This window comes from Hemitrygon akajei, chromosome 13 (assembly GCF_048418815.1).
Source record: "Hemitrygon akajei chromosome 13, sHemAka1.3, whole genome shotgun sequence".
NCBI classification, from domain to species: Eukaryota; Metazoa; Chordata; class Chondrichthyes; order Myliobatiformes; family Dasyatidae; genus Hemitrygon; species Hemitrygon akajei.
Genome location: NC_133136.1, coordinates 38,395,039 through 38,455,837, shown reverse-complemented (window position 1 = coordinate 38,455,837; position 60,799 = coordinate 38,395,039). Strand labels below are relative to the sequence as shown.

At 41.9% G+C, this 60,799-nt stretch overlaps 1 protein-coding gene across 2 annotated transcripts; it reads left to right on the top strand.

The window, feature by feature from the left end:
- Window positions 1-16,091: 16,091 nt before the first annotated feature.
- On the top strand, window positions 16,092-53,624 carry LOC140737784 (granzyme K-like). Of its 2 annotated transcripts, none has more exons than XM_073064420.1 (6): window positions 16,092-16,270; window positions 18,989-19,053; window positions 49,402-49,561; window positions 50,604-50,757; window positions 51,736-51,894; window positions 53,373-53,624. In XM_073064420.1, exons 3-6 carry the CDS (start codon window positions 49,458-49,460, stop codon window positions 53,517-53,519), a joined length of 564 nt encoding a protein of 187 aa, XP_072920521.1. In that variant the 5' UTR covers window positions 16,092-16,270; window positions 18,989-19,053; window positions 49,402-49,457; the 3' UTR covers window positions 53,520-53,624. The 2 variants fall into 2 exon arrangements, with proteins under 2 accessions (XP_072920521.1, XP_072920520.1); XM_073064419.1 differs by having other exon boundaries at window positions 51,736-52,005.
- The last annotated feature ends 7,175 nt before the right edge of the window (window positions 53,625-60,799 follow it).

Sequence of the window (60,799 nt, the reverse complement as noted above, 5' to 3'; positions counted from 1 at the left end):
AATAATCTGCCTTCCTGTTCTTACTCCCAAAGTGGATAACCTCACACTTATTCACATTAAACATCATCTGCCAAGTACCTGCCCACTCACCCAGCCTATCCAAGTCACCCTGGATTCTCCTAACATCCTCATCACATGTCACACTGCCACCCAGCTTAGTATCATCAGCAAACTTGCTGATGTTATTCTCAATGCCTTCATCTAAATCGTTGATGTAAATCATAAACAGCTGTGGTCCCAATACCGAGCCCTGTGGCACCCCACTAGTCATCACCTGCCGTTCCGAGAAACACCCATTCACCGCTACCCTTTGCTTTCTATCTGCCAACCAGTTTTCTATCCATGTCAATATCCTCCCCCCAATGCCATGAGCTCTGATTTTACCCACCAATCTCCTATGTGGGACCTTATTAAATGCGTTCTGAAAATCGAGGTACACTACATCCACTGGATCTCCCTTGTCTAACTTCCTGGTTACATCCTCAAAAAACTCCAATAGATTAGTCAAGCATGATTTGCCCTTTGTAAATCCATGCTGACTCAGCCCAATCCTATCACTGCTATCTAGATATGCCACTATTTCATCTTTAATAATGGACTCTAGCATCTTCCCCACTACTGATGTTAGGCTGACAGGACGATAGTTCTCTGTTTTCTCCCTCCCTCCTTTCTTAAAAAGTGAGATAACATTAGCCATTCTCCAATCCTCAGGAGCTGATTCTGAATCTAAGGAACATTGGAAAATGATTACCAATGCATCCGCAATTTCCAGAGCCACCTCCTTTAGTACCCTAGGATGCAGACCATCTGGACCTGGGGATTTGTTAGCCTTCAGTCCCATCAGTCTACTCATCACTGTTTCCTTCCTAATGTCAATCTGTTTCATTTTGCTCTGTTACCCTATGTCCTTGGCCCATCCATACATCTGGGAGATTGCTTGTGTCTTCCCTAGTGAAGACAAATCTAAAGTAGTTATTAAATTCTTCTGCCATTTCTCTGTTTCCCATAACAATTTCACCCAATTCATTCTTCAAGGGCCCAACATTGTTCTTAACTATCTTCTTTCTCTTCACATACCTAAAAAAGCTTTTGCTATCCTCCTTTATATTCCTGGCTAGCTTGCGTTCGTACCTCATTTTTTCTCTCCGTATTGCCTTTTTAGTTAAGTTCTGTTGTTCTTAAAAATTTCCCAATCATCTGTCTTCCCACTCACCTTAGCTCTGTCATACTTCTTTTTTTTTAATGCTATGCAATCTCTGACTTCCTTTGTCAACCACTGCAGCCCCTTTCTCCCCTTTGAATCCTTCCTTCTCCAGGAGATGAACTGATTTTGCGCCTTGTGCATTATTCCCAAGAATACCTGCCATTGTTGTTCCACTGTCTTTTCTGCTAGGATATCCATCCAATTAACTTTGGCCAGCTCCTCCCTCATGGCTCCATAGTCTCCTTTGTTCAACTGCAACACTGACACCTCTGATCTGCCCTTATCCTTCTCAAATTGCAGATAAAAACTTATCATATTCTGGTCACTACCTCAGAATGGCTCCTTTACTTCAAGATCACTTATCAAATCCTGTTCATTACATAACACTAAATCCAGAATAGCCTTGTCCCTGGTCGGCTCTCGTACAAGCTGTTCCAAGAATGCATCCCGTAGGCACTCTACAAACTCCCTATCCTGTGGTCCAGCACCAACCTGATTCTCCCAGTTCACCTGCATGTTGAAATCCCCCATAACTACTGCGACATTACCTTTGCCACATGCCAATGTTAACTCCCTATTCAACTTGCACCCAATATCCATGCTACTGTTTGGGGGTCTGCAGACAACATCCATTAGGATCTTTTTGCCCTTACTGTTCCTCAGTTCTATCCACACAGACTCTACTTCTCCTGATCCTATGTCCCCCCTTGCAAAGGACTGAATCTCATTCCTCACCAACAGGGCCACCCCACCCCTCTGCCCACATTTCTGTCCCTACGATAGCACGTATACCCTAGTACATTCATTTCCCAGGTCTGATCTCCCTGCAGCCATGTCTCCGTTATCCCAACAACATTATAGTTACCCATTCGCACCTGAGCTTCAAGCTCATCCGCCTTATTTCTGACACTTTGTGCATTCAGATATAGAATTTTTAGCCCATTTCTCCTCTCTCTGTTTAAATCGCTGCCTATTATGCTTAACCCAGCTCCCCGAACTTCTATCAGGCTATATGCCCCTTGAATTTTGTTGTCCTTCCTAAATTTACTTATTCTTTCGACATATTTAACTCCATGTTCTGTCAGACCATCCCTCTGTACATGTGTCCTCCTTATCACTTGTTCCGCCTCACCTTTCTCTACAACACACTTAATATTCCAGAACCGTGTAGTCCCCACCTGTCCTTTATTCTTCATCTCGCTATCCTCTCTCACATTCTGGATCCCTGCCCCCTGCAAATTTAGTTTAAACCACCCCGAGCAGCACTAGCATACTTTCCTGCAAGAATGTTAGTACCGCACCAGTTCAGGTGTAAACCGTCCCGTCGGAACAGATCCCACCTTCCCTGGAACAAAGCCCAATTATCTAAAAACCTGAAGCCCTCCCTCCTGCACCATCCTCTCAGCCATGTATTAATCTGTATAATCCTTCTGTTCCTTGCCTCACTCGCACATGGCACAGGTAGCAATCCTGAGATTGTTACCCTGGAGGTCCTGCCCTTCAGCTTCGCACCTAACTCCCTGAACTCACTATGCAGGACCCCCTCACTCATCCTACCCACATCGTTGGTCCCTACATGGACCACAACATCTGGGTTCTTGCCCTCCCTCTCGAGAAAAACCTGCACCCGATCTGAGATGCACCAGGGAGGCAACATACCATCCGAGACTCCCGATCTTCCCCACAAAATCTCCTATCTGCTCCCCTGACTATAGAATCCCCTATCACTACTGCTCTCTTCTCTTCCCTCCTCCCCTTCCTAGTCCAGGGTCCAACCTCAGTGCCAGAGACAGGACCACTGCAACTTGTTCCTGGTAGGTCATCCCCACCAACAGTATCCAAAACGGTATACTTATTGTTGATGGGAACGGCCACAGGGGTGCTCTGCTCTCTCTGTCTGCTCCCCCTGCCTCTCTTGACTGTCACCCATTTGCCTACCTCCTGTCTTTTCAGTGTGACTACCTCCAGATAACTCTTATCTATCTCTGCCTCTGCCTCCCGAATGATCCGTAGTTCATCCAGCTCCAGCTCCAATTCCCTAACTCGGATTGATAGGATACTGTTCCCCTGTAGTGGACAGCAGGACTTCTGTAACAGTACGCTTAAACCTTACTGAATTTTTCTCTTTCCCAGTACGTTCCACGTTGGCAAACAATGTCACTTTTCCCACGTATCCTCCAGTAACTATTGCTGTCGTTTGCATCAGTTACGACAGTGACAGATTGCTGCCCACTTCCCGAGCCGTACTTCACCTCATGCGAGTGCAGCCGGACATTGCGCAGTGTGTTTAACAACTTGATAACCGACCCGCAAGTGACATAACTCAGGTCGGACTCGTCCGAAAGAGCGGGCACAGAAAGAAAGGAAAGTACAAGGACGTGGGCCAGCAGCAGGAACTGATCTAACTTCCTGTTCATCTTCCCCCCACCAACCAGAATGGTTTCTGATGGAGATTTGACAACTTTATGGTCACCAGAGCTGAAGGCAACTGTCATTTTACAATAACTTTAGCAGCATAAACTCTCTAGCTGCCAGGATGGGATTCAGACTCATGCCTCCAATCAATAATAAACTCTATCATTTGTAGTCCACCAACTGAAATGCTGGCTACTATATCCTTACTACTGTGGTAGGCAAGGTCAGCGTATTGAAGTATTGAAACTTTATATTATTAAAGGATGAAAAGTAACTTTGATGAGCTTAAATACAGTGAAGCCATTTCACTCATCCAGACTATCATTTTGTTGACAGCTGCCTTCTCCTTAGCACAGTCCCAGTACCATTTGAATGATCTCATAAAATGTGCAGAAATGTTCTTGACACCGGTCTTGAATGATACCAGAGTGTTCCCACATCACCATCTGCTGCTCCGTTACTTTTTCACAGTTTTCTGATCTTCATACTATCTAATATGTTTCTCTCAGATCCCCTTCAAAAGTCAATGTCTTTCTACAATTTTCTCATCACCATGATCTTTACACAGAATGTAGAACAGTATAGCAAAGTTTCTCAGGCCACTAATTCTGTGCTTTTCATGGTTCCAATTAAACTGTACATCTGCTTGAACATGGTCCACATCTCTTCACTGTCTGCCTGTTCATGTGTCTGTCCAAATGGCTCTGAAAGATTTCTGATCCCTCAGCTTTTTTTCTCCAATCTTGCCAAAGGGTCTCAGCCTGAAACATCGACTGTTCTCTTTTCAATAGATGCTTCCTGGCCTGCTGAGTTCCTCCAGAATTTTGTGTGTGTTGCTCAGATTTCCAGCACCTGCAGCTTTTCTCTTGTTTCTGATTGGATTATTATGTTAACCTGCAGTTTTTCCTATTTTGGCTTCACATGTATAAACCTTGATGAAAATGGATAGTTTTTTCTATGGAGGTTAAGGAAAATGAAATTCTCTTGTGCTTGGACAATGGAGATATTCATATTTTGCAATTCATATTCTGAATTGCAAAATCAGTGGTAACTGGTAACAAATAGTTACAGTGGTGACAAACTGCAACTCTCTCTCTACGTCTCCCTTTCCTTGCTTCATCTCCATCTCTCTCTATCTCACTGTCTCTCTTCCTTTGCCTCTTCTTCTCTCACATACACACTCTCACCATTTTTCTCTCTCTTCATCTCCACTTCCTCTCTTCATTTCCCTTTCTCCGCTTCCATCTCGCTCATTCCCTTCCAACTCTCTCTCTCTTTCTTCCTGTCCACTCCTCTCTCTTCCTCTCTCTCTAACTCACACACACACATATGCACAGACATAGTCTTAAAGCAAGAAATAAGGGTGGATTTGAAAAAAAAATTAAGGAGTAAAGTCAAAAGCTTTAGAGCTAGGCCATTTTCTGCCGTTGAGTAACTCCAAAATGGAAGAGATAATGTTTTAGAATGGAAATCAGCAGATTAGTAAAGAAATATCTGATCAGAAAAATGTATCACTGTTGAACCCAGCACCAAGGAAGCAAACAGTTCAAACAATTGCTAGTGTGAGGGATGGAATTCAAGATCAGGGATAGAGATCACAACAGGGATAAAGACAATGACATCAATTATCCATATTGAGTTGGAGGAAATTTCCATTTACCCTGTACTGACTATTGTGTGGCCCCTTTCACAAATTTAGGGATACCGGAGGGTTCAGCTGGGGTGGTAGTGAGGTAATACATATATCTGAACCATTTGTTTTCATTGTTGCAAGCAAAGGGTGGTGTGTGGATCAAAATTAAAGGCAGCCCCGAGGATATATTCTTCAGGCACTTCAGAGGTTGTACAGTACAACAGATGATAAGAATTTAAGCAAATGGAAGTGGGAGCCGGACATTCAGCCCATCAAACCTGCCTGCCCTACCAGTTAATGTCATTATGAGTGATCTTACACAGGTTTCACCTCCTCTCTTTGGTCAAACGGTCATAGCTCTCAATTCCTTGATCTTGCGAAAGATGTATCTACTTCCTATCTAAACCCTCCCCAATGCGCTGACCTCAGTGAATGAATGGAAACAAGTAGGAGCCTATCCAGCTCAAAAATGGAAGAAAGGAACGGGACAACCAAGCTGCAGCAAGAATTTTAACAGCTCCACATAGATCAGGAAAGAGGAGGAGGGTTGGCTTACCACATTTCCTGTCACATAGGGTTTCATCTGTTACACTGCTGGGAGACGTTTGGTATTGTGGCAGAGTCACCAATATTTCCAACAGAATGAAGGTTCCACTCCAGGATACACAGTCCACATCCTCACGAGCAAAACTGTAGAATTATGACCCGTAGATTTTCATCCCATATCACATTAAGTCTTCAAATTCAAACATTGCGTGTTTAACGTTTCTATTTCAGAAAGTGTCACAAGTTATTTTTAATAAGCAAATCACAATTATTATTATACATTATAGTTTCTATACGGAGGCATGGGGTGGACGGGATTGGCAAGGCCTCAATTCACAATGATTAAACTCCTCACTGTCATATTTATGATTAGACAATTATCTGTACTTTCTGAAATCGAAATATTAAACAAAATTGTTAATATGCAATGAAACATGAACAGGCAGACAATGAAGGGATGTGGACTATGTGCAAGCAGACGTACAGTGTAAATTGGCACCATGAACAGCACAGACTTAGTGGCCTGAAGGACTTTGCTATTCTGCTCTATATTCTGTGCAAGTGTCATAGTCATGAGAAAATTGCAGAAAGACATTTAAAGGGGATCTGAGAGAAACATATTAGATAGTATGAAGATCAGAAAACTATGATAAGATAACAGAGTGGCCAGAAGTGATGTGGGAACAATCTGATATCATTCAGGACTGATGTGATCAGCATTTCTGCACATTTTATGCGATCATGCAAATAGTACTGTTGCCTAAAGTTGTCAAATCTCCATTAGAAACCATTCTGGTTCACTAGTGTTCTTCAAGCAAAAGTGTTCTGGCATCATTACCTGTTTGGGCCATCAGTAGTTAAGTTCTGCCGTCTGTCCTGACGGAGCACTGCCGTAACATTTTCCTTTACTAGTAACATCACCCCTCCTCCTTTAATCCCTCCTGCTCCTTCACATCTAAAACAACAGAACCCCTGAATATTGAGATGCCAGTCCTGCCCCTCCTACAACCAAGTATCACTAATGGCTACAACAGCATAATTCCATGTGTTGATCCAGGCCCTGAGCTCATCCACCTTTCCTATGATACTTCTTGCATTGAAATATATGTAACACAGGACAAGTTCTTAAATGAGTGTAGTTATCCACTTTTGTTCAAAAGCCTGATGATTGAGGGGTAGTAACTGTTCTTGATCCTGGTGGCTCTTGTACCTTCTACCTGAGGGCAGCAGTCAGAAAAGAGCCTGGCCTGGGTGCTGAGGATCTTGATGATGGATGCTGCTTTCCATTGCAACCTTTCATGTAGATGTGTTCAATTGTTGGGAGGGTATTATCCATGATGTACTGGGCCGAATCTACTCCCTTTTGTAGGATTTTCCACTCAAAGGCATTGGTGTTCCCATACCAGGCCATAATGTATCCAGTCGGCTCACTCTCCACCACACATCTATAGAGGTTTGCCAGGGTTTTCGGTGACATGCTGAACCTCCGCAGACTCTGAGGAAGTAGAGGTGCTGTTGTGCTTTCTTTGTAATAATATTTATATAATGGGTCCAGGATAGGTCCTCTGAGATAGTGACACCCAGGAATTTAGAGATACTGACTAATTTAGTGATTCTCTAATGATTACTGCTCATGGACCTCTGGTTTCCCTCTCCTGAAGTCTACAATTAGTTCCTTTGTCTTATTGACATTGAGTGAGAGGCTGTTGTTATTACACCACTCAGACAAGTTTTCAAACTCACTCCTGTATGCTGAATCATCACCCCTTTGATACGGCCCACAGCAGTGGTGTCATCAGCAAACTTGTATGTGGTATTGGAGCTGTACTTAGCCACACAGTCACAGGTGTAAAGTGAGTAGAGCAGGGGGCTAAGTACACAACACTGCGGTGCTCCTGTGCTGATGGAGATTGTGGAGGAGATGCTTTTGCCAATCCGAACTGACTGGTGTCTACAAGTGAGGAAATCCAGGATCCAATTGTACAAAAGGAGTATTGAGACCCAGGTCTTGGAGTTTGCTGATTAGTTTTGAAGGGATGATAGTGTTAAATGCCAAGCTGTAATCGATAAAGAGCATCCTGATGTATGCATCTTTGCTGTCCAGATGTTGCAGGGTTGTGTGAAGAGCCAGCGAGATAACATCTGCTGTAGACCTGTTGCTTCAGTAGGTGAATTGGAGCAGATCCAAGTCACCATTCAGACAGGAGTGGATATGCTTCAACACCAACCTCCCAAAACACTTCAACACTGTGGATATAAGTGTCACTGGGCAATAGTCATTCAGACAGGTTGACACCCTCTTCCTGGGCACTGGTATGATTAAAGCTGGCTTGAAACAGTCGCTGAGGTTGAGAAGGTTGAGACCTTCAAGTTGCTCAGAGTAAACATCACCTATCCTAGGCCAACAGATATACACCATGGCTCATAAATATCTCTACTTCCTCAGGAGGCACGAGAAATTTGGTAGGTACCATTTGAGACTTGCCTATTTTTATTGATGCAGCATAGAAGCATCCTGTCTTGATGCATTATGATCACAAGGAACTGCAGGAAGTTGTGGAGACAGCTCAGCTCATCCAGACAGGATAGTTGAATGCTCCTCTTGTGGGATACAAGAAGGCAGGGAGCCCACCAGTCTCCCTGACCACTACAACTGTGAGAAGTGCATCCTCCTGCAGCTTCTGATAATCCATGTTAAGGAGTTGGAGATGGCACTGAATGATCTCCAGATTATTCGGGAGGCTGAAGGGGTGATAGATAAGACATATAGAGAGTTCATTGCACCCAAGTTGCATGACACAGGAAACTGGGTGACATTCAGAAAGGGAAAAGGGGTTAAACAGCCAGTGCAGAGTACCCCTGTGGCCACCCCACTCAACAGCAGGTATATTACTTTGGATAATGTCAGGTGGGGGGGGGATAATTTTGAGGGTGGGGATAATTTTGAGGGTGTTCCGCACAAGGACTCGCAAATCCCTTTCAATCTCAGATTTTTGGATTTTCTACCTATTTAGAAAATGGTTTGCAGATTTATTTCTACTACCAAAGCACATGACCATGCATTTTCCAATATAGTATTTCATTTGCCAATTTTTTGCCCATTCTCCTAACCTTTCTGAGTCCTCCTGCAGTTTACCTGTTTCCTCAACACTACCTAACCCATTTCCAATCTTCATATACAAAATGCTGGTGGAAAACAGCAGGCCAGACAGCAGTCCTGACAAAGGGTCACGGCCCGAAACGTCGACAGTGCTTCTCCCTATAGATGCTGCTTGGCCTGCTGTGTTCCACCTGCATTTTGTATGTGTTGTTTGAATTTCCAGCATCTGCAGATTTCCTCGTGTTTGCTCCAAACTTCATATCATTTGCCAGCTTGGCAACAAAGCCTCTAACATCATTGATATATCGTATAGAAAGACAAGGTCCCAACACCGACCCCTGTGGAACGCCACTAGTCACTGGCAGCCAACCCCCAGAAAAGGATCCTTTTCTTCATACTCATTGTATCCTACCGATCAGCCAATGCTCAACCATACCAGTAACTTTCCTGTAATACCATGGGTCTTAACTTGGTAAGCAGTCTCATGAGTGGCACCTTGTCAAAGGCCGTCTGAAAGTCCAAATATACAACATCCACTACATCCCCTTCATCTATCCTACTTGTAATTTCCTCAAAGAATTCCAACAGGTTTATCGGGCAAAATTTTCCCTAAGGAAACCAGGCTGACTTTGTCCTATCTTGTCCTGTGTCACCAAGTACTTCATAACCTCATCCTTAACAATTGACACCAACACCTTCCCAGCCACTGAGATCAGGCTAACTTGACTATAATTTCCTTTCTGCTGCCTTCCTCCTTTCTTAAAGAGTGGTTTTACATTTGCAATGTGCCTGTCCTCCAGAAACATGCCCGAGCCCGATAATTTTTGAAGGATCATTACGGATGCCTCCCCAATCTCTAACACTACCTCTTTCAGAACTCGAGGGTGCAGTTCATCTGGTGTCCGGATGTCTGATGTACCCTTAGCTATTTCAGCTTTTTGAGCACCTTCTCCCTTGTAACAGTAAATGCACTCACTTCTCTTCCCTGACACCCTTCAACATCTGGCACACTGCTAGTGTCTTCACTCAGTAAAAACTGATGCAAAATACTCACATAGTTCACGTGCCACATCTTCATCCATCAATACTATTTCACCAGCCTCACTTTCTAGTGGTCCTATATCCACTCTCATCTTTAATTTCTTTTTTGCCTACATGAAAAATTGTTACTGTCCACTTTGATATTGTTTGCTAGCTTGCTTTCATATCCCATCTTTTCCCTTCTAATGAATCTTTTCGTTGCTCTTTGTAGGTTTTTAAAATCTCCCCAATCCTGTATTCCTGTTAATTTTTGCTTTGTTGTATGCCTTCTCCTTTGTTTTTACTTTGTTTTTCCACCCCCTCTGCCTACTTTCCAATCCCTCCAACACAACGTATAACCTTGGACATTCATCACCCAACTACAATCATCCTTTTAGCCACAATTCAGTGATGGCCACAACATCATACCTGACAATCTGTAATAGTGCAACAAGATCATCTGCCTTATTTCTTATATTCTGTGCATTGAGATATAACACTCTGAGTACTGTATTTGTATCCTTTTTGATTCTACATCCGTAATGCACAGATATCCCTAAATTTGTCAAAGGGTCCATACAACAGACTTCTGAACATCTGGACATCTGAACAGTAAACATCCAAACATACAATTTATGATGGAGATGGAGAAGAATGGTTTCCTCCTGTTCCTGGACATTCTAAGGTGACGGAAACTGGACGGCAGTCTCATACATGGTGTCTACCGGGAACCCACTAACACTGACTTATACCTTAATAGTAATACCCATCATCTCGCCTCCCAATGTAGAGTGGTTCTTTCTACTTTGCTTAATCGTACAAAAGCCAATTCCAACCCTGAGTGTCTCCCCGAGGAAATAAGACGATTATGCATGACGTTCATGCAGAAAGGCTACAAGCTGAAAGTAATCAATCGGGGCCTTAACAGGGCTGACAGTAAAACCAGGAAACCGAACAACGAGGAGGAACCCGTCGCTACCGCCAGTGTATATCGGCCAGATTGAGCACACGGTGGAAACCCCCATCATGGAGCACAGGAGGTGTATCCATTTGGGTTACTTGGAGAAATTGGTGGTAGCAGAACATTGCATTCGCAATGGTCAGCAGATTGACTTTGATAGCACAAAACTACTGTATCGTACCAATGGTTTTCTGCATTGAAGTAAAACTAGAGGAAATGAATTTTAACAAAGACAAAGGTCTTGCTCTAAGTAAGAACTGGAATTTGATCGTAATCAAGGTAGGAGAGTGGTGACCTGATTGGATGCAGACTAACCAATCAGGAGGAACAGAATACAGGGATATAAATACCACCCGAATAGACATATCCAGGCATTGTCCCTGAAGATGATGGAAGAGTTTCTCATCGAAACATTTGCTATAATCAATACCTGTGCACGGCTTGAAGCCTGAGAAGAGTTTATAGTATTCATATTCTGTAGGAACTTTGGTAGATTAAGTTAAAATGCAAAATGCTACTTGGGTTAATATTTGTCCTTTATAGACAGGAGGCAGGACAATTTATTATGGAAAATACATAAATGGCAGAGAAACTGAACAATCACTTTGAATCTGTCTTCAGGAATGATGATACTAAAATCTACCAGAAATACTAGAGAATGAAGGTCTAATGAGAACAAAGAACTGAAGGAAATGAGTGAAATTAAAAGAAAGTAAGAGGGAAGTTCGTTTGCTTTATGATTTTGCAAAATTGGTATTTCGTGCTCATAGATAACATGATAAACAAAGGGACAATGTCCCAAGACCATTGTTTTTCAAGTGCTTTCTGAAATCCTGAATATCTCCGTCACCTCTCCAATCAGAATCAGAATCAGGTTTATTATCACCAGCATGTGTCGTGAAATTTGTTAACCTAGGCTTTGTCAAATAAAACAATCTAGAGTGGTCCTTGGAGTAGATTCGCTTTCTGGGAGACAAAGAGGGTGGAAGACAATGGTAATAAGGAAGATGATTCCTCACCCAGAGTTTAACTCAAAAACTCCAGAAAATGACATCATGCTGGTTCAGGTACTAAATATATGTTCTCAAGATTAATTAAAGGCCAATTCCACAGTCCTATGCCGCAATCATGCATTTGCCCATAGCTGTTGTATGTTAATTTCAATGGCGTATCTGTAATCCTTTGTTTTAATTTGTTGGTTCATTTGCTGTAGGCGTAGCTACTAATGCTGGCAGTCTTGTCCATTTCTAATTGTCCTTAAACTGAGGAGGTGGAATCAGTCTCATTGGTGGGTTTGGAGTCACGTTAAGGACCAGTCCAGGTAAGGGTGACTGATTTCCTTTCCTGATGGACATTGGTGAAACATGTATATTTCTAAACAATCAGAGTCTATCTTTAATTCCACATTTATCTAATTATTTGAATTTAATTATTTTACTTTCTGTGGTGGGATTCAAACTCTTGTTCCTGGATTTTTGACCTTTTGGATCCTGGACGTCTGGGTTCTGAACCTGGCAATTTTATTCCAAATGTGACTGGTTTCCAACAGTTTTTTTCCTGTCTTGATAAGTTCTAAACATTGCTTTGTATTTTTTTCAATTCTGCCCTCCCATGGTAGTGATGTTTGGAGGATGAACTGGCAGGAACCTCGTCTTTGCCTCATATCCTGACAGTTCACAGAAGACATATGTTCACTTCATTGTTTCCTTGACAATTCAAAGAATCATTGCTTCATACAACACGGATGCAGGCCCTTCTGCCCACTGAGTTCATGCCAGCCATCAGCACCCATGTACAAAAATCCTTCACTAATCCTGCTTAATTCCCTCCCCACCCCCCATCCATTTTCCCATCAATTCTCCCATTTCTACCATTAACTTGAACACTAGGAGCAATTAAGTGACCAAATACCCTGCCAACCTGTACATTAGTGGGATGTAGAAGGATATTGGAGCATCCAGAGAAACACACGATCACAGGGTGACCATGCAAACTCCACACAGACAGCTGAGACACCATGATTGAACACAGTTTGCTGGATCTGTTAGGTGGCAGCACTATCAACTGCACCACAGTGATTTCACTTTATCAGGGAAATACCATTAGTCCCAGTCTGCACTTTCTCCATACACCGATTAACATTTCCCTTCAGCTGTATAGAAAATGATCATTCAAAGGTGACTATGCAATCAGTGATCATCACATTTTCAATCCTTTGAGCCTTTTACCATCCACTGTCAATTAGTATTCTTTGGTTACTGATCCTTCTGTCACCATTACTTGTTTTTTAATACCTGCATCGAACTTCCACTTAATCATCTCCTTGATCAGTTTCTTTAGTCTCTCTCTGGTATCACTTCAATTAACTTCTTCAACAGTATTCAAAGTTTTATTTCCAAAGTAAATTTACTATCAAAGTATATCTCTGTCACCATATCCGACCCTGAGATTGATTTTCTGGTAGAGATACTCCATGAATCCATAATAGAATAATAACCATAATAAAATTGATGAAAGACCACACCAACTTATGTCTTTAACTAGTGATCAAACAACAACAAACTGTGTAGATACACAAAGAATGAATGAATAAATAAATAAACACGCCAATATATATATATAAATAAATAAGCAAGCAAGCAATAAATATTGAGTGCAGGAGATGAAAAGTCCTTGAAAGTGAGTCCATAGGTTGTGGTAACAGTTCAGTGATGGGGCAAGTGAAGTTGAGTGTAATTATCCCCTCTGGTTCAAGAACCTGATGGTTGAGGGTGAATAATAACTGTTCCTGAACCTGGTGGTGTGAGTCCTGAGGCTCCTGTACCTTCTTCCTGATGGCAACAGCAAGCAAACAGCATGACCTGGGTGGTGGGGGTCTCTGATGGTGGATGCTGCTTTCCTGTGTCAACGCTCCATGTATACTGTATGTGGTCAATGATGGGGAGGGCTTTACCCATGATGGACGGGGCTGTGTCCACTACTTTTTATAGGATTTTCCTTTCCAGGGCATTGGTGTTTTCATACCAGACTGTGCTGCAGCCAGTTAATATACTCTCCACCACACACCTATAGGAAATCTGTCAAAAGTTTAGATGCCATGCCAAATCAGTATTGCCAAAGCTTTGCTATCATTCCTAAATTGTGATGCTATAAAGAACATAATCATACAAATAATTCCATCTGTAGTTTTTATAAAATTCAGCATGATTCCTTACTTCTGCATTCCATTAGTCTAATATTAATCTCAAGCATACTGTACACTTTGTTATGAGAAGTCTTCCCAACTTGCCCTGCCACCTATAAATTATAGTCCTGTACCTGACACTTTTATTATACTTGCAACAGGGGCAGCTGGTGCTTGGGAACATCACAGCATTTTTCAGCTTGATGTTTACCTTTAATTCATAGCTTGCAGTTGTAAAAAATATATCATCTTTCCTTCATCATCACTGGGTTATAATTCTGAAAGCTCTAATTTATTAACTGTAGGGAATATCTTTGCCACAAAGATCAGGTGTACTACAAGAAGGATATTGCCTCCAATTCCTTCTTGTAAGGAAAAATATAACTGGCCAAATTGTTCTCTAAAATATCACAAGAAATTGAGCAAAAATGGGTTAAATAATCTGAAGAGCTGCTACTACATTAGGCAGCCACCTACTGGTAGATGTTCTACATGACAGGCAACATCACCGTCAAACAAAAATTGGGAAGTTTACTGCACTGTGACTGGCAATTATAGAAAGGAAATGGTGTCATATATTCAATATGCACAAACTTGTTAGTAAGAACAGTGAGATTATTTGTTCTGCTACCTATTCCATAAGTATATATTGGTGTTCACTTTTGCAAGAGATTTTGACGATTGGATTTAAATATGCAAATAAAACAAACCTGAATGAACTAAATCATCCACATCAATTAATAATTTTTTTTACTTAACAGGCATCAAAAAGACTTGAAAAAGAATTCCAACACAATATTTATAACAGAAATTCAGTGGAAGTTGTGAGAGAAATGGTTGCTCATTACCACTTACAAAATTTCACCAGGAATTTAAAAAGTTTGAAAGTCATTGGATCAAGCACAGAAAAGGGGATCCAACTGCAAGTTTACACATGCCAAAGGATTCAAGTGAAAATAGAAAAATGGTATATGACAAATCAGCTAGCAATTTATATATTAGAAGAGGGTCACATTAAAGAATAATAACCCAGAGTTAACAGCCAGAGTTACAGTGAAGGACTTTCCTTTTAGTCTTAAAGAAGGTTCCAAACAAAGATTCTGTGATCTCTGCAGCAAGGATTTCTGCCTTGAGGCTATTGTCCTGCAGTTCAAAGGTTTCATGGTGATCAACAGCTACTCATTTTAAAGAGTTCCCACAGACAGAAAACCTAGAAACAATCATTATTTAGTTTTCAAAACATAATTTTGCAGACTTCTGTATCAGAATTGAAACAAACTGATAAGGAAAAATCATATTTCAATGAAGAGTTCTTACATTAGAATTGTACTTAAATCAGCTACAATATGAATTTCATATATGTTTCTGTGGTCAGGTGATTTGCCAAGAATTACTAATGGATTAGTTTGTCTTTCTCACACTTCAAGATGGTGACCCATCCAGTCACAGAGGCTTCTCCAGCTCTAGCAAATGGTGTCATTGTTCTCCCTTTACATCTTTCTTATGATAACAACACACTGTTGGATATTACACATGCAATTTTTTATACTGAGGATATTTGAAACTGGACACCAGGCGGTTATCCAAAGGGAAGAGCAGCTGCAACTCGAAACGAACTAATCACAATGGAGTGAATTTCGACCATCAGAATAAGGCACACCCCCATAGGACATATGCTGACTTTGCACCAAAGGTTGGAACACATTAGACCTGGTTTATACCAACATCCCTGGTGCACAGGAAGCTGCTTCCCATTGGATTCTCTGAAGACTTACCCGTGGTGCTAATTCCTGCACACCAACCACTGATTAAATCTGTCAAACCAGTTTGGAGATAAAGACTTGGACAGAGGACAATCTCAATGTTACATGTAATGTCCTGGTTAAGATTTTTACTGCTATGCTATAGTTATTTCATTTTAGCAGTTCTGTAAGAGCAGTCTGTTCTGCTTTCAGCTTGTTTGGGTTTAAGCTCAGATAAGAGGCTTGCTATTCAACTTAGGAATGTGCTGTGAGCCAATCAGGGTAGTGGAATTGGGAGAAGGTTCTAGAGAATGCTCGGCTGAAGGTCTTTGTTGGCAGGAGCTAGGAGAGGACAGGAGGGAAGATGTCTGAGGCACCCGTCCCTGTTGTACAAGGTGCTTTGTGCAGGTGAATGGCTTCAAGAAGCTGGAGTCAATACTCCCGTGGGAGACCCGTTTGTTTGAGGTGAATTTTAAGGGACCTTTGAAATCTGGTGTGTGTTTTCACGCAGATGAAGGGTCTAGTGCGTGAGTGAGAATTTCAAGATGAACTCCAACTTAAGTGAACTTAAGATTGTTTAAAAGTAATGGGATCCTTTTGTTTATTTGTTTCTTTCATTTAATAGCTGTTTGCTTTAATTAACTATCTTAAGTATACTTTTTTATAAATTGTATGCAGTGTACGATCTGTTATTTCTAGCTGGGAACAGTAGATCACACAGCATTCACACAAACCGCAGTTTGGGTGGGCAAGACATCCCAACCTCACGGATTCAGTGGGATCAAAGTTGTAAACATCCTAGACGCAAGAAGCCAGGGAAAGGTGGAGTTTTCACCGTGGCATCCAGATGCTGTTAGTGAGGGGCTAACGAGTTGTTTCCAGAGAAACCTAGTTAAATGGGGTTTGATACAGAATGTTTTGAAGGTTCGAAGTTCAAAATTTAATATCGAACTACAATTATGTCACCTTTTACAACGCTGAGATTTATTTTCATGTGGGGACAAGTGAAGATGAATGAAGTTATCCTCTTCAGCTCAAGAGCCTGATGCTTGAGGGGTAATAAATGTTCCTGACCTGGAGGTGTGAGTCCTGAGGCTCCTGTACCTTCCTCCTGATGGCAGCAATGAGAAGAGAGCATGACCTGGGTGGTGGGAGTCCCTGATGATGGATGCTGCTTTCCTGTAACAATGCTCCGTGCAGATGTGCTCAGTGGTCAGGAGGGCTTTACCCATGATGGACTCAGTCATATCCACTACTTTTTGTAGGATTTTCCATTACAGACAAGGTGTTACATATCAGGCTGTGACGCAGCTAGTATCACACATCTAGAGAAGTTTGTCAAAGTTTTAGTTGTCATGCCGAGACTTTGCAATCTCCTAAGGAAGTCGAGGCACTGCCATGCTTTCTTCATAATTACACTTACTCACTGGGCCCAGGACGGATCCACTGAAATGAAATAGCACTAAGGAATTTAAAGTTGCTGACCCTCTCCACCTCTGATCCCCCAATTAGGACTGGCTTATGGACCTCTGGTTTCCTTCTCCTGAAGTCAATAATCATCTCCTTGGTCTTGGTGACATTGAGTAAGAGGTTGTTGTTGTGGCACCACTCAGTCAGATTTTAATACCCCCTTCTATATGCTGATACGTCACCATCTTTGATTTGCCTATGACAGTGGTGTCATCAGCAAAGATAAACATGGCACTGGAGTTGTGCATAGCCATAGTCATCAGTGTAAAGTGAGTAGAGCAGGGAGCAAAGCACACAGCTTTGTGGTGCACTTGTGCATATGGAGATTATGGAGGAGATATTGTTACCAATCTGAACTGACTGGGTTTTGTAAGTGAGGAAAACGAGGATCCAATTGCACAGGAAGGTATTAAGGCAAAGATCTTGAAACTTATTGATTAGTTTTGAGGGGATGAGAGCATTGAATACCGAGCTGTAGTCAATAAGGAGCATCCTGATGTGTGTGCCTTTGCTGTCCAGATGTTCCAGGGTTGAGTGAAGAGCCAATGAAATGGCATCTGCTGTGGACTTGTGCTGGTCGGTAAATTGGAGTGGATCCAAGTTGCTTCTCAGGCAGGAGTTGACACATTTCATCAGCAACCTCTCAAAAAGCGTCATCACTGTGGACGTAATTGCTACTGGACGATAGTCATTGAGACAGGTTACCACAGACTGGAATATGCTCAGGGAGTGGCTATCTATAAACATGACATTAACGTCAATGTATATGCAAGATCTGTGGCTGGCTCTATAGAGAAGTGCACTGAAGACGTCCCTGTTAATAAAGGGATCTATGTGAGTGCAAATCTGAAGCCAGTGACCCAGGCAGGGTTGAGAAATCATGATACTGCCTTCAGGTCAGAGAATAAGACAACTCTCCGGTGAGCAAGAGCTGTGCTTTCCTGTGTCATCAGGAAGACAAAATGGGATTATTCTCAGAGAATTCACTGCCATTTCTGTGACACCAGAGACATAAGGCACATGAGATTCTAACAAACATCTTCAATATCTCTCTGGAGCAGTTCACTGTCCCCACAGGCTTTAAGATGACCACCATCATCCCGGTGCCCAAGAATACGACAGTAACCTGCCTCAGCACTGACCATCCAGTGGCACTGACGTCAACAATAATGAAGTGCTTTGACTTGCTGGGTATGGATCATATTAAACCCCATCTTTCTGCTACATTGCATCCTTTCCAGTTCACTTTTCACTCCAATCAGTCCACTCCTGTACATACACAGCTCCTCCGTGGAGACTGTGAGGACTGCTGAGAGGATCATCGGGGTCTCTCAATCACCCGTCTGAAATATTTATCAGGAGCACTGCATATGCAGGGCCCTTAGCCTTGTCAATGATCCCTCCTGTTCGTCTAACAATCTCTCTGACCACCACCATCAGCCAGGTGATACCGTAGCATTAGGACAAGAACTGTTAGGATGGGAAACAGCTTCTTCCCCCAGACCATAAAACTACTGAACTCCCTGTTACCAACCAAGTCTCATCGCATATGAAGTGCCAGTTGCATTATACTGTTTTGTTAAATTTGTATCGGATATGCAACTTATTATTTGTTAATTGATTTGTCGTAGTGTTACTTTATGTGTTGTGTGTGTAAGTTATATTTGCTGTGTTGTGCACGTTCATCCAGAGGAATGTTGTTTTGTTTGATAGTATGCAGGTATATGGTCGAGTCACCACAAACTGAACTTGAACTTGAACTCAAGTACCAAACCAAAGTAAGTAAAATTTCAGGATATTTTATGGTGATGACTTCATAAATATTTAAGGTTTACATTGGTTCTTGTGCCTTCAGTTTGATTGCATTGGGCAAGATTACAGCTGATGAAGTTAAACTGGGGATTGACTGCTGTTTCTCAACGTTTGTTATTGGCTACACAGACACTAAAATCATAAACCGTGGAGATATACCATGGAGAGCAGTCTAACTGGCTGCATGGGACTGCACAGGATCGCAATCACCTGCAGAGAGTTGTATAATTAGTCAGCTCCAGCATGGGTATTAGCCTCCATCTCAAGGAGCTGTGCCTGATAAGGGGGCATCCATCACCCAGGACATGCCCTGTTCTCATTGCGACCATCAGGAAGGAGGTACAGGAGCCTGAAGGCACACACTCAACAATTCAGAAACAGCTTCATCCCCTCTGCCATCTGATTTCTGAATGGGCATTGAACCCGGGAAGACCATCTCATCACTTTTTATATTTTTATTTTTGCACTACTTATATTTATTGTAATACAGGTTTATTTCCTCTATTGTTCTGCGTACCAGATTCATAATACAGGTAGAGTGTAGCACCCACAGGGAAGGCCTGTGAATGTTCATCCTGATAGGAGGATTGAGAAAGGGAGTGAGCTCATGGAAATGGTCCTAAAACTGATGGATTAAACTCAAAGAGCCAATTGCTGAATTTGAACACACAACAGTGGTTGGCCTTATCAAGAACGATGTCAAGACAGAGTATGGGGAGGAAGTGGAGCGGCTGATGGATTGGTGTGAGAAGAACAATCTAAACCTGAATGTGGAGAATACAAAGGAAATGATTGTGGACTTCTGGAAGGTGCAGATGAACCATTGCCCTCTGCAGATACATTGCTCCTTTGTAGAGAGAGTTAGATGCACCAAGTTCCAGGGAGTTCACATTATGGAAGACCTCACCTGGTCCCTTAATATCACCTCCCTGAACAAGAAGGCAGAGCAACGCCTGTAATTCCTAAGAAGATTGGGACAAGTAAGGCTCCCAATCCGAACTACATTTTACAGGAGCACCATTGAGAGCTTCCTGACAAGTTACATCTCCATCTGGAATAGGAGCTGTTGAGCATTGGAGCAGAAATCCCTACAAAGGGCTGTGAGAACTGCTGAGAGGGTCATAGGGGTCTCCCTATCATCAATTGTGTCATTTATCAGGAGCACGACATTCGTGAATCCCTTAGTATTATTAAGGCTTGCACCCATCCACCCAGTGTCCTCTTTGACTTTCTACCATCAGGTAGGAAACTACGATGCATAAAAAGAAGAATGATCAAGATGAGAAACAGTTTCATTCTTCATGCCATTAGGTTCTGAACACCTGGACACTTCATATTCACTGGTTAAGCAGTTCTATACATTACAATATTTTATATTAATGCACTTCAGTTTGTTGGTTATGTGTGATTCATTTGTAGATTTTATCCTTACCTTCATTAGTTATTGTGCTGTGTGCATTATGAGATTTACACCCCGGTTTGAAGAAAAGTTGTCTCATTTCTCTATACATTACATGGTTTTATATGTTGTATACATGTATGTAGTTAAATGCCAATAAACCTCACTTGACAATGCTCAGCTATGTGGAATAATAAATAGGAGATCTAAATGAAATGTGCAGAATAGTGCACTCGATCAACAAATTATAATTCATGAATAGTTTATTGAACCAATGTTCCTGGCCAAAAAGTGGCTTCAAATAGCTTGTTTTTGTTTTATTGCAAAAATTATTCATTGCAGAAGGTAAAGGAAATAATCACTCCCTGGTGGAATACTTTTCCATTAAACCAGTTACTTCCATGTGCTGTTCATATTGATGAACCTGCTTTTCCCCATCTTGAGGCACGTACCAAATCACAGGAAGAGCAACAATAGATTTCACTATTTACACAAACCCAATGGCAATGCATGTTGGAGCTTTCAGGTGAAACGATGATCATTGTTGAACAGTCACAGTGCAACTACAAGTCTGTCACCCTACTTGGTTGATTTAAGCACGACTACTGAAAGGAACACACTGCCAACATCATGACACCTAACTGGGCAGTTACAAAATGGACTCTAGGCAGTAACTTTCTAAAATGTGTTAGATTATTTTTAGTTATTGAATGGGTTGTTTTTAGGATAAAGGTGTTTATGGCGAGGACAGCTTTATTGCCCATTCCTAACCGGCCTTGAGAGAGTTTTGACAAGAGTAATAGTAATTGCACCACTTGTTAGGCCACAACAGAGAACATTTATGAGTCAGCTAAACAGTGTGGAATGGATCTGAGTCTGAATTCACACGTAGGGCAGGTCAGTATGACTGACATTTTTTCTCCAGAAGACATTAGAGATCAGAGCCATCATTGTGAAGACTAGTTTCTATTCAACCCCTAAAATTCCTTAATATTAGGTGAAATTAAATTCCACAGCTACAGTGCTGAACTCAGGTCCATCACTCTGGATTGCTGCTTTGGTAACATAACTCCACGCTGCATCCATGTATGGTGAGCATGTGAAAGGAGAACTATCGAAAGTTCCTTCAGCTCTGAGAAACTCCTTGTGAATTCGGTTTCACCACACACATCACTGGAATGGAAGCACCTTCTTTATTTAAGACTGCAGTTACTGGAGAAACAAAAGAAATCCAACCAATAATCAGGCAGGGAGTTTAGATAATACAGACAATTTTCTTATATTTTTAATGAGCGTCCAATTGCATTGATTGTAACACATCAAAGGGACAACTTGAGCTGGGATCAAGATAGGTTTGTCCCACTGAGGCAAGGAAAAAATGGTAGGAAAAGAGAACCGTGGCTGATGAAACATGTGAGGCAACTCATCATGAGGAAAAAGGAAGCATATGTTAGATATAAGAAGCAGGAAGTAGGAGTGGCTTATGAGAAATATAGGGTAGTCAGAAAGGAGCTAAAGAAAGAACTTATGAGAGCTCGAAGGGGGCATGCGAAGGCCTTGGCATGTAGGATTAGGGAGAACCCCAAGGCGTTCTATGCGTATATGAAGAATAGGAGGATGACGAGAACGAAGGTGGGACTGCTAAAGGATAAAGAGGGCAACATGTGCCTGGAAGCAGAGGAGTTTGGGGAGGTCCTAAATGAATACTTGGCTTCAGTATTCACAAGTGAAAAGGATCTTGATCAGGATGAGGTCGAAGTAGAGCGGGCCTATGTGCTGGATAATGTGGAGATTAAGGAAGAAGAAGTGTTAGATCTTCTTAAAAACATTAAGATTGATAAATCCCCAGGGCCGGATATGATACACCCCAGGTTGTTGTAGGAATTGAGAGAAGAGATTGCAGGAGCATTAGCTATGATCTTTGAATCCTCTTTGGCTGCAGGGGAAATGCCGGAGGACTGGAGAATGGCAAATGTAGTTCCCTTGTTTAAAAAAGGTAATAGAGAGAAACCTGGGAACTATAGACCGCTGAGTCTTACGTCGGTGGTATGCAAACTACTGGAAAGGATTCTTAAGGATAGGATCTACGAGCATTTGGAGAAGTACAGTCTACTCATGAATAGTCAGCATGGCTTTGTGAAGGGAAGATTGTGCCTCACGAGCCTGATTGAGCATGCTCAGTGACCCATGTATGAGCAGACTCACAAAAATCCCTTCCCTGATCACTGTGTACTATTCCTGGGACCCTTCAGCCTCCCAAATGGTCTAGTGTTCCATCTCCAACTCTTTAACGTGGATTGTTAGAATCTGCATGTGGGCTCTCGTAGTCTCTCTGCCTTCTGACATCCCACAAGAGGAGCATTCAACTATCCTGTCTGGATGAGCTGAGCTGTCTCCACAACTTTCTGTAGTTCCTTGTGGCCATGAGCAGTGCAGCTGCCATAACGCATCAAGACAGAATGCTTTCTACGCTGCATCAATAAAAATAGGCAAGGTTCAAAGCGTACCTACCAAATTTCTGTCACCTCCTGAGGAAGTAGAGGTATTCATGAGCTTTTTGGTCATGGTGGATAGCTGTTGGTCCAGAACAGGTGATGTTCACTCCTAGGAACTTGCAGGTCTGAACCTTCTCAACCTCAGCATTGTTGATGAAGATAACAGCTGATCAAAACCCTCCTTCCTGATGTCAATGACCAGCTCTTTTGTTCTGCTGGATTGAGGAAAAGATTGTTGTCATGACAGCATGTTACTAAGCTCTCAGTCTCCTTCCTGTATCCCAGTTCATCATCATTTGAGATAGGGGCCACCATGGTGGAGGTAGAGCAGAACCTGGCCACAGAGTTTGAGTGTACGGGGACCTGAGGATCCTGTGCAAGTAGGGGGCTGAGGACACAGCCTTGTGAAATGAGAATAATCATGATGAAGGTGTTGAGCCTACCCTACTGGTTCCAGTTTGTTGGTCAGGAAGTCAAGGATCCAGATGCAAAGCAATGTATTGATCCCAGATCGAGGAGTTTGGAGATGAGTTTGCTTGGATTTATAGCATTGAAGATGGAGCTGTAAGCAATAAGTAATCGTCAAACATAGTTGTATTTACTTCCCAAATGCTCCAGGAGATGGCATTTGCTGAAGACCCTTTTCAGAAGTAGTGAATTGCAGCATCAAGATTGTTTGGGAGGCTGGAGTTAATGTTCAGTATAACTCGCCTCTCACAGCACTTCCTGACTCTGGATAGTGGAGTCATCAGGCAATAGTCATTAAGATATTTTTTTTGTTTGTATTTTCTTAGGTACTGGGATGTTGGTTGCCTTCTTAAAGAAGGTAAGATCATCAGATTGAATCAAAGGGTGGTTAGAAATTGTCTATTTTCAAATAGTGCAGTATGTTGGAGGAAATTCGGAATTCCTTCACCAAGAAAGTTGGGTTGGGACAGAAAGAATTTTAATCAGTAAGGGGATTAAGAGATTTTGTGATAGGACAGGAAGGTAGTGTTGAGGAAAGTTGGGCCAACTATAACTTCATTGAATGGCAGAGCTGGCTCAGGAGGACAAATGTTTCTTTCTTCCTCATCAGAGTGAGATATTGATTTCACATTCATTGCACTCAGTGTAGGTAAGTGTTGCCAGGAAGACAATGCCAAGTAAAGTAATCCATTTAGCTTTTCTTCTGGAAAATGTGGTTCCATTCTTGAATTATGTTCTGCCTTTGAAAATCAATTTGATTCAGGGTAGATTTCTATTGCTGTGAACATTAGAAATAAATACTTGTTTTTTAAAATTAATTATGTATTTATGACTAAAGCTGTTAACATATTAATCATATGGCAACTGCTATCAAATGAACAATCAAAATGAAAACAATGTTGGAACATTAGTGCTTGGCTTTAAATGACATAACAAAGAGAGTAGGAATGTACAAGTGATTCCTCAGTCAGTAAGCTGTTGTTGGCAGAATTTCTGAAGGAAATATAATTTCTGAAGGCTTATACAAATGAGATAGATTGGCCCCTGACTGGTGTCACAACGGCCACTTCATACTCAACATCAGCAAGACCAGGGAATTGATTGTGGGTTTCAAGAAGGGGAAGTTGGGATGAGACACACCAGTTCTCATTGAGGAGTCAGCTGTGGAAAGGATGAGCGGCTTCCAGTTCCTACACATTGATATCTCTGAGGATCTATCTTGTGCCTAAAACACTGATGCAGTCGTGAAGAAAGCACAGCAGTGGCTCCATTTCATTGAGAGTTGGGAAGATGTGCTATGTCTCCAAAGAATACAGAATAGTACAGCACAGTACAGGCCCTTTGACCAGTGATGTTGTGCCGACCTTTTCACCTACTCCAAGATCTATTTAATTCTTCCCTCCCGTATAGTCCTCCATTTTCCTTTTTTCCATAAGATTAGCTTAAATATCCCTAATGTAACTGCCTCTACCACCAAACCCAGCAGGGCATTCTATGCAATAACCACTCAACTGTGTAGAAAACCTGTCTCTGACATTTCCCCCTGTACTTTCCTTCATTCATGTTAAATTATATCGTCTCATATTAAACATTGCCACAATGGCACTCACCGTCCACTATCTATGTTTTTCATCATCCTAAACTCCACCATCAAGTTTCTTCTCATTCTCTATGAAGATTCTCAGTCATCCAGGTCAAGCAGTAGCAAATCAAGGCAACTGGACTTGCTGTGTTGTCCAGAGGCCATTTCACCTCTCATCCAAAAGGTTTCCTCAGTTCTGATCCATGGAAGGTAGTTCTCCGATTTATAAACTCTGTGAGTGGTATAAAGATATAGCAATCACCTGCAGGTCGTTAAGAGTTGTACTGAAGTTGAATTAAAAGCTGCAATTAGTAGGCTTAAATTAAGCAAGTCACCAGGATCAGATGGGTATATGGTAGAGTGGTACAAAGAATTTTAAAATGAGTTAATTCCTGTTTTACTCCCCACACTGAACTGGGCTCTAAAAAAAAGGCACAAATGCCACCCAGTTGGAAGGAAGCAATAATCTCAGCTATACCGAAAGAAGGCAAGGATAAAATGGAATGCGGGTCATTTAGACCAATATCTGTTATTAATGTAGATTATAGATTATTTACCTCCATCATGGCCAAACGATTAGAGGAGTTTCTACCCATACTGATACGTAATGATCAGACAGGTTATATACGACAACGCCAGACTCAAGACAATATACAGGGGACATTTTACATTATGGATCATATACAAAAAAATAAAATTGAAGCAATAGTGATAAGCGTGGATGCTGAAGAAGCATTTGATCTGGTTAAGTGGAATTTTCTTTACAGAGTTTTACATAGATTTGGTTTCCAAGACACAATTATTAAAACTGTACAGACACTATATGACATATAGTGACATATGACACTAGGATTAAAATCAATGGATATTTATCAAATAGTCTTACCCTAGAAAGGGGCACGAGACAGGGTTGTGCATGGTCACCACTACTCTTTGCGTTATATCTGGAACCATTAGCTCAACACATCAGACAAAATGTGTTATCAGGGGAATTACTATTAAAGGGACAGAGCATAAATTGGCTTGTTATGTGGATGACATTTTGATCTATCTAGGGCAACCAATATACTCTTTACCTAAATTGATGCAATCCTTTGAATAATATGGTCAATTATCAGGATACAAGATCAACATAGATAAAACCCAATTACTTTCATATTACTAGAGCCCACCAAGAGAAATTGAAAGTCAATACCCCTGGGCATGGCACACACAGTCTTTCAAATATTTGGGCATCATTATGCCAAAAGATTTGGCAAAACTATCAGAATATAATTATCAGCCTTTATATAAAAAAAATAAGGAAGATGAGGCAAGATGGAACCTGATTCCTTTTTTCAGTCTCAGTTCAAGGATTGAGTCTATTAAAATGAATATACTGCCCAGACTGTTATATCTCTTTCAGACCCTACCAATAGAGATTAATCAAAATCAATTCAATGAATGGAACAAGATGTTATCAAGGTATACTTGGCAGGGTAAAAGGCCTAGAGTTCATCTCAAAACTTTGCAATTAGCAAAGGAAAAGGGAGGATGGGGCTTGCCTTCCCTTAGAGATTATTATTTTGCAGCACAGTTGAGAGCTGTGATCTGTTGGTGCAATCCATCATATGACGCTCAATGGAAAAACATTGAGGAGTGGGTATTTCCCATCCCCATGCAAGCAATTTTGGCTGATAACAACCTGCAAAGATACATAAATACTATTGATAATCCATGGGTGAAATTGACTCTTAAAATATGGAAAACTACTATAAAAGAATATAATCTAGAGGGAGATATTGCAATTCTTAAATGGTGTGCATATGATTCAGATTTTAGACCAAATAAATTGGATGCTAGATTTAAAGACTGGACAGCTAAAGGAATAACAGTTCTTTGCAACATAATGAAAGAAGGAACACTGTTCAGTTTTGAAATGCTTAAAGAGAAACACTTATTAGAAAAACAGGATTTTCATCGGTATTTACAGATACAACAATATGTTAATAAGACGCTTAAAAATGTAACCAAGGCAAATACATGCTTGATAGAGCTCTTTAGAAAAGCAAATAATTCAGATAATGGTAGTAGAATCATTTCAAGCGTGTATAAGGGGTTGTCAAATCTTAAAACACATTCAACTTCATACATTAAAACAAAATGGGAGAAGGAAGGAGGGATAATTATATCTGAGGAAGAATGGACAACAATATGGAGGTATCAATGGAAGTGTACCAATTCACAGAAATGGAGGGAGTGTGGATGGAAAACCTTGATAAGATATTTTATTACACCCTCTCAGAAATCCCATTATGATGGTAACCTCCCTGTTTGCTGGAGAAATTGTGGAAATCAAAATGCAAATCATTATCATATTTTTTGGGACTGCCCTGTTATCAAAAACTTGGCCTTAATACCCTCCTGAGCAATTGGATCCTCGTTTTCCTCACTTACAAAACCCAGTCAGTTCAGATTGGTAACAATATCTCCTCCATAATCTCCATATGCACAAGTGCACCACAAAGCTGTGTGCTTTGCTCCCTGCTCTACTCACTTTACACTTATGACTATGGCTATGCACAACTCCAGTGCCAAGTTTATCTTTGCTGATGACACCACTGTCATAGGCAAATCAAAGATGGTGACGTATCAGCATATAGAAGGAGGTATTAAAATCTGACTGAGTGGTGGCACAACAACAACCTCTTACTCAATGTCACCAAGACCAAGGAGATGATTATTGACTTCAGGAGAAGGAAACCAGAGGTCCATAAGCCAGTCCTAATTCGGGGATCAGAGGTGGAGAGGGTCAGCAACTTTAAATTCCTGAGTGCTATCATTTCAGTGGATCTGTCCTGGGCCCAGAGAGTAAGTGTAATTATGAAGAAAGCATGGCAGTGCCTCGACTTCCTTAGGAGATTGCAAAGACTCGGCATGACAACTAAAACTTTGACAATCTTCTGTAGATGTGTGATACTAGCTGCGTCACAGCCAGATATGTAACACCTTGTCTGTAATGGAAAATCCTGTAAAAAGTAATGGATATGACTGAGTCCATCATGGGTAAAGCCCTCCTGACCACTGAGCACATCTGCACGGAGCATTGTTACAGGAAAGCAGCATCCATCATCAGGGACTCCCACCACCCAGGTCATGCTCTCTTCTCATTGCTGTCATCAGGAGGAAGGTACAGGAGCCTCAGGACTCCCACCTCCAGGTCAGGAACATTTATTACCCCTCAAGCATCAGGCTCTTGAGCTGAAGAGGATAACTTCATTCATCTTCATTTGCACCATCAGTGAACTGTTCCCACAACCGTGGACTCACTTTCATGGACTCTTCATCTATGTTCTTGATATTTATTGCTTGCTTGTTTGTTTGTTTATCTATCTACCTACCTATTTATTTATTTATTTTATTCATCTATCCATCTTTTTCTTTATTTCTTTCATTTTCCTTTTTGTATTTACACAGTTTATTTATTGCCTTTAGCACACTGCTTGCCTGCCCTGTTAGTGTGGTCTTTCATTGATTCTATCATCGTTATTAGATTTATCGAGTGTCCCCACAACAAAATAAATCTCAGCATTGTAAATGGTGACACAAATATAGTTTGATATTAAATTCTGAACTTCAAACTTTCAAAACATTCTGTATGTAACCCCCTTTTACTGGGTGTCTCTAGAAACAGCTCGTTTGCCCCTCACTAACAGCCACTGGATTCCGCGGCAGAAACTCCACCTTTCCCTGGCTTCATACGTCTAGGATGTTTACAACTTTGATCCCACTAAATCTGTGAGGTTAGGGTGCCTTGTCCACCCAGACTAACCCATAATTAATTCTTGGCAAATGGTCTGACCACAAAAACCTGTATGAAATTCATGTTGTAGCTTATTTTTTGAAATTTATGAATTTTATAGTAAGAACTCTTTTCATTGAAATATAATTTTTCCTTCTAATTGGTTTGTTCCAAATTTTGATATGGAAGTCTGCAAAGATAAAGAAAAACTGCTTCTAGGTTTTCTGTCTGTGGGAACAACTTAAAATGAATAGCAGTTGATCACCATGGTAACTTTGAACTGCAGGACAATAGCCTCAAGGCAGAAATCCTTGCTGCAGAGATCACAGAATCTTTGTTTGGAACCTTCTTTAAGACTAAAAGGAAAGTCCTTCACTGTAACTCTGGCTGTTAACTCTGGGTTATTATTCTTTAATGTGACTCCTCTTCTAATATATAAATTGTTAACTGATTTGTCATATAATCTTTTTCTATTTTCACTTGAATCCTTTGGAATGTGTAAACTTGCAGTTGCATCCCCTTTTCTATGCTTGATCCAATGACTTTCAAACTTTTTTAACTCCTGGTGAAATTTTGTAAGTGGTAATGAGCAACCATTTCTCACAACTTCCGCTGAATTTCTGTCATAAATATTGTGTTGGAATTCTTTTTCAAGTCTTTTTCATGTCTGTTAAATAAAAAAATTATTCAGTGATGTGGATAATTTAGTTCATTCAGGTTTGTATTATTCTCATATTTAAATCCAATCGTCAAAATCCCTTGCAAAAGTGAACACCAATATATATCTATGGAATAGTTAGCAGAACAAATAATCTCACTGCTCTTATTAACAAGTTTGTGCATATCGAATATATGACACAATTTCTTTCTATAATTGCCAGTCACAGTGCAGTGAATTTCCCAATTTTTGTTTGACGGTAATGTTGCTTGTCATGTAGAACATCTACCAGTAGGCGGCTGCCTAATGTAGTAGCAGCTCTTCAGATTATTTAACCCATTTTTGCTGGATTTCTTGTGATATTTTAGAGAACAATTTGGCCAGTTATATTTTTCCTTACAAGAATGAATTGGTGGCAATATCCTTCTGAAGTTCACCTGATCTTTGTGGCAAAGGTATTCTCTTCAGTCCTGCGCATGGACTGTTTGATCTGCTTCCGTCTGGTAGGCGCTTCAGATCCCTCCAGACTAAGACTAATAGGCACTGGAGAAGTTTTTTCCCTACTGCGGTCACTTTGCTGAACAGTTAACTGCCGGTTAACTGTCGGCTAACTATTACTTGCATTGCACTACCTGTATGTATAATCTATATTTTCATTTATATTTATCATTATTATTGTTATGAGCAGAGAGACAACATCTGCCGGAAGTAAATTCCTTGTATCTGCATAGGTACTTGGCGATTAAAGTCTGATTCTGATTCTGATTCTGATTCTGATTCTGATAACCCAGTAATGATGAAGGAAAGATGATATATTTTCTACAACTGCATGCTATGACTTAAAGGTAAACATCAAGCTGAAAAATGTTGTGATGTTCCCAAGCACTGGCTGCCCCTGTTGCAAGTATAATAAAAGTGTCAGGTATAGGACTATAATTTATAGGTGGCAGGGCAAGTTGGGAAGACTTCTCATAACAAAGTGTACAGTATGCTTGAGTTTAATATTAGACTAATAGATTGCAGAAGTATGGAATCATGCTGAATTTTATAAAAAACTATGGATGGAATTATTTGTATGATTATGTTCTTTATAGGATCACAATTTAGGAATGATAGCAAGGCTTTGATAATACTGATTTGGTATGGCATCTGTACTTTTAACAAACTTCTTATAGGTGTGTGGTGGAGAGTATATTAACTGGCTACAGCACAGTCTGGTATGAAAACACCAATGCCCTTGAAAGGAAAATCCTATAAAAAGTAGTGGACACAGCCCCGTCCATCACGGGTAAAGCCCTCCCCATCATTGACCACATACAGTATACATGGAGCGTTGATACAGGAAAGCAGCATCCACCATCAGCGACCCCCACCACCCAGGTCATGCTATTTGCTTGCTGTTGTCATCAGGAAGAAGGTACAGGGGCCTCAGGACTCACACCACCAGGTTCAGGAACAGTTATTATTCACCCTCAACCATCAGGCTCTTGAACCAGAGCAGATAATTGGAAACCAGACAAATTTGGCACAAAATTGCCAGGTTCAGAAGCCAGAGGTCTAGGATCCAAAAGGCCAAAAATTCAGGGACAAGAGTTTGAATCCCCCCACAGAACATAATAGAATTAAATTCAAATTATTAGATAAATGTGGATTTAAAGATAAACCCTGATTGTTGAGAAATATACATGTTTAACCAATGTCCATCAGGAAAGGAAATCGGCCACCCTTACCTGGACTGGTCCTTAACATGACTCCAAACCCAGCAATGAGGCTGACTCCACCTCCTCAGTTTAAGGACAATTAGAAATGGACAAGAATGCCAGCATTAGTAGCTACGCCTACAGCAAATGAACCAACAAATTAAAACAAAGGGTTGTGGATATGCCATTGAAATTAACATACAACAGCTCTGAGCAAATGCATGATTGCAGCATAGGACTGTGGAATTGGCCTTTAAGTAATCTTGAGAACATATATTTAGTACCTGAACCAGCATGATGTCATTTTCTGGAGTTTTTGTGTTAAACTCTGGGTGAGGAATCATCTTCTTTATTACCATTGTCTTCTTCCCTTTTTGTCTCTCAGAAAACGAATCTACTCCAAGGACCACTCTAGATTGTTTTATTCAACAAAGCCTAGGTTAACAAATTTCATGACACATGCCGGTGATAATAAACCTGATTCTGATTCTGATTAGAAAGGTGACGGAGATATTCAGGATTTCAGAAAGCACTTGAAAAACAATGGTCTCGGGACATTGTCCCTTTGTTTATCATGTTATCTATGAGCACGAAATACCAATTTTACAAAATCATAAAGCAAACGTACTTCCCTCTTACTTTCTTTTAATTTCGCTTATTTCCTTCAGTTCGTTGTTCTCATTAGACCTTCATTCTCTAGTATTTCTGGTAGATTTTAGTATCATCTTTCCTGAAGGCAGATTCAAAGTGATTGTTCAGTTTCTCTGCCATTTATGTATTTTCCATGATAAGTTGTCCTGCCTCCTGTTTATAAAGGACATATATAGTAGCATTTAGCATTTTAACTTAATCTGCCGAAGTTCCTACAGTTTATGAATAAACTCTTCTCAGGCTTCAAGCCATCACAGGTATTGATTATTGCAAATGTTTCGATGAGAAACTCTCCCATCATCTTCAGGGACAATGCCTGGATATGTCTAGTCAGGTGGTATTTATATCCCTGTATTCTGACTCTCCTGATTGGTTAGTCCGCATCCAATCAGGTCTCCGCTCTCCAACCTTGATTACGATTAATTTCCAGTTCTTACTTGGAGCATGACCTTTGTCTTTGTTAAAACACATTTCCTCTAGTTTTATTTCAATGTCTTTCTTTACCAGGTGGTTCTGAAAACTATTGGTATGGCACAGTAGTTTTGTGCTGTCAAAGTCGATCCTATGACCATTGCGAATGCGATGTTCTGCTATCACCAGTTTCTCCAGGTAATCCAAATGGATACACCTCCTGTGCTCCATGATGGGGTTTCCACCGTGTTCAATCTAGCCGATATACACTGGCCATTGTTCGGTTTCCTGGTTTTACTGTCAGCCCTGTTAAGGCCCTGATTGATTTCTTTCAGCTTGTAGCCATTCATGTCGTGCATAATCATCTTATTTCCTCGGGGAGACACTCGGTGTCAGAAATACCTTTTGTACGGTTAAGCTAAGTAGAAAGAACCGCTCTACACTGGGAGTCGTGATGATGACTATTGGTATTAAGGTATAAGTCAGTGTTAGTGGGTTCCCAGTAGACGCCATGTCTGAGGCTACTGTCCAGTTTCCGTCACCTTAGAGTATCCAGGAACAGGAGGAAACCATTCTTCTCCATCTGCATCATAAATTGTATGTTTGGCTGTTTACTGTTCAGATGTTTGTGAAACTGTTGGAGTGCCTGGAGTCCATGAGGCCACAATATGAAGGTGTCACCACCATTACACCTCCCAACGTAGAGTGGTTCTTTCTACTTCGATTAACTGTGCAAACATACTGAAATTTGTGAAAGGGGCCACACAATAGTCAGTACAGGGTAAATGGAAATTTCCTCCAATTCAATATGGACAATTGATGCCATTGTCTTTAGTCCCTGTTGTGATCTCTATCCCTGATCTTGAATTACATCCCTTACACTAGCAATTGTTTGAACAGTTTGCAATCTTAGTGCTGGATTCAACTGTGATAAATTTTTCTGATCAGACATCTCAACTAAATCTGCTGATTTCCATTCTGAAAAATTATTACTTCCATTTTGGAGGTGTTCTGCAGCAGGAAAATGCTCAGCAGATCAGTCAGCATTTGTGGAAGTGAAAATTCTACTTAATTCTCTGAGTGTTTCCTTGTACACTGTGTGTTTACTCACACCCCCCCCCCCCCCAATAATGACAATGTGTTCCACATCTTTGACATTACTCCTTAAAAATTTTTGTCCACACTTCTTTCTTGCTTTAAGTGTGTGTGTGTGTGAGTGTGTGTGTGTGTGTGTGTGTGTGTGTGTGTGTGTGTGAGAGAGAGAGAGAGAGAGAGAGAGAGAGAGGATAACCTAGAGAGATGGAGAGGAGCCAGAGATGAAGAGAGAGAGAAAGATAGAAAGAGAATGTATGTGTGAGAGAGGGAGGCAGAGAGAGAGAGAGAGAGAGAGAGAGAGAGAGAGTTGCAGTTTGTTACCACTGCAACCATTTATTACCAGTTATGACTGATTCTTGCATTCAGAATATAAAAGTCTCCTCTGTTCAAGTAAAAGGGAATTTCAATTTCATTTTCCTTAACACATTGCTAATATTGAGGGAGTGAGTAAACACGCAGTGTACGAGAAAACACTCAGAGAATTAAGTAGAATTTTCATTTCCCCAAATGCTGACTGATCTGCTGAGCATTTTGGCATTTTTCTGCTGCAGAGCAACTCCAAAATGGAAGTGATGATGTTTCAGAATGGAAATCAGCAGATTAGTAAAGAAATATCTGATCAGAAAAATGTATCACTGTTGAACCCAGCAGCAAGGAAACAAACAGTTCAAACAATTGCTAGTGTGAGGGATGGAATTCAAGATCAGGGATAGAGATCACAACAGGGACTAAAGACAATGGCATCAATTATCCATATTGAATTGGAGGAAATTTCCATTTACCCTGTACTGACTAGTGTGTGGACCCTTTCACAAATTTAGGGATATCGGAGGGTTCAGCTGGGGTGGTAGTGAGATAATACATATATCTGAACCGTTTGTTTTAATTGTTACAAGCAAAGGGTGGTGTGTGGATCAAAATTAAAGGAAGCCCTGAGGATATATTCTTCAGGCACTTCAGAGGTTGTACAGTACAACAGATCATAAGAATTTAAGCAAATGGAAGTGGGAGCCGGACATTCGGCCCATCAAACCTGCCTGCCCTACCAGTTAATGTCATTATGAGTGATCTTCCACAGGTTTCACCTCCTCTCTTTAGTCAAATGGTCATAGCTCTCAATTCCTTGATCATTCGAAAAATGTATCTACTTCCTATCTAAATCAGCCCCGATGCTCTGACCTCAGTGAATGAATGGAAACAAGTAGGAGCCTATCCAGCTCGAAAATGGAAGAAAGGAACGGGACAACCAAGCTGCAGCAATAATTTTAACAGCTTCACATAGATCAAGAAAGATGAGGAGGGTTGGCTTACCACATTTCCTGTCACATAGGGTTTCATCTGTTACACTGCTGGGAGACGTTTGGTATTGTGGCAGAGTCACCAATATTTCCAACAGAATGAAAGTTCCGCTCCAGGATACACAGTGCACATCCTCACGAGCAAAACTGTAGAATTATGACCCATAGATTTTCATCCCATATCACGTTAAGTCTTCAAATTCAAACATAACGTGTTAACACTTCCACCTCATCCCTGAGTATACAAAATATAATAAATATACAAAATATAATGTATAATAATAATTGTGATTTGTTTATTAGCAATAACTTGTGATGCTTTTTGAAATAGAAATGTTAAACATGCTATGTTTGACTGTGCTAAGGTGAAGGCAGCTGTCAACAAAATGATAGTCTGGATGAGTGAAATGGCTCCACTGTATTTAAGCACTTTAAAGATACTTTTCATCCTTTAATAATATGAAGTTTTAATACTTCAATACCCTGACCTTATCTACCACAGCAGTAAAGATATAGTAGCTATATCTTAGTAGCTATATAGAAGGTGGTATGGCTAATATTCACTGTCTTACATTTTGGTGCTTTTTTTATAACCAGTCTGATTGTCCTAAATGGGTGGCAATGGAGTTGAACTCCACTAAGGATCTCTCTATTCCTGCATTGCTTGGATCTGCACTCCCTTGTCGCTTGCCTAGATTAACTGTTAATCCTCTTATTAGACATACTCTGAGAATGTGGGCCCAGTTTAGAAAATTTAATGGTCTTCATGGTTTCTCTCTTTCTAGTCCTATCTTGCATAATCATCTTTTCTTACCTTCTATGCAAGACTCAACATTTCATGATTGGTATAGAAAGGGCATTAGGCATTTTGAAGATCTTTTCATTGATAATCGTTCTGCAACTTTCCAACAACTTTCTGCAAAGTTCAATCTATTTCTTTAGATACCTTCAAATTAGACATTTCATTAATCCTTTATTATCCAATTTTCCTGCGATGCCCGAGAAAAACGTTGTGGACCTGTTTTGTTCTATTAATCCATTGGGCAAAGGCTTAGTATCTTTTATTCGTGATAAATTAGTGACCCTAAGATAGATAGATAGATAGATAGATACTTTATTCATCCCCATGGGGAAATTCAACTTTTTTCCAATGTCCCATACACTTGTTGTAGCAAAACTAATTACATACAATACTTAACTCAGTAAAAAAATATGATATACATCTAAATCACTATCACAAAAAGCATTAATAATAGCTTTTAAAAAGTTCTTAAGTCCTGGTGGTAGAATTGTAAAGCCTAATGGCATTGGGGAGTATTGACCTCTTCATCCTGTCTGAGGAGCATTGCATCGATAGTAACCTGTCGCTGAAACTGCTTCTCTGTCTCTGGATGGTGCTATGTAGAGGATGTTCAGAGTTTTCCCTAATTGACCGTAGCCTACTCAGCGCCCTTCGCTCAGCTACCGATGTTAAACTCTCCAGTACTTTGCCCACGACAGAGCCCGCCTTCCTTACCAGCTTATTAAGACGTGAGGCGTCCCTCTTCTTAATGCTTCCTCCCCAACACGCCACCACAAAGAAGAGGGCGCTCTCCACAACTGACCTATAGAACATCTTCAGCATCTCACTACAGACATTGAATGACGCCAACCTTCTTAGGAAGTACAGTCGACTCTGTGCCTTCCTGCACAAGGCATCTGTGTTGGCAGTCCAGTCTAGCTTCTCATCTAACTGTACTCCCAGATACTTGTAGGTCTTAACCTGCTCCACACATTCTCCATTAATGATCACTGGCTCCATATGAGGCCTAGATCTCCTAAAGTCCACCACCATCTCCTTGGTCTTGGTGATATTGAGACACAGGTAGTTTGAGTTGCACCATATCACAAAGTCCTGTATCAGTTTCCTATACTCCTCCTCCTGTCCATTCCTGACACACCCCACTATGGCCGTGTCATCAGCGAACTTCTGCACATGGCAGGACTCCGAGTTATATTGGAAGTCTGATGTGTACAGGGTGAACAGAACCGGAGAGAGTACGGTTCCCTGCGGCGCCCCTGTGCTGCTGACCACCGTGTCAGACCTACAGTCTCCCAACCGCACATACTGGGGTCTATCTGTCAAGTAGTCCACTATCCAATCCACCATGTGAGAGTCTACTCCCATCTCCGTTAGTTTGTGCCTTAAGATCTTGGGCTGGATGGTGTTAAAGGCACTAGAGAAGTCAAGGAACGTAATCCTCACAGCACAACTGACCCCCTCTAGGTGAGAGAGTGATTTGTGCAGCAAATACGTGATAGCATCCTCCACTCCCACCTTCTCCTTATACGCAAACTGAAGAGGATCCTGGGCGTGCCTGGTTTGTGGCCTCAGATTTTGTATTATCAGCCGCTCCATGGTCTTCATCACGTGCGACGTCAAGGCAACAGGTCTGAAGTCATTCAACTCCTTTGGTTGTGGTTTCTTCGGTACCGGGACAATACAGGATGTTTTCCACTGTCTGGGTACTCTTCTCTGCTCCAGGCTCATGTTGAAGATGCGCTGTAGTGGTTCTCCCAGCTCAGTCGCACAGGCCCTCAGTAATCGTGGGGAAACTCCATCCGGTCCAGCCGCCTTGCTAGTACAGATCTTCCTCAGTTTACCTTCCAACTGTGCAGCCGTAATCCTGGGCGTGGGCAAGGTCTTCTGTGAGTGGCTATTTTCCTGTGAGGGAAGTAAGCCTGGTGTGGATTTCTGCGTGCCCCCTTTGATCAAATTAGAACTGCTTGGGAGCATGATTTAAATATTTCTTTATCTGATGCGGTTTGGAACTCAATTCTCAAGTCAGTTAATTCAACCTCTCTATGTGCTCACCACTGTCTTTTACAGTTTAAGGTCATACATAGGGCCCACATGTCCAAAACTAAATTGTCCCAATTTTATCCTGACATCAGTCCTGTTTGTGACAAGTGTAAAGGTGGCGAGGCTCCTCTTGTCCATATGTACTGGGCCTGTCCTAGTCTAGAGAAATTTTGAAGAGAAGTTTTTTTAAACTTTATCCTATATTCTTAATTGCCACTTAGAACCTAATTCTCTGATTGCTCTTTTTGGTACCTTGGGTAAGGCAGATATACATTTGAATCTGACTAAACGTCGCACATTATCTTTTGCCTCTCTTTTGGCTAGACACTTAATTCTTCTTAGGTGGAGAGATGTTGCCCCACCCACCCATGCCCAATGGCTTAATGATATTATGTCCTGCTTAGACCTTGAAAAAATTCACTACTCACTTCTCAACTCGGACCACCCAATAGTAACAGAGATATTGAAGAGCAGAAAGGGAGGCAAATTCTGGAAAGGAGTAATAATAACAGGGTTGTTGTGGTGGGAGATTTTAATTTCCCAAATATCGATTGGCATCTCCCTAGAGCAAGGTGTTTAGATGAGGTGGAGTTTGTTAGGTGTTTTCAAGAAGGTTTCTGTCATGGTTTGGTCCGTAAAGTCCATGTTCCAGTTCACGGTCCAGTCTGGGGACACCAGACTCCGGGTCTTCTGGATGTTTGATTTGGGCTTAATCACAGGCACCTGATTCTTATATTGGAGCTGGAATATGAGTGGCCCTGGGTTCGAGTGTGATTCCTGGTTCGTCTTGTCAGTATCCTGTCATCGCCTCTGTGGTTTCTCTTGTCAGTATCCTGTCCTCACCTCTGTGGGGTTTGTCTTGTCAGTATCCTGTCCTCGCCTCTGTGGGGTTTCTCTTGTCAGTATCCTGTCCTCGCCTCTGTGGGGTTTCTCTTGTCAGTATCCTGTCCTCGCCTCTGTGGGGTTTGTCTTGTCAGTATCCTGTCCTCGCCTCTGTGGGGTAAGTCAGGCTGTCTTTGCTGTTACCCTGAGGCTGGACTGGTCCTTTCCCTTCCCTTTCTTTCTGCTACCCACGCCTGAAGCCTTGCCTGTGTCCTCACCTGTGTCTTCGCCTATATCACCGTTAAGTTCAGCCACCGGAGTGAGACCGGAGCCTTGCCACGCCAACAGAAGGATCTATCTATCTCTGTCTCTTTGTGTCCCTGTGTTTAGTGTCCGTGTATGAGTCCCGGCCCTATGTCCCGTCCCCAAGGAGGGGTCCTGACTCTGTATAAAGCTTAGGCCCTACATCCTGTTCCCAAGTAGGGGTCCTGGCTCTGTGTTCTGTGTATGAGTCCTGGCCCTATGTCCTGTTCCCAAGGAGGGGTCCTGGCTCTGTGTTCCGTGTATGAGTCCTGGCATAAATGTCCCGTCCCCAAGGAGGGGTCCCGGCTCTGTTCTGTGTTCCAGTGCTCAAGTCCAAGGCTCGGATGAGGTTTCCAGTCCGTGTCCAAGTCCAAGTCGTAGTCCAGGCCCTGAGTCCTAGTCTTGTCCCCGGCCAGTGTCTCTGTCCAGCTATGCCTCTCCCCACTTTTGCTTTGCTCTCCCTCGATCAACACAAAGTCTGAGCTTCACGTCCTCGTCCAAGTCTGAGTTTCATGTTCTCGTCCAGCCCTGGAGTCACGCGTCCTGTTGCCTTGCCACGTCCAGTCCTTGCCTGGATTCCAAGCCCGAGTCAGAACCAAGGTTCCAAGTCCCTGTCCAGTCTCTGGCTCGGGGTCCTTGTCCAGGTTCTTAGTTCCTAGTTCCCCATCCAAGTTCCACTTTCCTAGTCTAGTCCTAGCCCAGGCCCTGTAACCTAGTCTTGTCCAGCGTTGTGTCTCCCCCACTTCCCTTGCTTTCTGACACCTTGGGTCCCACTTTCCCTAGTACTTCAGTGTCTGTGTTTTGCATCTGGGTCCATTCCCAATGCCCACCTTATGACAGTTTCTTGACACAATATGTAGATAAGCCCACAAGAGGAGGGGATACTTTCCACACAGTCGACGCATAGTATAGAAAATGCGTAACATGAATAATTATTTAAATGTAGAAAATAGGGATGTGTTCTGGAGGGCTTCCTAAGTATGTTTTATCTGTAATTTATACACATTTTCATACTAATATGACACAAAAGCAGTACCACAAGGCAACACTCGTATTATATTTAATCAAGTTAAGGCAATATTCAATGTAATAAATCATAGAAAGTTAACAGTCTTTTCATTGTTACTTATGTAAGAGTGTTTCGGTATACGCTTCCGAAAAAGCCCAGTCTCGTCTGCATTAAACACCTGCTTTGGTGTGATGCCTAACTCAGCTATCAGAGTCCGCAACTGCAAAGGGAAACGTTCAGCAGCTTCGTGGTCAGCACTAGCTTGCTCACCACACCCAGCTAAGTTGTGAAGCCTGTGACAATTAACAAACTTAGAAAACCATCTCCTACTTGCATTAAAGCTGACAATATCATTTGACACTTCCACACTAGCCTCTGAACAAAGGTGACCACACTTTATTTTTTCTTCTTATTAATGATATATTGCTTAGCTTTGTTAATCAATTATTTGCTATTTTAATTCTTTATTGTACATAATGATGTATTGATGTAATGTATTTTTGTTAATCTTCAATAATAATTAATAAAAAAGATTTAAAAATGAAATTGCCAAAGCTTTCACACGAATATGATCGGAACTGAGTGTTTTTTTTTCTTTATTTCATGCTCAATGTACAAACTCAACATTTTCTCCATTTTTGTTATAATCGGGTTACGCACTTTAATAACAATCTTTGAAGACACTTGCGATGAATCAATCACTGCACTTTATATTTTCTCAGCATTTTTCTTTATCTTTCTGATCATGGACTCACCCAGGTCGAGGTAGCGTCCCAGAGCTGTGTTACCTTCACCTGATATGGCCCTGTTTATAATTTCCAAATTTTTTTCAAGTGTTAAAACAGTTCTCTGCTGCTTGGCTGATGGCCCAGGACTTGACATAGGACGCTTAGGAGGCATAGTTAAATATTTCAAGCACAAAATCAGTGCATTGTAGGTAATAACAACAAAAGTTTAAGAGCGCAACATCGCACATCCACACGCTGCCAAAACCAATGTGAGACTGGTGGGAGAGAGACTGTGAGTGTGCGCACGGGACTTGTATTGGCGGGAAAGCGGTTCTTCTTGCCCCAACAGCCTCACACAACTGAGTTTTTGACTCATATAAGGAGATGTTGGTAGAAATAGGTTCAATGCATATCTGTGAATCTGCATTGTCTGAAGATGCATATAATGAAGATAGGGAAATGAACCTGGTCAGGTTTCAGGTCTCTCAGTGGGAGAGCATTTTGCAGATAGTGATCACAGTTCTATTTCCTTTACCATAGCATTGGAGAGGGATAGGAACAGACAAGTTAGGGAAATGTTTAATTGGAGTAAGGGGAAATATGAGGCTATCAAGCAGGAACTTGGAAGCATAAATTAAGAACAGATGTTCTCAGGGAAATATATGGAAGAAATGTGGCAAATGTGCCGGGGATATTTGTGTGGAGTTCTGCATAGATACATTCCAATGAGACATGGAAAGGATGGTATGGCACAGGAACCGTGGTGCACAAACGCTGTTGTAAATCTAGTCAAGAAGAAAAGAAAAGCTTATGAGATGCTAAAAGAACTAGGTAATGATAGGAATCTAGAAGATTATAAGGCTAGCAGGAGGGAGCTTAAGAATGAATTTAGGAGAGTCAGTAGGGGACATGAGAAGGCCTTGGTGGACAGGATTGAGGAAAACCCCAAGGCATTCTACAAGTATGTGAAGAGCAAGAGGATAAGATTTGAGAGAATAGGACCAATCAAGTGTGACAGTGGAAAATTGTGTATGGAATCGGAGGAGATAGCAGAGATACTTAATGAATACTTTGCTTCAGTATTCGCTACAGAAAAGGATCTTGGCGATTGTAAGAATGACTGGCAGTGGACTGAAATGCTTGAGAATGTAGATATTAAGGAAGAGGATGTGCTGGAGCTTTTGGAAAGCATCAAGCTGGATAAGGCACTGGGACCGGACGGGATGTATGCCAGGCTATTGTGGGAAGTGAAGGAGGAGATTGCTGAGCCTCTGGCGATGATCTTTGCATCATCAGTGAGGACGGGAGAGGTTCTGGAGGATTGGAGGGTTGTGGATGTTGTTTCCTTATTCAAGAAAGGGAGTAGGGATAGCCCAGGAAATTATAGACAAGTGAGTCTTACTTCAGTGGTTGGTAAGTTGATGAACATTTGGAGAGGTTTAATGTTTGGAGAGGTTTGGAGAGGATGTGACTAAAGACATTGATGAAGGTAGAGCCGTAGATGTAGTGTAGATGGATTTTAGCAAGACGTTTGATAAGGTATCCCATGCAAGGCTTATTGAGAAAGTAACGAGGCATGGAATCCAAGGGGACATTGCTTTGTGGATTCAGAACTGGCTTGCCCACAGAAGGCAAAGAGTGGTTGTAGACGGGTCATATTCTGCATGGAGGCTGGTGACCAGTGGTGTGCCTCAGGGATCTGTTCTGGGACCCCTTCTCCATGATTTTTATAAATGACCTGGATGAGGAAGCGGAGGGATAGGTTAGTAAATTTGCTGTTGACATAGGGTTGGGGGTTTGCAGATAGTGTGGAGGGGTGTCAGAGGTTACAGCGGGATATTGATAGGATGCAAAAATGGGCTGAGAAGTGGCAGGTGGACTTCAGCCCAGATAAGTATTTGGTAGGTCAAATATGATGGCAGAAGATAGCATTAATGGCAAGACTCTTAGCAGTGTGGAGGATCTGAGAGATCTTTTCCATGTCGACAGGACACTCAAAGCTGCTGAACAGGTTGCCAGTGTTGTTAAGAAGGTGTATGGTATGTTTGCCGTTATCAGCCATGGGATTGAGCTCAAGAGCCGTGAGGTAATGTTACAGTTATATAAGACCTTGGTCAGACCCCACTTGGAGTACTGTGTTCAGTTCTGGTCACCTCACTACAGGAAGGATGTGGACACTATAGAGAGACAGTGCAAGGATGGAGGGTGTACCTTGTGAGAATAGTTTGAGTGTAGTTGGTCTTTTCTCCTTGGAGTGACGGAGGATGAGAGGTGACCTGATAGAGGTGTATAAGATGATAAGGGGCATTGATCACGTGGATAGCCAGAGGCTTTTTCTCAGGGCTGAAATAGTTAACACGGTGGGGGGCATAGTTTTAAGGTGTTTGGAAATAGCTACTGAGGGAATGTCAGGGGTAAGTTTTTCCACACAGAGAGTGGTGGGTGTGTGGAATGCACTGCTGGTGGCGGTGGTGGAGGCTGATACAACAGTGCCTTTTAAAAACCTCTCAGATAAGTAGATGGAGCTTAGAGAAATAGAGGGCTATGAGCTACTGAAATTCTTGGCAGTCTCTAGAGTCAATGTTATGGTCGGTATAACATTGTGGGCTAAGAGGCCTGTAATGTGCTGTAAATTTCTATGTTCTATATTCTATGTAGAACCGTCACAACTTCACTTTAGCATGCTAATTACAGGTTTCTGTCACGCTCTCTGTGTCTTCTGCCTTTGCGTTTCCTGTGAGTGTGTTTCCATCAACTGTGGTCAGGTCTGGTGTGGTCGGCTGATGTTCATCTCTTAGGATCTCTGTACATTTGAGCAACAGGAAGGTGGTTTAACCACAGTCCTGTGTTTCCAGTGGCTGCCTCGCTGAGTCTGCACACAGACGCAAGTGTTACGTGTTAAAAGTACCATCTGTGGTCTCATCCACCCCTAACAGTTGGCATATTTCCTTCATCACTTTCCCTGTGAAATGTGCTCCCTGATCCGAGTCCAGCTGGACTGGGGTTCCCCACCTTGGGAGGATTTCCTGAAATGGAATCCATGTGGTAGAATCCATCCTTGTTGGGAAAGCCACTACCCACCGGGTGAAGTGATCGGGAATTACTAGACTGTAGCTATTCCCCCTGCTTTTGGGTCGGGGTCCCAAGAAGTCAATCTGGATGCTTCCCCAGGGTCCCTTTGGCTGTGACTGATCTGCCAGCTGTAGATTTATGCCCTTACCGGAGTTATGCTGGGCACATTTGAAACAATGGCGGCAGAATTTCTCAACAGCCCGCCCATCCCTGGCCACCACCAGTCCTGCCACAGGGTGGTAATCATGCTCTGCCTTCCCTGATGCATCACCCCATGATATAATTCCAGTCGTATCTCCCTAACACATGGTAGTACCACGAATCCTTCCTCCCCGTGTGCCCAGCTCCTCTCTGGTCCCTCCTTTTGCACCCTTTCTCCTCCATGTCTCCTTCCCTTCTGCCTCCACCTCTTTATAGAATTTGACTAAACCGGCTTCTGTCATATCTTCCTGCAGGCTTGCAGTTTCAATTGGCTGTTGTTCCTTCTTCTCAGTGATGTCTGCCCACTCGATTCCTTTCTGCTCCTGACTCTCCCCTTTCTGGTCAGCTTTCACTTTGATGACTGCCACCTCTGCTGGCAGACTCACTGCTTCCAGCAGTTTTTGTATTAGGTGTCCATGCCGAATACCTGGCCTTCTGCTATCTGTGACTGCTCTCTGCCTCCCCCCGTCTTCAGGAGCTCTATGGGGTATGGGGTGTGTGTAGTCTGAGTTGTCCCACCACTACAACTGGTTCATTTACTTGCACTGACCACACGATGCAGTCTGCAGTTCCTAGGCAGCAGGGAAGTCTTTCTGCATCGGGTGTCTGTTTGAATAATAGGCCTCTGGCCTTCTTGTATCCCCATGGACCTGCAGCACAACTGTGTCGAAGTGCCCTCCCTCGTTGCTGCAGTACAGGTGAAAGGGGCGAGCCACATCGGGTAATACTCGCTCAGGTGCAGAGATCAGGGCTTTCCTGATATCTGTAAAAGCCCTTTTCTCCTCTGGCTCCCAACTCACTTCCTCCAGAGGGGGCTTCCCTCCTTTAATCAAGGCCTAGATCAGGTGCACTAGTGCTGAGATCCCTAGAATGAAATTACGACAGTAATTAAATAGACCCGTTACTTTCCTCACCCCCTTAATGTTTACTGGACGGGGCATGAGTCTGTTTGCTGAGTCTCTGTCATCTGACCCTGGGAAATGGTGTAGCCTAGGTACTGTACGGTTTCCTATCTGAAGCCTTTTCTGAACCGGGTTACCGAACCAGCAGAAATGGAATACATGTTGGAGTCTGGCATTACTTTAACTATAGTGTTTATTAGTAAACTAAGTAATGCAGTACTATAAAATGCTAAAATATGAAGCAGGTTAGCAATGATATATACAAAAGTGTGGAAATAGGAATCAAAACCAAGCTCTTTCAAAGTCTAGGGGTAAATGAATAGTCTTACGATGGTGCAGAGTTCAATTCAGTTCAGTTTAGTTTAGGTTGAGGTAGTTGCTGGTGTACCATTGGAGAGAGAGAGCGAGAGGTGATGCCGTTGCCGTCGAACCTTCGGTTATCTTCCTCTCCTGTTATGGTCACCGACTGTGACCTTGTATGACCGTTCTTCAGTGGTAGACCTGTCACCCAGGCGAGGGTGGACACACAAACAAGTCCCCACCTTCACACACTGTGAGCCTCTGATCGATTCCCCTGAATCGATCCTCCAAACCCCCACCTTCACGTGGGTGTACAACGCTCTTTCAGTGTCCTATGGTGCGTCTCCCTGGTGTGTCTCTGTCTTTCTGCTTCCTCCACCTCTAACTTGAGTCTCTCTAGCCTCATGTGTTCCAAACGCACCTGGACCTCCCCTTTCCCTACAGGAAAGTGCTCTAACACCTCCGCCTTAAACACCTTCATCATGACATAATATTCAGCTATCTTTCATTGTATCTCTACCTTCGTCATCCCTTTCTTAACCTCCGTGAGTTTCGAGGTCTCCACAACTTCCCACAACTCATCCTTTTTAGCCTTCTGTAAGCCCTCAAGGTCTGGTCTTAACATAAAATCCTCAGCATCTATTTCTGCTGTCTTCCTTTTGGTTTTCCACACAGCCAAATCAGACAAGGGAATTTACCCCAATCAATTCAACAGCCCCCAATTTGACATTCAAATCCCAGACAAAGGCCCCAATTTGTCTCCTCTATTGGCTACTGTGGGAAGCGAGGGAGAAGATTGCTGAGCCTCTGGCAATGATCTTTGCATCATCAATGAGGATAGGAGAGGTTCCGGAGGATTGGAGGGTTGCAGATGTTGTTCCCTTATTCAAGAAGCGGGTTAGGGATAGCCCAGGAAATTACAGGCCAGTGAGTCTTACTTCAGTGGTTAGTAAGTTGATGGAGAAGATCCTGAGAGGCAGGATTTATGAACATTTGGAGAGGCATAATATGATTAGGAACAGTTTGCATGGCTTTGTGAAAGGCAGGTCATGCCTTACAAGCCTGATTGAATTTTTTGAGGATGTGACTAAACACACTGATGAAGGTAGAGCCATAGATGTAGTGTGTATAGATTTCAGCAAGGCATTTGATAAGGTACCGCATGCGAGGCTTATTGAGAATGTAAGAAGACTTGGGACCAAAGGGGACCTTGCTTTGTGGATCCAGAACTGGCTTCCTCATTGAAGTCAAAGAGTGGTTGAGATGTTGAAGTTCTTCAATTTGCCTGTCATTGAATGCCTGTTAAAATTGTTGACCAACAAATACAGCTTTCTTAATCTTGACATCAGTTATTCTGTTTGAATAATGAAGACAGAGAGGAGCGGAGTGATGATGGTGCTGAACTGCAACTCCTTTGCTTGCATCTTCAGAAACAACTCTTTAATATCATTATTTTTCCCTTTCCGAGTTCTTTTGAAGACCCTGGCCTGGAGTTAACACTGACTACGGTTCTTTGTGGGATTGGGACCCGCATTCGGAGTTTTACAACCGGTTGTTATTGTTCGGCACGCCAAGGGCTCGGCCTAGGAGTCTGCCTCAGTTTTGGAGGCCTAGGATCTCGGGGCTCTGGAGACGGGTGGATCGAAGGTCGGTGTCACAGCAGGATACCCGTGTCGTTCCGGGGGAGCCGGGATATCTATGGCTGTGTGCCCAGATCTTTGGACACAGAGCTCTAAAAAAGAGCAATGTAATGGACTTTTAACATCGTATACATGCGAGTTGTTTGTTATGTCTCCCCATTCGTTATGAAAACAGAGACACCGCTTTCTCCCTTATTGTCGAATGCCAGGTGAGCAATGTAGTCTTTGGGGTAACTGCAAGTCTGTGTCTTTACTGTTGCTTTGCTCACACTTGAGTGCTCGGTGGCAGGTGCCGATGGTTTTTTTGCCGGTGGGGGAGTGGTATTGTTGCTTCCTGCCGATTATGTGCGGGAGGGAGGGGAGTGGGGGGAACTTTGGGGTTCTAACATGTGACTGTCGTTCATTCTTTGAGGCATTCCTCTTTTTGTGAATGGCTGTGAAGAAAAAGCATTTCAGGATGTATATTGTATACATTTCTCTGACATTAAATGTACCTTTGAAACATTTGAACAAAAATAACAAATATAGGTGTTTTCAAGAAATGCTGCGTGTTAGGCATATTTCCTGGTGATTTTCATGATCCATGAGACACAAGACAGTATTCAGGAAGCAAAATCTTTGATGTCTGGTGCTATTGGCCCTTTCATTCCAACAAACATATCCCCATCTACCATCTGGGTGATGGATATTGCCATCGGCTCTTTACAATCTTCACAAATCTGTGAACAAATGGATGCCATCTATATTAATTCAGTGAAATAATATCATTTGGCCTTGGATTGTCAATATTTCAATATATAAAATGTGGTTACAAAATTTCAATGAGCAACATGTCAGGCAGCTTCTTGTGTCTCCTTGTACTACAATCAATTTTTCCTGTAAATCTACTTCATAATATTTAACTAAGTACTATTATCTTGAGGATTCATCAGAAGCTGTTGAATTTAATTTTGCAGCTATGTAGGGTACTGGTCAGACCCCACTTGGAGTACTGTGCCAAACTTCGGTCACCTCACTACAGGGAGGATGTGGAAGCCATAGAAAGGGTGCAGAGGAGATTTACAAGGATGTTGCCTGGATTGGGGAGCATGCCTTATTGAGAATAGGTTGAGTGAACTCGGCCTTTTCTCTTTGGAGCGACGGAGGATGAGGAGTGACATGATAGAGGTGTACAAGATAATGAGATGCATTGATCATGTAGATAGTCAGAGGCTTTTCCCCAGGGCTGGAATAGCTAGCAGGAGAGGGCATAGTTTTAAGGTGCTTGGAAGTAGGTACAGAGGAGATGTCAGGGGTAAGTTTTTTACGCAGAGAGTGGTGAGTGTGTGGGATGGGCTGCCGGCGGCGGTGATGGAGGTGGAAATGATGGGATCTTTTAAGAGACTCCTGGATGGCTACATGGAGCTTAGAAAAATGGAGGGATATGGGTAAAGCCTAGGTAGCTCCAAGGTAAGGACATGTTTGGCACAGCTTTGTGGGCCAAAGGTCCTGTATCGTGCTGTAGGTTTTCTGTGTTTCTATGACTGTCTCATCAGCTCACTGCCATTATCGTTCCCCGGTTATTCCCACCTCCCCCCAGTCGCTACCTCACTTCCCCTTTAAAAGAGTGATATCTTTCTTCATTGTTTGGCGTTCCCAGTAGTTGCCCATTGACCATTCCGCACCTCCTGAGCCATACATGTATTCCTTCACATCACACTCGCAAAACGTGTACTCTGAAATGTAGCTTATCGATCGAATGAGTTTCCACGTCCCCACTCTGGCGTCGTGAAACGTCAATAACCACCCTTCACAAATGGTGGCTTCGTCTCACCAAATTAACACGCAAAGTAACAAACATGCACACACACACACACACATTTATACCTACCAGTTCAGCTCTCCGTGTTTGTGATTTCTCATGTTCCCATGTACCACCGACCTGTACAGATCCAAGTGTAAGTGCTATTTCTTAAAATACTCACCCAGTCAGACTGCTAAAATCGCTGGCCACACGATGGGTCAGGAAGGTATCCCACTCCTGACACCAAATGTTGTTGCGTGGATGAAATCGCTGGAGAAAATTACTGGTAGATACAAAGCAGCTTCCTTATTCGACAAAACAAGGTGCAGCAGGCATCATTCGGAGACGCTTTTGGTCGAAAGATCTCCAGGCCCAACATGGGGCTCAATATTTTATGTGCTCAACGTCAAAGGACAACTCTAAATTTACAATGTATGGACAACACTTTCTTTGAAACTACACACAAACTTCACACCTCCCAATTTGCATGCACACCACAGACATCTGATTTTAATGAATTTTTATCAACGTTGTCTAGTCTGGGATTCATGACTTTTACGAACCCATTGTTCAGAGATGCTCTCCAAATTAAATCCACAATGCATATTCAGATACGGACACTTGTAACCAAAGTCATTTGTTAAATGTAAATTGCTAAACCCAAAATTCCCTCTAACACCTTCGACACATCTATTCCCGGGATGCTTTTGGGTTTCTCTCCCTCTGCTATTCATGTTCCCCTCACCCGAATTTCCTCCTTTTCCTGTACATCTACACTCACCCCATCTTCCCTCTGCTGTAATAGTGATAGAGTCCCTCTTGTCCTTGCCTACTCGCCCATCAGCCTCTGCATCCAACACATTATCCTCCGCAATGTACACCATCTGTAGAGGAAACCTACCACTAATCATATCTTTACCTCCCCCCACCCCCCGCTTTCTACAGCAATCGATCCAGTGCCATATTGGGCTGAGTTCATTGCTCTCTGCACCTTCTTACACTCTTGTACAATCGAATTGCTGTGCAAGGCCATGGTACAACTACTCTAGGGTTATCCCTGTCAGGGGTAATTAGAGATGGCTAATAATTGCTGGCATTGTCAGTGATGTTCACATCCTGTGTGTGAATAAACATGTATGTGAAATAAAATGTCAGTATCTTCTATATATTGCAGATCCCGGAGCTAAAATTATTGGAAGGCATGAAGTCAAACCGCATTCAAGACCTTAAATGGCCTCTCTCCAACTGCATTTCAGGAACGGTTCGTTTGTTCCCTATTGCGGAGGTGCTTTGATCAGACCAAACTGGGTACTAACTGCAGCACACTGTAAAATGTAAGCTATGTGGTGTATGAATAAAAAAGATATTTTGTGATTAACATACAAGTGCTTAGCTCGCAATCATAGCTTTCATAAAATAATTCCTTTTACACTGTTGTCACATCTTCATTAATATGTGTATCACCGTATTATTGGCATTTATTTTTATTAGCAAGTGTCAGTTTGAATGGTCAGATATATACTCAGTGGCCACATTATTAGGTACCTCCTGTAGCTAAAAAAAAGTGGCCACTGAGTGTATGTTCATGGTCTTCTCCTGCTGTAGCCCGTCTACTTCAAGGTTTGACATACTGTGAGTTCAGAGCTGCTCTTCTGAACACCACTGTTGTAACACGTGGTTATTTGAGTTACTGTCGACTTCCTGTCTGCTTGAACCAGTCTGACTATTCTCATCTTCCCTCTGTCATCAACAAAGCGTTTTTGCGTACAGAACTTCTACTCACTGGATGCTTTTTCGTCTTCATCACACCATTCTCTGTAAAAGCTAGAGAATGTTTTACCCGAAAATCCCAGGAGACCAGCAAATACTCAAACCACCCTGTCTGGCACCAACAACCATTCCATGGTCAAATTCACTTAGATCACATTTCTTACTCATTCTGATATTTAGTCTGAACAACAACTGAATCTCTTGACCATGTCTGCCTGGCTTTTATGGACTGAGTTGCTGCCACATGATCGGCTGATTAGATATTTGCATTGATGGCAAGTGTACAGGTGTACCTAATAAAGAGTTAAGTGAATGTGTGATACCAGGTCCATGACTAGACTTTAGCACTCTAGGTAAGCGTAGAAGTGATTTACAATGAGCTTCTCTGATCAACACTTTGAAACAATTTCAATCAGGAGTATAGTCTTGGCCCTTGCTTGGACACTGATTGGCTTTTGGAATCTGCACATTAACTACCCAATATAATGTTGCTGAATTGTATATTTTCATAAAGTTTACTATTTGATTGTTGCCTTCCTGATGAATTTCTGTAAACGATTTTTAAGCAAAGTGTAATTAATTATCTTTATTTTCGATTGGTAACAGAACAATTGCATTAGGCCAGGATCTTCTAGCAGTTCTTGGAATACATTCTCTTTCAAAGATTGAGAGAAGTCAACAAAGACTGCGCATCATCAGACAGATTCCCATTACAAAATTCAACAATCTGACTATGAAAGATGATATCATGCTGCTGCAAGTATGAATTTTTTCTCATTCTTGCACAGTGTTTAAAATCTTTAATTTGCTTATTAGCAATGTTTACTTTACTGAACAACAACTGTTGAATGGCTTTTGTGACTTGGATGAGAATTATTGATTGTGGAGAATATTAGTATTGGCAATGATCCCTCCCATCCGTCCAACAGTCTATACGACAAGAACTGTGAGGATGAGAAACAGCTTCTTCCCCGAGGCTGTAACATGACTCAACTCCCTGTCACCACCCAGGTCTCATCAGTTATGAAGCGCCAGTAGCTCGTACTCTTTACTTTTTAACTGTGCAACTTATTATTTGTTAATTTAATTGTGGTCATATTACTTCATGTGTTACGTGTATGAGGTACAGTATATGTACTGTGTTGTGACCTTGGTCAGGAGGAAGGTTGTTTTGTTTGGCTGAATACATGTGTACGATTGAATGACAATAAATTGAACTTGAACTTGAGCTGTCTAAGCCTGGACAATATCACAGTTAACCTTGTCCTTGACATACAAAGGGTTAGTAAGTTAATTGGGCACATGAGTATAATTGTGTGGCTGAGTTCATTGAGCCGGAAGGGCCTGTTGTGTCTTTAAACTAAATTAAATATAAACTTTAATTAAAAGAGTGATAGCTGCTAAGTTTGACTTATTGGAGTTTCATCATGAACAAAGAATGAGTTAGAGTGAAGAACCTTCACAGTAGAATCAGTGCTTTATGACCATCATCCACATCACAATTTTCATGACAAATGATCAATTTCATGATATGAAATGTAATTGATATTTAATTTTATTGGTCACTTTTAATTGAGTCTCTGTCCCTTTGATCATCTGAAAATAAAGAAAGAATTTTGGAAAACAAAGTATTTAAATAAATAAACTAACAAAGCTCCTCAGGAGTAAAGAGATCATTCAAGTTACCCTTCACTTTTAGGATCACAAATACGTGAATTCAATGTTTTTGAGTCAACAGCTCGAGACTGATGCAAAAATCAACCAGTATGTGAATGTGCTCAACCTTCCCAAAGGAGGAATCACCGACATGAAATCTGGAACAACATGCACCGTGGCAGGATGGGGAAAAACAAAAATAAACAATTACTCTGACACACTTCAAGAGGTGGAGGTCAAGGTAATTGATCGCCGAACATGCAACAGTATGGATTATTACAATCATAGGCCTGAAATAACCCAGGACATGATCTGTGTTGGTGACAGCAAGGGCAGAGGAGATTCATGTCAGGTGAGTATGATGTCTAGCCATGTTATCAGTAACATTTCTATCAAGCGATTGGATTAAGTATAAAAACCGCAGTGATTCACTGGGGCCTTCTATAGATTGAAACTTTCCACCCTTCCTCAGTGTTATTGTTACTGACTCTTACCTGCTTTCTGAAGGGCTACTCAGTTGCATTAAAATGTCTTCAGAATGTTGTCCAGCATTACCTTAGGGAAGCTAAGGGAAACTAGATTAGGCCATAAATGCTACACTTACAGGCAATGTCCACATCCCCAAGTGGATTAAAACATAATAATCAGATAAGAAAATGTGTATGTGTTGATTATGGAGGAACCATTTTCTTGCGTTTTCTAGAATCTCATATCTAGGCTCTGAATTTAGATGTCAACATAACTCACTATGATTTCTCTGCCAATAAGCTTTATCTACCGTCAGTGTGATGATGAAATGGGCAGATGCAAGATAACAGAGTCAATCCAGAGAAATGTAACGTATTGACATGTCTAAAATGTAAAGAGAATTTATTCTAAATTGTGTCAATTTGAAAATAAGGATCATGCTAGATCTAATGCTGTGTCTGATCCTAACATCCGGTTGGGACAGAGTGGATCAGTCTGTCTGACACTCTGTACCCATGAGGTGCCCTGTGAGACAGGCCAGGCTCGGGATGCCGAGCAGAATCAGGAATTGGATCCTGAGGATTTGCCTCCATGAATATCCTGACAGCCTTCAACAGCTCACAGTGAAAAATGCCAGAGATGATTAAAAACTATACAAGCATATTTAATAAAAATTACTTAAAGACGACTGAACATAATAGCAAATAATTAAAAAGGTTAAAATAAAGTAAATCTAATAGATCATTTCCCATTATTTAGTTATTTCACAAACCAGTGGGTCCATTCAGTGAAGGAGGTTACTGTTCTTGTGTCAGCTAGTCTTGCTTAAAAGCAGGGGGTCGAGTACAAAGTGAATCTGGCCAGATGCATGAGCTGTGGAGGGTTCAGTGGAGAGTCGAGTGGCAGAGTGGAGGGACAGCTACACCAGCATTTGACATCTGTTTCATTCTGAACTTCCACATTCCACCAGAATTTGAAGTCAAACTGAAGTACAGATTGCAGATGGCTGATGGTTTTCTACACAATGGCTAAATTAGGAATAAACTCAATCCAGGCCATGGGAAAAATTCCATGAAAAGACTCTTTGTGAGTCCAGTTACCTACATTTGCTCCTAAAGTAAACTCACACCTCCTCGGTACAGCTGGGCACGGATAATGAATTGTGATGTGATGTCAAACTGACAGTTTGCATTCTGTCACTTCAGCTAATTCTGCTCAATTGTCACCTTCATCTTTTTCTCTCTCTTCCAGGGTGATTCAGGTGGCCCTTTGATATGCAACAAAATGTACACTGGGATCGTGTCCTTTGGCAAAGGATGTGCAATTGCCAAAAAGCCTGGGGTGTACACTTTACTAACAAAGAGATACATTGATTGGATTCGGGATACAATTGGTTGACCGCTGAAGAATGCTGAAGAGCTGTACTGAGTTATCACAATCCTGCTTCACTCTGCTTTACTTACACTGATGCTCAGTTAATTGGCCTAGAGAGCCGGCTTGCCTCTATCCTTACCTTTACTGTTTTGCATAAAATGTTACTGCAAAGTGCAATAAAAAACAATAATTATCAAATTCCTTGCCTTGTGAAATCCCTGTCCACTGATGTAAGTTATGAAAGTGAACTGAACCACATGTAGGTGACATTTTAGACTAGCAGCAGTGACTTGCTTTGCACCATAGAGATGTCGATAGTGGAGGCAATTAGATTGTGAGATAATTAGGATTTGCATTAAAATATCACAGATTAATTGTGGAGTAGCTTTATAGGGGTTGTTGCAACTTCATGGACAGAAGGGGCTGCCCGGTGCTGTGAAGTTCCTTGTTCTATCAAGTAAATATTTAACTTTGGAACTGAATGCTCCTCTTGCACTACCAATGATCGAATGAGATTTACAGGAAGATGTTGTTTCCTGCTTCTCATTGCTAACTGTCACAACTCCAACAGTGACCTCAGGTCAGCTGCAGGGTCATCAGCCGGGACCACCACTCATTGATATTTCTCTCCCTTAGCCCTGGTCCATCTCCTGGTGGCACAGCAGTGACACGGGCCTCCCTGTCACCGCCTGCAGCTTCCAGTGGGGTTAGTTGGTCCCTCAATTATGTCCTTCCTCAGCCACAGCCAAAAGCTGCCCTTTTCTGCCTCTTCAGCCAGCTCTCTGGTGGGCCTCCTGAGCCTCATTCCTGTCACTGCCCTATCACAGGGTAACCTTGTCAGGGTAGATGATTGCCTCATGTCTTACACTCAGCTGCTAGGACTGAGTACTTCAGCCTCTTCCACTCATGGGCAGCCTCCACTCCTTCCTCCCATGGGACAGTTAACTCAATGAGAACCTCTGCACTGTGAGATGGAGCAGCTGCTCTCAATTTATCAATTGTCTCAGCTTAATTTGCCTATATAACAGAAGCCTAATGTCTCCATGATATCCAGATGCCTCCTTAGTTGAACGATTATCTCAACTCTCAAAATGTTTCACAGAACGGTAGAAAAAGTCTAAGGAACTTTGCAATTCCCAAGCTGCAAATATCTTATTAGCGGAATCTAATTACTGATTTTCACAATTCTATAATGACAAACCAATCTGTGCTGAATTGTACAATGGTAATTCAAATTCATTTATCTGGCTCTATTTTTGTCAGGAGAAAATTGTCACTCATTTCTTGCTACCTCACCTATAATATTCATAATCCTGTTAACATCTGACAGTCAGACTGTTCATTTAAATGGATTTGGATTGGTTTATTGTTGTCAAATGTACTGAGGTGCAGTGAAAAGCTTGTACTGCATACTGTTCATACAGATCAAATCATTACACACGGCATTGCGATAGAACATGGTAAAGCAAGAGAATGCAGAATAAAGTGAAACAATTACAGGGAAAGTACAGTGTAGGTGAAGATACAAGGAGGAAGATCGTAACAAAGTGAACTGTGCGGTCAAGAGTCTGTCTCCTTGTACTGGAGAAACATTTAATAGCCTTATAACGTCAGGGTAGAAAATGTCCTTGATCCTGCTACATGCTACATGCTATCAGCCTTATTAAACCTCTGTCTGATGGGAACTTTAATTATGCTGGCTTGTTTACTGAGGTAGCAAGAAGTATGGAGAGTCCATGGAGGAGAGTCTAGTTGCTGTGGTAGAGTCATAGAGAAGTACAGCACAGAAACAAGGCCTTCGGTCAATCTAGTCCATGCAGAGACCACTTAACCTACCTAGTCCCACTGAGCTGAACTGTGACCATAGTCCTCCATACCCCTACCATCCATGTACTTATCCAATCTTCTCTGAAACGTTGAAATGGAGCTCTCATGCACCACTGATGCTGACAGCTCATTCCACACAAGTGTTCCCTTGCATTTCTTGTTCTCCATGAGCACCTCATGTGTTCCTACTTGCCTATACCTGCTATGTACCTCCTTTTTTTCTCAAAACCAGGGCCTCAACATCTCTTGAAAACCAAGGATCCCTACAGTTATTATCCTTACATTTTATTCTGACAGGCACAGACAAGCTTTTTTACTCTCAATTTTGTTTTTGAAGGCCTCTCACTTTCCAAATACACCTTTGCCTGAAAACAACCTGACCCAATCCACACTCATCACATCATTTCTGATTCCATCAAATTTGGTCTTTTTCTCATTTAGAATCTCAGCCTGTGCACTAGACCTATCTTTTAGCATATTTACTTTGAAATGTGGTCACTGGATTCAAAGTGTTTCCCTACAGAACCTTTTGTCACCTGCCCTGTCTCATCCCTGATAGCAGATTCAGCATTGTACACTCTCTCATTGGCACTTCTATGTACTGATGGAGGAAACTTTTCAGAGCACGTTTGACAAACTCTATCCAATCTAGTCATTTTACAGTACGTGATTCCCAGTCACTATCTGGAAAGCTAAAATCACCAACTATAACAATCTTGTTTCTTGCAACAGTCTGTGATCTCTTTACAAATTTGTTCCTCTAAATCCCTCAGACTGTTGGGTGATCTGTAATATAGCCATTAATGTGCTCATACCTTTCTTATTTCTCAGTTCCATCCATAAGGGATCACTAGTCGAGTTCTGCAGTCTGCCCTGATGGGCCATTGTCGTGACATTTTCCCTGACTGCTAATGCCACCCCTCCTCCTTTCATCCCTCCTGCTCCCTCACATCTAAAACAACTGAACCCCGTAATATTGAGATGCCTGTCCTGCCTCTCCTGCAACCAAATATCACTAATGCCTACAACAGCATAATTCCATGTGTTGATCCAGGCCCTGAGCTCATCCACCTTTCCTATGATACTTCTTGCATTGAAATATACACAGCTCAGGACACTAGTCACACCCTGCTCAATCTTTGATTTCTGACTCTGTCTGAGGTGTACACTAGACTAGAGCCCTACCCAGGACTGCATAAAATGCACAAAACAGTGCAGGCATTACAATAAATAACAAACAGGACAATTGGGCAAGGTGTCAGTCCAGGCTCTGGGTATTGAGAAGTCTGATAGCTTGGGGGAAGAAACTGTTACATAGTCTGGTTGTGAGAGCCTGAATGCTTCGGTGCCTTTTCCCAGACGGCAGGAAGGAGAAGAGATTGTATGAGGGGTGAGTGGGGTCCTTCATAATGCTGTTTGCTTTGCGGATGCATCGTGTAGTGTAAATGTCCGTAATGGCGGAAAGAGAGACCCCAGTGAACTTCTCAGCTGACCTCACCATCCACTGCAGGGTCTTGCAATCCGAGATGGTGCAATTTCCGAACCAGGCAGTGATGCAGCTGCTCAGGATGCTCTCAATACAACCCCTGTAGAATGTGATGAGGATGGGGGTGGGGTGGTGAGAGATGGACTTTCCTCAGCCTTCGCAGAAAGTAGAGACGCTGCTGAGCTTTCTTTGCTATGGAGCTGGTGTTGAGGGACCAGGTGAGATTCTCCGTCAGGTGAACACCGAGAAATTTGGTGCTCTTAACGATCTCTACTGAGGAACCGTCGATGTTCAGCGGGGTGTGGTCGCTCTGTGCATTCCTGAAGTCAACAACCAATTCTTTCATAGTCTTCAATAAAGAAAGTGCCTCCATTCCAGTGATGTGTGTGGTGAAAACCAATTTACAAGGAGATTCTCAGAGCTCAAGGAACTTTCGATAGTTCTCCTTTCACATGCTCACCATACATGGATGCAGCGTGGAGTTATGTTACCAAAGCAGCAATCCAGAGTGCTGGACCTGAGTTCAGCACAGTAGCTGTGGAATTTAATTTCACTTAATATTCAGGAATTTTAGTGGTTGAACAGAAACTAGTCTTCACAATGATGGCTCTGATCTCTAATTTTCTGGAGAAAAAATGTCTGTTATACTGACCTGCCCTACATGTGAATTCAGACTCAGATCCATTCCACACTGTTTAGCTGACTCATAAATGTCCTCTGTTGTGGCCTAACAAGTGATGCGATTACTATTACTCTTGTCAAAACTCTCTCAAGGCCAGTTAGGGATGGGCAATAAAACTGTCCTCGCCATAAACACCTTTATCCTAAAAACAACCCATTCAATAACTAAAAATAATCTAACACATTTTAGAAAGTTACTGCCTAGAGTCCATTTTGTAACTGCCCAGTTAGGTGTCATGATGTTGGCAGTGTGTTCCTTTCAGTAGTCGTGCTTAAATCAACCAAGTAGGGTGACAGACTTGTAGTTGCACTGTGACTGTTCAACAATGATCATCGTTTCACCTGAAAGCTCCAACATGCATTGCCATTGGGTTTGTGTAAATAGTGAAATCTATTGTTGCCCTTCCTGTGATTTGGTACGTGCCTCAAGATGGGGAAAAGCAGGTTCATCAATATGAACAGCTCATGGAAGTAACTGGTTTAATGGAAAAGTATTCCACCAGGAAGTGATTATTTCCTTTACCTTCTCCATTAGATAATTTCTGCCCTGAAAAACAAAAGCTATTTGAAGCCACTTTTTGGCCAGGAACAATGTTTCATTAAACTATCCATGAATTATAATTTGTTGATCGAGTGCACTATTCTGCACATTTCATTTAGATCTCCTATTTATTATTCCACATAGCTGAGCATTGTCAAGTGAGGTTTATTGGCATTTAACTACATACATGTATACAACATATAAAACCATATAATGTATAGAGAAACGAGACAACTTTTCATCAAACCAGGGTGTAAATCACATAACACACATAACACGATAACTTATGAAGGTAAGGATAAAATCTACACATGAATCACCCATAAATAACAAACTGAAGTGCATTAATATAAAATATTGTAATGTATAGAACTGCTTAACCAGTGAATATGAAGTGTCCAGGTGTTCAGAACCTTATGGCATGAAGGATGAAACTGTTTTTCATCTTGACCGTTCTTGTTTTTATGCATCGCCGTTTCCTACCTGATGGTAGAAAGTCAAAGAGGACGCTGGATGGATGGGTGGGAGCTTTCATAATGCTAAGGGACCCATGAATGTGGTGCTCCTGATAAATGACCCAATTGATGGTAGGGAGACCCCTATGACCCTCTCAGCAGATCTCACTGTCCTTTGTAGGGACTTCCAGTCCGATGCTCAACATCTCCTATTCCAGATGGAGATGTATCTTGTCAGGAAGCTCTCAATGGTGCTCCTGTAAAATGTAGTTCAGATGTGGATTGGGAGCCTTGCTTGTCTCAATCTTCTTAGGAATTGCAGGCGTTGCTCTGCCTTCTTGTTCAAAGAGGTGATATTAAGGGACCAGGTGAGGTATTCCATAATGTGAACTCCCTGGAACTTGGTGCATTTAACTCTCTCCACAAAGGAGCAATGTATCTGCAGAGGGCAATGGTTCATCTGCACCTTCCAGAAGTCCACAATCATTTCCTTTGTATTCTCCACATTCAGGCTTAGATTGTTCTTCTCACACCAATCCATCAGCCGCTCCACTTCCTCCCCATACTCTGTCTTGTCATTGTTCCTGATAAGGCCAACCACTGCTGTGTGTTCAAATTCAGCAATTGGCTCTTTGATTTTGCCCAGTTTAATCCATCAGTTTTAGGACCATTTCCATGAGCTCACTCCCTTTCTCAATCCTCCTATCAGGATGAACATTCACAGGCCTTCCCTGTGGGTGCTGCACTCTACCTGTATTATGAATCTGGTACGCAGTGATTACTGTATTTATTGTACAGTGTTTCAGGAAAGAGGAGGGAAACCGCTCTGCAGTTGCCACAAATAGACATCTCCTATCTTGAAGAAGGTCATGGTTATGTTGTCTACAAAAGCAAAACCCTCTAGCATGTTCTTCCCTTCCCAGAAACGAAAGATGTTATGAATTTGTACCAGATATTCTTCACTGTCATGTTTTAATTCTTCATTGGAATTTTATCACCTGTCAATGCCTCCTTTTATCAATGGCAGAAAGACCCTTTCATTCTCTGGGCAGCTGGAACACAGCAATAATTGCAGCAGATAATATTGTTGTGAGATGGACTCAAGAAAGCTTTCAAAGTGCTCCCTCAAGTGGCCACCCTCTCAGAATCAGAATCAGGTTTAATATCACCAGCATCGGTTGGGAAATGTTTTGTCTTTGTGACAGCAGTACAAATGAATATAGAAGAATGGAGGGAAAAAACATGAATTACAGTAAATATAAGTAGTGCAAAAATAAAAATATAAAAAGTGATGAGATGTTCTTCAGGGGTTCAATGTCCATTCAGAAATCGGATGGCAGAGGGGATGAAGCTGTGCCTGAGTTGTTGAGTGTGTGCCTTCAGGCTCCTGTACCTCCTTCCTGATGGTCGCAATGAGATCAGGGCATGTCCTGGGTGATGGATGCCACCTGATGAGGCATCGCTCCTTGAGATGGAGGCTAATACCCATGATGGAGCTGACTAATTATACAACTCTCTGCAGGTGATTGCGATCCTGTGCAGTCCCATGCAGCCAGTTAGACTGCTCTCCACGGTACATCTGTAGAAATGTGCGAGCGTCTTTGGTGACATACCAAATCTCATCAAACTCCTAATGAAATATAGCCACTGTTGTGTTTTCAGGCTTTAGGATAGTTGTTCCCATCATGCAACACTGCACTTTGTTCCAGCTTTGACATCGGCGCCTGATTTAGGAAGTTCCAATGTTGACACGTACTTGTTCAGAGCAGCTTCATGGGCCAACTGTTCAAATTAACAGACAAAACAGACTGGATTATAAGTATTACCACTGGCTAAATACTATATGTTTACACTATGGATTCATATATTATGATGATGTTTTCTACACAACATAGATCCACAATCAACTCTGTTAGGTTTCTATCTATTTACTCAGTGTACAAGAAACTTAAATTCCGATCAGTCACTGTGCATCTACCTGCCAATGATGCCTTTGTCATTATGTTGATATAAAGCTGGATAGTTTATCACAAATAGAAATGCAGTGAACTTTAATTCCACTTCTAAAATAACACCAAGACTACCTTTACAATGAGTAGACGGAGAGACTAACAATAAATAAATGTAAAATATTACCAGAATTCATGGTTTCCTCTGAGCATTATGTTGAGGACTGATTCTTCCTCGGCAGGCAACAAGGGCAGGGATCTGACTTCTCTTCCTGACTCCACCAAGATCCATGGGCACAAAACATTTGAACTAGACAAGGAGCTCAATGCAGGTGCCCTGTCTGGCATGTGCCAGGACTCTGCAG

Coding starts and splice junctions, on each gene's coding strand:
- LOC140737784 (XM_073064419.1), top strand. CDS start 49,458: ATGGCCTCTCTCCAACTGCATTTCAGGAACGGTTCGTTTGTTCCCTAT. Junction 50,758..51,735: donor ATGATATCATGCTGCTGCAA/GTATGAATTTTT, acceptor TTGAGTCAACAG/CTCGAGACTGATGCAAAAAT. Junction 52,006..53,372: donor GCAGAGGAGATTCATGTCAG/GTGAGTATGATG, acceptor TCTCTCTTCCAG/GGTGATTCAGGTGGCCCTTT.